This window comes from Pistacia vera, unplaced genomic scaffold (genome assembly GCF_008641045.1).
Source record: "Pistacia vera cultivar Batoury unplaced genomic scaffold, PisVer_v2 Contig524, whole genome shotgun sequence".
In the NCBI taxonomy this organism is placed as follows: domain Eukaryota; kingdom Viridiplantae; phylum Streptophyta; class Magnoliopsida; order Sapindales; family Anacardiaceae; genus Pistacia; species Pistacia vera.
Window position 1 is genome coordinate 1502902 of NW_022196362.1, and position 72089 is coordinate 1574990.

At 37.4% G+C, this 72089-nt stretch overlaps 1 protein-coding gene, 1 non-coding gene and 1 pseudogene across 2 annotated transcripts; 2 read left to right on the plus strand and 1 right to left on the minus strand.

The window, feature by feature from the left end:
• The first annotated feature begins 26873 nt into the window (after positions 1-26873).
• On the plus strand, positions 26874-50011 carry LOC116106870 (annotated as a pseudogene).
• LOC116106931 lies at positions 36930-37036 on the minus strand. Its single transcript, XR_004124369.1, has one exon. It is a non-coding gene; the product is annotated as a small nucleolar RNA R71 (small nucleolar RNA).
• LOC116106899 lies at positions 43193-46492 on the plus strand. Its single transcript, XM_031393206.1, has 2 exons — positions 43193-43696; positions 45948-46492. Exons 1-2 carry the CDS (start codon positions 43216-43218, stop codon positions 45953-45955), a joined length of 489 nt encoding a protein of 162 aa, XP_031249066.1. The 5' UTR covers positions 43193-43215; the 3' UTR covers positions 45956-46492.
• Positions 50012-72089: the final 22078 nt, after the last annotated feature.

Consider the following 72089-nt stretch of genomic DNA (forward strand, 5'->3'; position numbering starts at 1 on the left):
TCTTGGATAACTATACTAAATCGTCCAAACCAAGCACGAGGAGACTGTTTTAGGCCATATAGAGAATGACGAAGTTTACATACCAAACCAGACTCCCCATGAGCAACAAAACCAGGAGGTTGCTCCATATAAATATCTTCTTGAAGTTCACCATGAAGAAAAGCATTCTTAACTGTACTAATCATACTCACATCGAATCATACCAAACTCTTGGATAACTGTACTAAATCGTCCAAACCAAGCACGAGGAGACTGTTTTAGGCCATATAGAGAACGACGAATTTTACATACCAAACCAGACTCCCCCTGAGCAACAAAACCAGGAGGTTGCTCCATATAAATATCTTCCTGAAGTTCACCATGAAGAAAAGCATTCTTAATATCCAATTGATGCATAGGCCAGTGTCGAATGGTAACCATAACAAAGAACAACCGGACAGAAGATATCTTAGCAACAGGAGAAAAAGTGTCAAAATAATCAGTCCCATAGATCTGAGTGTAGCCCTTGGCCACCAAACGGGCTTTTAGACGATCAACCTTACCATCTGGACCAACCTTTACAGTGTAAATCCATCGACAACCAACAGTCGAATGGCCTGGGGGTAAGGAAACTAACTCCCAAGTATGATTATGATGCAAAGCAAACATTTCTTCAACCATTGCCTAACGCCACCCAGGATGAGAAAATGTCTCATGAACAGTGCAAGGAACAGAAACAAAAGAAATGGTGGATACAAAGGCATAATATGAAGGATATAAACGATGATAACTCAAAAAATTGTAGATGGGATAAGGGTTGCATGTAGACCGCATACCTTTACGAATAGTAATGGGAAACTAATCAGCTTGAGACAAGACCGTGGCATTAGAGGAATCAAGCACAGGACCTGCAGTGACAGGGGTCTCAGGAACAGCAGCAAGAACATCAGGATCACCTGTAAAAGGAACAAGACTATTATTGACAGGAAGAGTGGTATTAGTAGTAGATTGAGGTACTGAAACAGACGAAGGTGAAAAAGCAATGCATGGAATTGGTAGGACATCGACTATCGAATCAGACTCTAATATAGGATGAGGAAAAAATGGAGAAGACTCAAAGAACGTAACATCAGCAGAGATGAAATAGTGATGTGTGGCAGGAGAATAACACTTGTAGCCCTTTTGAAGACGTGAATACCCTAAGAAAATACACTTCGTAGACTTGGCTGACAGTTTACCCTGACCAGGAGAGAAAATGTGAACAAAACAGGTGCTTCCAAAGACACGTGGGGGAAGAGAAAATAATGAATGATCAGGGAATAATATGGAGTGTGGGACCTGGTCTTGTAAGACAGAAGAAGGCATGTGATTGATTAAGTAACAAGCGGTTAGAACAACGTCAACCCAAAAATGGAAAGGGACGTGGCTATGTAAAAGAAAAGTGCGAGCAGTTTCAATGAGGTGTCTATTTTTACGCTCAGCAATGCCATTCTGTTGGGGACTATAAGCACAAAAAGACTGATGAAGAATTCCTTGAGATGACATGAATTTAGTAAAGGAATCAGAGAAATATTCATGAGCATTATCACTCCGTAATATACAAATGGTAGTATTATGTTGAGTCTTAATTTCAGCACAAAATGATGAAAATTGGAAAATAATTCAGAACGAGATCGCATAAGAAATAACCAAGTGCAACGGGAATAGTCATCAGTAAAGGTAACAAAATTTTTAAATCCCAAATTAGAGGTAACACGACAAGGACCCTACACATCTGAATGCACTAACTCAAAGGGGGACGCAGCCTGTTTATTGACACGCTTTGGAAAAGAACTACGAGTATGCTTTCTAAGTTGACACGACTCACAACTCAATGACGATAATTTAGATAGACCTGGGATCATTTTCTGAAGTTTGGAAAGACTATGATGGCCCAAACGATTATGAAGGAGATCCGGAGACTCAGAGACAATGCATGTTGTAGATGGGATATGGAAATGATAGAGACCCTATGACTCACGTCCTGTGCCAATCATCCGTCCCGTGTTGTGGTCCTATATAACAACAGAGTCAGTATCAAAATGAATAGAGCAATTTAAAGAGTGTGTAAGTTTACTGACAGACACGAGTTTAAAGGGACAGTGGAGAATATAAAGCACAGAGTTTAATTCTAAGGAAGGGAAGGGTTTTGCACAACCAATAGCTTGAACATCGACTTTAGACCTATTAGCTAAAGTAACAGAGGGTAAAGACGCAGTATTTGTAATCTGAGTAAGTAAATGAGGGTTACCAGTAATATGATCCGAGGCACCTGAATCCAGGACCCAAGGTCCTAAAGCGGAAGATAGAGTAAGGCAGACAACTGAATTACCTGTGTGAGCGACGGAGTCAATGGACGAAGAAGACTACTTACTGGCCTGATACTATAAATATTCTTCATAATCAGTACCTGTGAGAGTTAAGGAGGGCTGAACCTGTACTGTAGAGGACTTAGAATGTAAGAGTGATCAGCCTAAGCAATATTAGCAGCCCGGGTAGGTCGACCATGTAACTTAAAACATTTCTCTCTGGTATGCCCCCACCAATGACAGTAACTACACTTGGGTTGATTTCCTCTACCACCTTGATCGCCCTGTTCTCTTTTAGTAAAAGTGTGGGACTGAGAAACAAGAACCAAAGAGTCACCAGGGGAATGCACTGTAGTAGGGGAGGAAACATGAAGTAATTTTGCAAACACTTCATCAAGGGAACGCACAGTAGATCCAGAAAGGATTTGATCTCTAACAGGTGTAAGATCTAGACCCAGAGCTGCAAGTGTCATGACCATAAAGAACTTGTCCCGTTGAGCCAAATCTTCTGCCGTAGATTTACCAGCTGGTAACAACAGATTGAATTCTGTCTTAAGGGAGGCCATCTTACTAAAGAAGTCCGACATATTCATATCCTGTTGTTTGAGATGAACTAAGTTAGACACAACAGAATATAAACGTTGAATGTCATTTGTATAGAGAAGTTTAGCCTGACTCCAAATATCAACACAAGAGCGGTAAGATTTGTAAATAGGGTGAAGGGGGGGATCAACAGTTTGCCATAACATACTACACAACAGAGCATCAATTTGGTCCAGGAAGACTTATCTGATGTAATATCGGTAGCCTTAGTGGTCAAGTGATCCTCCAGACCTTGACCCATACACCATAATTCGACAGAGGCAGCCCAGGATGAATAATTAGCAGTCCCAATTAATTTCTCAATGGTGATGAGAGGGAGAGATAAAAAAGAAGAACCACTTGAATGTGACTGAGAGGCTGATTTAGGGGGATCCATGAAGAAGATCAGAGTATCTTGAAGATCAGACTACAAAGTAGCGGCGGCCGACGACGAAACCACTTGGGTTATGACAACGATGAGGAGACAATCAGTCTGGTATGATTAGACTAGATCCTGATCTTTGTTGGAGAGCAATCGCCGGAAAACAGTCGCCAGAAAAAAAAAAAAACTGAGAAAGAGAAAAAAATTTGGAACTTCAGAGACCTGGCTTTGATACCATGTGAAGAAATACTTTGTTTTTATTACATATTTCACAATGAAATGTACAATGAATTTATAGCAAAAAACAAAAGCTAATCTAGGAAGTAAATTGTTACATTCCTATTATAACTGATCTAATTCTTAATAGCTTTGATCCTAACCTAATATAGAAGATAGTCTTTAATGAGAATAATCCTATTTCCTATTTTACACTTCAACATTAAATTAATAAGATGATCCACTTTTCAATATTATACATTTCTCATGTTCCAAGATGAATTATAAGATACAGAAAAAGCTCATATATAATAAAGATAATCCATCTCTTCTCATCTAAATGGAAAAAAAAAATGGGTATCATTCTCTCACATATTAGTGTGACGTGCAATTTAAGAATGAAGAACATTTATATACTTACAGATACAAATGTGACTCCATAGAAGTTTGAGAGAGAACACAACTTTCTACAAGATGATATAACTTGTGATTCTCCTATCTGTTTTTGGATGGTAAGAAATAATCACAGTGGGGTCAATCTCTTTAATGCTGCAATTCCCTGCTTCACTTGTTAGTTGAATTTGATCTGAACTGGACCTGCCACTGTTTGTTGCAGTCTCCGGTAAAAAACTCTTTATTGGCTCCAACAAAGTTATATCAAAATTAACTTCCACAATCTAGGTTTCAATTTACGAGAATGAGATTTCAACTTCAAATTCAGCTTCTAATCGTCTTCAATTTCATAAAGTGGGCAAATCTAATGGCAGTTCTTCTAAGACAGTCAACAGAACAGCCTTGAGCTGTTCATGTGCCTGCAAATACCAAATAAATGAACGATGGTACTCAGATAATACAAACATAATAGAAGGCACAAAATCAAAATTGTAAATGTTTACAATAGAAAACCCTAAATCTAAAAGATTTCAAATTTTGAAAATACCTACACCGGAGATTCGAACGTGAATTGGCAACTTTCTTGCGAACGTGAGTGAATGCCATGAAGGCGATTCGAATTGGCATCGGAGATACGTCGATTTGAACTGAGAGCGAGAGGTAGAGTGAACGGACGACCGATTTCTTCTTTTTTCCCCAATTCCCAGTCCTGCTCAATATTTCTTATTTATATGTAAAATTAAAAAAAAAAAAAAAAAAAAAAAAAACCTATTGTTTAATGATATTTTATTCAGTCCCAGTTCTCAAACTGGTTCCTCCTAGATACTCACATCTCAGTTCCAGTTCCAGTTCCGGTTTCCGGTTCCTGTAAGGGTGGAACCAAAAGCAGAACCAAACCTATGGTAGCCGATTCCGAGTAGAAATCAAAATCGACATCTCAAGTACACATCGGTTCCTATTCTACCCTATTTTTTTGTCCACCCCTATATCTAGGGTCACCATGCTTTTTGTCGAAATAAAGATAGGTTGACAAACATTTCTCACAACTTTTTCTCATAAACGCGAAGTGATAACTCCCATTTGGTCAGGCAGAACCTATTACGCCTATTACGAGTTGACCAATTACGAATTGACACATCATCTTTATAAGAGAAAGTTAACAAGAAGGGTTTGTGAGTTGTCAAGCTGGTCACGAACTCACTAGCAATGTAACACCTCATTTACCTAGCCATTATAAACATTAGACTGTTGTTTAATTCTATTGATGCGTGATTTCGACACCAACTAAACGCACGTGTGAAATGCTGAGCTGACCTAGAAGACACACGTGAATGGGGGATTGAGGATGTAAATGGTGGCAAGATAATGTTTAAAGTGGTTCGGATGCTTAAACAAGCGAATCCTACATCCACTGATATTGTATTTATATTTGAAGAATCAGGTCACGGCTTAGCGAGCTAACTTTGGAGTGTTAAGAATTCAAAAAAGAGAGAGAGAGATACTATAGAGCAAAATTAGCTAATCAAGAGTAAAACTGAGCGGATCCCCCAAATGAGAGAGAAACTCTCTATTTATAGTGGGATACATTAGGGTAATGATTACTGAATCCGTAAAAAGAGGTCAGGTACCGTGTAAATCCTCCTTTGTGTCTCGTTGTCCACCTACGTGATTTCCTTGTTTCATGTAGGGATTGGACATGTGGATGGCCTCCAGCCTCTCAAAAGTCTGGCGCGCACCCATTGCACTGGCAAGAGCATGCTGCTCACGTCAGCACGCAATGTGGCCACGCCTGAATGGCTGCAGGATCTGCCAAGACTCTAACCCCTTTGTGCTGACTAGGCTGCGTCAACCCTACTTTTTCAAGCAACAGAAGTCCTCTAATTTTTAGGGTTTGAGAATCGAACCTTGGAAATTATAAATGCCTTGATTTGATGTTCTTGAAGAGATTCTGGTCGGAGCGACCAGATTGTGAAGGAGGTCGAGAGGACATCTCCTCGCATGCGACTTGGGGTGATCTTTGCCCTTGCAGTCAACGACCTGGATTAGGGTACCCAGTGCTATAATGATGATTCTGACCTAGATGGAACCCTCGACTTGTTTACACTTGGCAGTTTTCAAGAGGATAAATGGTCGTTGCTTCGCAGCTGATGTCCGTCGAGGTCAAAGAATCATGTCGCTTTGCAACCGACATGAGACGAAGTTGAAGAGTTACGTCGCCTTGCGTCTTACAAAACGAAGAGTGTTTTTCATAACGACTTCTTCAGATGTTATCCATTGCACTTTTGTAGCAGATACATTAAATGAAGCACCTTTTGCTTTGACAGATGTGTCTTGAGCGCAATAAGTGCCAGCCATGCTGAAACGACATTCCCTATCAGAGCATTAAATGCGGACATTGGCGTATTAAATGTGGAAGAGGGAAAACGTGTTGTCGCTTGAGCATTTCAACGAAAGGGGATGACGATCTAATTTCTCGAGGCGTGACGGTCACTCTTCTTCGCTGATTCGTGACACGTGGTCACGAACAGTCAAATGTGTTTTTTGCCCAAACGTCGTTTGACTTTGGAAAACCAAAGCGCCACTTCCTCAGCTATATAAACCCCAAGCTCTCTTCAGGCAAAGTCACAGTACTTTCATTCTCAGAGAGAGTAAGAAACTTTTTGCGAATCTTGGTTCTTTGCCTTCCAAAGTAGTGTTTGTCTGATATTCGGAGCAGAAGAGCTAATCTTTCTCATTTCAAGAGGTACAAATGATTCCCTTCTCCTATTTTTTATTTGATTTTGCTTTCGACAGTCGCTATGCGACGACTGTCGGTTGGTAGCTCATCAGAGATGAAATATCCTCTATTGGGTCAGGTCCATTGATGGTGGCCCTTTAAGTATTATGTTAGGGTTTTTCTAGGGTTTAAGGGAGGAAATATTTATTTTCTCCTCAACGTCATCGTACAAGATAGTGTACGAGGACTGAATGGTTCCCTGTTTGTCGCTTTTGCAGACCGTAGGAGAATTGACCCCCCAATGACCAGAGCCAAGAAAGGGACCAGTTCGCCCATACAGGATGCTCCTGCGAGTCCCATTCGAGAGATCTTCTCGGTACTTACCAAGGAAGAGCTTGAAAGGGTGATAGACCAGTACACTATCAACATGGAGGTCTTCCACAATAGGACACACACAGCTCGGTATCCGCCACGAGGGTTGGCTACGATCTCCGAAGATATTTTCAAAGGTGGGGGGTTGATCCCTTTTCACCCTTTTGTCAGGTCGATCCTGGATCATTTCGGGATCGCGCCAATGCAACTCACGTCGAACGCGTACATAATTGCAGTTGCCATGTACATCACGTGTCGTGAGAACGGGTTGGGCGAGCTAACCGTAGTAGAGCTCGATTACTTATATATTCTAAAAAAGAGCAAAGACAATGATTCCTACTACTTGTCCAAGCGAACTACCATAGAAGCGGGGATACACAGTTATCCGAGTAATGTAGGACCATATGAGACGAAGTTCTTTTTCTTTCATCACGACGGTCTTTGTCATTTCTAGGAGCCGAGTAGGTTCTTTTTCTTTGTGAATTTATTGACTTGATTTTTGCTCTTCGCAAACGAGCTGTTTATTTTTCTGGCAGTTAACAAAACGACTAATTTAGATCTAGTCGCGGACCCGGACAGAATCACAACCTTTGGTTTTCTGCCTCGAAGCAAGTCGCGACATGAGGCTGCTCGTGACAATTGCAAATCTGCGGAAATACGGTTTCTTCAATTCAGAAGCGACCCTAGAGACCATACCGTGTAAACTTCGATTTTTATCTTTTTTGACTTCGCATGCAATGAACTGTTTTACTAACGATGTCTACGTGCAACGACCATGCCTCCCAGAGTGCCCAAGTCACTGCGACCAAGGCAATTTTCCTTCCCTTGAAAGGGTATCACTGGACTAGCTAGAGCAGCTCCCAATAGTCCCTCCGACGGGGGTACATCAGTAGTCGATCTGACCCGACCTAAGGGTGCTACTCGCCCTAAGCAGAAAACCACGGCCTAGAGACCTAAAAAGAGGAGGCAGATTCAAACCGAAGAGTCGGAGTCCGAACCAGAGGTTTTGGGCGTCCAGCTTGAGAGGTCAAAGCCTTACCAGGCATTTCGCTCAGGTAGGCCAACTAAGGGTGCAATCGGCATCTCCATCGCTCTCGGGAGTCAACAGGTAGGACAACAGGCGACCTCAGTCCCCGAGAGGAGATTAGGAAAAGAGCCAGCAGGGGGGACTCTACCCTCCGTGGGCATTGGCACCAACACCGGCACCCCCGACCTGGAGTCAATGGGACATCTACCAGACCATCTACAGTCGGTAGTCTTCGCATTGCTCGAATGCGAGCTTGCAGAGATTTTCGAGCAGTTCGTGGCTTTCGGTACCATGGACCTGATGACCATGTCCTTCCACCACCTAAGCCAGGTAAACGAGCTGCCCTTGGCGAGGACGTTTGCTTATGTGATATAAATAACTTTATTCTCTTTGCTATGCAGGCCCTGCTCTCCATGCACCTGTCCCTGCAGAAGGTCTAGCTCGGGACTGCTTAGGGATTAGTGGAGATGAGGGAAGAGAATGCGCGGCTTAAGCAAGACTTGGTAGCCATGGAAGCAGAGAAAGATTTGTCCATCACCTCAGCAAACTAGTACCTGAACGAAAGGAACGCTGCTCTTCGTACGGCGGACTTTCATAAGGCTGAGTTGGAGAGGCACGGGGAGGAGATGAATGAGCTCCAGAGGACGGTGTGACTCACAAAGGAGGTCGATGAGAAAGACTAGAAGCTGAAGACGGCCTCTGAGCGGGCCATGCAAGCAGAGAGGGAAAAGGGCGAGTTGTAGGAGAGTACTGAGAAGCAGCAATCAACGCTTGAGGCCGAGCTCCACTTTACTTGGGGCTGTGTCACTTAGCTGACCGTAGAGATGCAGCAACAAGAGGCAGAGATCGAGAATAGGGCTGCAAAATGGACGATTCAATCCATCTTTGCCCTTCTTTCGAGGAATCCTAAGATGGATCTGTCCGACCTCCCTAACGATTACCGAAACGAGCTTGCTTCCATGGCGCAGGCTGAAGCTGAGGAAGCGGCTCAGGGACCTAACCCGGGGAAGGAATAGGCTAAGTTCGTTCCAAAAGAGCCTGTGTCCGATCAGGCGACCGGCGACCAGCCTAGGGAGGAGGATTAGTGATCCACTTCTCTTGTTTTCTCCCTGTATGCTTATGTACTTTCCCTTTTCATTAATAAAGATATTGCTTTTCACATTCTTTCATGAGTATTTACAATTTCCGCATTCTTAACATATGAGATCGTATTATAACTGTTTATAATAATATTTGTACAAGTTTATACGAACATAATTGTATATATGGGAAAATGATTACAAATGATCAGAATTGTACATTTGCTATTACAAAGATTGCAAAAATTAAAACCGACCTTTACAAGGAAATAATTGAGTTCGGAATTACTGATAATAAGGTAGGAGATGCTCAGCATTCCAAGCTCGGGGTACCTCGGAACCATTAAGTCTTTTGAGATGATAAGTCCCCAGTCTTATTACTTTGGCGATGCGGTATGGGCCTTCCCAGTTTAGTCCCAAAACTCCCGCACTTGGTTCTCTAGTACCGAGAAGAACTTCCTTCAAAACAAGGTCGCTGACTTGGAAGTCTCTTCTCCTGACCTTAGAGTCAAAGAACCTTTTCGTGCATTGTTGATAGGCTACTATCCTTAGCTGAGCCTTGCTGTAATGTTCTTCAACTAGGTCTAAACTTGCGCGCATAAGCGCCTCATTGTCGGCTTCGTTGTATAGGTCCCTCTAAAGTGAACTAGTTCCTACCTTCACAGGGATCATCGCTTCACAGCCATATGCTAGTGAAAAAGGGGTTTCTGAGATAGAGGTTCTTGGAGTTGTCCTGTATGCCCATAGGAGTTTGGGGAGGTCGTCGGCCCAATTCCCTTTGGCTGCGCCAAGTTTGGCCTTAAGAGTGTGCTTGATGGTTTTGTTAACAGCTTCAACTTGGCCATTCGCTTGCGATCTTGTGATTGAGGCAAATTTTTTATGAATACCCAGCTTGTCACAAAACTGCTTGAACTCCTCATTGTCGAATTTTTTACCATTGTCTAAGATGAGAGTATGAGGAATCCCATAGCAGCACACAATGTTCTTGAAGATGAAATCCTTGAGCTTTTTGGTCATGATTGCGACTAACGGTTCTGCTTTGACCCACTTGATGAAGTAATCCACAGCGACCACGGCATAATTGACTCCCCCTTTACCAACTGGCATGGGACCGATGAGATCGATTCCCCAAATGGAGAATGGCTAGGGGTTGGTCATGGTTATCAGCTGGTGGGAAGGAGCTTGCAGTATGTTCGCGAACCGTTGGCACTTGTCACACCTTTTGACAAAGTTGTAGGTGTCTTCTTGGATTCGGGGCCAGTAGTACCCTTGACGAACAACTTTGTTGGCGAGAGATCATGCGGCAGTGTGATTACCACAGATCCCTTCATGTATCTCCCTCATGATGTAATCTGCTTCTTCACTGGTTACACATCGGAGGAGGGGGGCGCTAAACCCTCGCCTGCACAGCTAGTCTCCAATGAGGGTGTAACGAGCAGATCTTGTTCGTAGGGTCCTTGCCCCGACTTGGTCATTAGGCAAGATCCAATCTCTGAGATACTAAATGATTGGGGTCATCCAAGAAATTGATTCTGCTATATTCACGGCCTGTTCGATCGGGCTAATACTGGGGGTCTTGATGAACTGAACAGGAATGCTTTCCGATGCATTTGAATCCAATGACGAGGCTATCCTTGCCAAGGCATCTGATATAGAGTTTCTATCTCTAGGAATCTGTGTGATCATGAAGTGCTTGAATGGCTCGAGTGCGGCCTTAGCTTTCTTTAGATAGCTGATCATGTTTTCTTCCTTGGCTTGGTACTCCCCCAAAACCTGGATAACGACCAGCATGGAGTCGCTGTGGATGCTGATCGTGGTCGAGCCCATTTCTCTAGCCAACCGTAGTCTAGCGTGCATAGCTTCATACTTAGCCTTATTATTGGTCGCCTTAAAACTGAATCGGAGAATGCCATGAATGCGAGTCCCTTCAAGACTTAAAAGGAGAAGACCTACCCCAACCCTCTTACTGTTCGATGATCCATCGACGTAGAGGCTCTAGGTTGATAGATTTTGGGCAGTTTCCTGAATGACTTCGCTGGGCTGTTGCTCCGACTCATTCATCGGATGATATGAGAATTCTGATATGAAGTCGGCAATGGCCTGCCCTTTGATGGTTGCTTTCGGCTTGTACTTCATATCAAACTGACTTAATTTCGTAGCCCATTTAAGCAATTTACCCGATGCCTCTAGTTTCTGAAGGACCTACCTGAGTGGGTAATTGGTCATTACATGGATCGTATGGGCGTGGAAGTAAGGTCACAACTTTCTAGAAGCGATCAACAGGACATAAGCTAATCATTCCATTTCCAGATACCGCATCTCGGCATCCAATAGACACTTGCTCGCGTAATACACTGGCCATTGGACCCTATTCTCTTCCCGAACCAAGGCTGCACTGACTGCGAACTGAGAGACAGACAGATACAGGAGGAGAATCTCTTGCGAAAGAGGTTTGGATAGAAGAGGTAGCTTCCCGAGGTGCTCTTTAATACTCTGGAATGTCTGTTCGCACTCGAGGGTCCACTCAAACTTCTTGTTGGCCCTTAGAACATTAAAGAACGACAAGCAACGATCTGTTGCCCTCGATATGAAACGACTGAGTACCGCTATTTACCCATTAAGGCTCATAACCTGCTTCTTGTTGGTTGGGTTTTTCATATCGAGGAGAGCTTGGATTTTCTCGGGGCTGATCTCTATTCCCCTTTGGTTAACCATGTATCCTAGGAATTTTTCCGAGGACACTTCGAATGAGTACTTGAGAGGGTTTAGCTTCATTCTGTATTTCCAGAGGATGTTGAACATCTTAGCGAGATGTGCTTTGTGATCAAAAGTGACATGCGACTTGACTAGCATGTCATCTACATAGACCTCCATCGATTTCTCGATTTACTCAGAGAACATTCGGTTAACCAGCCACTGGTAAGTTGCGCCAACGTTCTTGAGGCCGAAGGGCATAACTTTGTAACAATACAGCCCCCGATCTGCAACAAAGGATGTATGCTCTTCGTCTAGTGCGTACATCAAAATTTGATTGTATCCCGAGTACGCGTCCATAAAACTCAACAGCTCATGCTAGAAGGTGGCGTCCACGAGTTGGTCAATCCTAGGCAGGGGAAAACTATCTTTTGGGTATGCTTTATTGAGGTCGGTAAAGTCGATGCAGGTTCGCCATTTGCCATTGGGCTTCTTTACTAGAACCAGGTTGGCAACCTAGCTTAGATAGAGCGCTTCTCGGATGGATCCATTCCGAAGGAGATTATCTACCTCGGCATCATATCACTTCGGATCCATCGCTCTTCTCTTTTGGTGAACCGGCTTGGCTTCACTGTCAATGTTCAATGCATGGCAAACAATATTCGGGCTGATCCCGACCATATCTGCATGTGACCATGCGAACACATTGATATTCTCTCTGAGGAAGCTGGTCAGTTCGATGGCGAGCTGGGGTTTGAGATTGCTCCCAATCTTCAACACTCTGGTCGACTGATACTTCAGACAAATACTCAACTGGCCCACTGGAAGGGCATTCCTGAATACGAGGATCCATATTATCCTCAGTTGGGCCAGGCCGTGGCTCGATCCGGTTGATCGCCATTGCTTGTCGGGGAATACCGTGTGAGATGCCCTTCCCCTTGCACGCCATCTGCACTGCCCTTACATAACAGTTGCGAGATGCGAGCTGAGATCTGCTAACTTCCCCTATCCCCGTCGGGGTGGGGAACTTCATCTTGAGATGGTATATCGAAGTGACTGCCTTGAAGTTTCTCAGCAAAGATCGCCCCAGGATACCATTAAAAGCGAATGGGCAATCTACTACCAAGAATTCAGTTACCTTGGTCACCTCGTCAGAGTCACCCAGCGTGACTGGAAGCGAGATCGTTCCTTTGGGAATCAAGTGGTCCCTTGTAAAACCGTATAAGGGGATCGAGGTGGACTTCAGGTCAGCCTCGTCCAAATTCATTCTCTCAAAGCTGTTTGGAACAGGATGTTCACAGCACTCTCGTTGTCCACCAACATTCTGTGGACGTTGAAGTGCCCTATTAGGGGCGTGATCATGAGAGTGTCATCATGGGGATGATGCAATCAAATTACGTCCTTTTCGGAGAAGGTAATTTCCTCCTCCTTGCAAACTTTAGGTGGTCGCTGCGTTGTATTCATCACACTGATAGGATCGTGATGAGCTATGCAAGCATATCTTTTCTAGGCACCTCGCAAGTTCCCCGCGAGGTGCGGTCCCCAAAAGATCATTCTGACGCTATAGATACCCTTGCGATCACGACGCTTCTTTCCTGGTTCCCCTTGATTTTTCTCCTACACGGGAGTGGAGTCATCAATATACTCTTTGAAATGTCCCTGCTTGATGAGGTCTTCGATTGCCTGTTTGAGAGCTTGGTACTCATCGGTGTGATGCCCATTATCCCGATGAAAGTGACAGTATTTTTTAGTATTTCTGGCTGATGGGAGATTTTTCATAGGCTCAGGCTCTCCGAGTAGGCCGGCCTCTTCTGACTTGTCAAGAATAGCCGGTATAGATGCATTCAAAGGCGTATACTAATTTCTGTCGCGATTCGCGATGAGGAACTGGAGCATAGACTTTTTGGGCTCGTACCGCGGTTTTTTTCCTTTTCGTTGATCATCATTAGCCCATCTGCGATCAACTCTCCTACTTTCCCCCCGACCATGCGTACTACCTAAAGCACCGAGGTTGCAACGGTGGAGCATCACCACGGAGTTTTCAATATGGAGGTACTTCTCCGCAAGGTTGTAGAAGCGGGTAAGGGAAACATCATCCTCAGCCTGTAGCTCTTTCCACAATTCAGTTTGTGGGCGAACTCCCGCTATGATGAGAGTCTGAATAGACTCTTCGAGAGTGTGAGCTAGCTTATTAAGTTCTCTATGAAATCAATCGATGTAAGACTGGAGGGATTCATCCCTCTCTTGCCTTATGTTGTTGAGGTAGCTTAAAGGCATGGATAACTTTTGGTTTGCTTGGAAGTGCCTCAGGAATATCATGGGAGGCCACGAGCTGATCGATCCTACTGGGAGCGACCTGAACCATCGTTTGGCATGAGAGGTTAGAGTTACTGCCAAATAACGGCACTTCGCTAAGTATGAAACTTGGTGAAGCTCCATCAGGTCGTTGAATTCATACAAGTGATCCTGCGGATCAGAATTTCCATTGAACGCCTGCATATCGGGTAAGAATTGCCCCGCCTAGCACTTTTATGGGAGTGCTCATGCAACGTGGCATGGGACGGCTCGGGTTGCGACCTTTCACTGAGTCTAAATGCCATGGGTATTCTACTAGGGACATGGTCGGTGTTTGTCGGCCCTTTGGAGCCCTTAGGTCTGCTATTTGCCACTTGCTTACCTTTCCTTCGACGAGCTGCACTGCGCGCAGCCTGGGCTATCACCCTTTTCCACGCTTTCGTGCGACCTTCAGTGTTTTTGGTGGTTACACCGTCCCATTTGATTCGTGTAGCATGCCCTTGTCCAAACGGTTTAACCTTTGGTTGACCGTTTGGAGAGTATTGTTGAACCTCTCCAGGTAGCTCATGATGGCAGGGTCAAGTTGTCAACTTGACAGGATATCCCCTGTAGCATTTTGTGGAACTGAGGGCACCTCGGGAGAAGTGTCCTCCTGCACTTAAGGGATCTCCTCAGCACCATGATTGGTTCGCTCAGGTTCGAATCGGGGAGCCATTTGCTGTTGTAGGACCAGTTAGTCAGAGATTCTCTTGATGAAGGACGAATACTAAATCAGACCCTCTTTCTAATGCCAAACTGTTGATGCGTGATTTTGACACCAACTAAATGGACGTGTGAAATGCTGAGCTGGCCTAGAAGATACATGTGAATGGGGGATTAAGGATGTAAATGGTGGCAAGACAATGTTTAAAGTGGTTCGGATGCTTAAAAAAGCGAATCCTATATCCACTGATATTGTATTTATATTTGAAGAATCAGGTCGCGGCTTAGCGAGCTGACTTTGGAGTGTTAAGAATTCAAATGAGAGAGAGAGAGCTATTATAGAGCGAAATTAGCTAATCAAGAGTAAAACTGAGTGGATCCCCCAAACGGGAGAGAAGCTCTCTATTTATAATGGGATATATTGGGGTAATGATTACTGAATCCGTAAAAAGGGGTCAGGTACCGTGCAAATCCTCCTTTGCGTCCCGTTGTCCACCTACTCGTGTGATTTCCTCGTTTCATGTAGGGATTGGACATGTGGACGGCCTCCAGCCTCTCAACAGTCTGGCGCGCACCCACTGCACTAGTAGGAGCATGCTACTCACATCAGCACGCGACGTGGCAGCGCCTGAATGGCTGCAGGATCTGTCAAGACTCTGACCACTTGTGCTGATTGGGCTCTGCGTTAGCCCTACTTTTTTAGGCATAACAAATTCCTTTACAATCATGTTGAAAACAAAGGCATGACATGATAATGTTTAAGAGTCAATGGGATAACGAGTAAATAGTATTTTTTTTAAGAATAAATGAGAGAATTTATTAAAATATGGTGTAAGGAGTAAAGGATTTTCAAAGGGCTTACTCATAAGGGATGTCATGGGTAATCATGGAGTTTGGTGAATTAAACGAGGAAATAAAATGTTGGTCTAATTGAAATGACGTGATGGAATCATGGGAGGGTTCTCTTTGAAAATTTTGAAATTAAGTAGCTCGTTTGAAGAAAGAATGCAAATATGAGGTTAAATTTTAAAGAAATCTGAAAGAATGAGGACTAAAGGAAATTGGTTTAAATAAAATTTTGGGCTCAAACCACATTCGCGTGTGGGGAGTAGATGAAAGATAAAGATGTGAGATGGTGACATACTGCTTACTGCATAAGACAAATTTATGACATGCATTAATCCATGTCATTATATCTTTTCAAAATTAAGTTTCACTGGCTTTCATAAGACTGTAAAACTTGCTTCCTAATTTTTTAGTATGGGGAGAATACATTTAGGGCCGTTGGTTTAGGGAATGTTGGATTACTGAAATTTTATATTATCTTGAAGATTATTGAGAATCTTTAGGAAAATGTGTTTGGTTAGTTGGTGGGTATGTTATATTAATATGTTTAGTTAGGGGGAATAAATTGGTGGGTATATTATTTAAATTACTAAATTGCCTCTTTTTAAATACTAATATAATATTATTTTTATTATTAATTTTTGAATAATTTCTTTTAACCCCAATATTTTAGATTTAGCTAAAACACTCCCGCTTATATAAAACTTTAATTTATGACAAAATCACCCCCACCCCCACCCCTTGCCGCCACTACAGACCACCATCGGAAGTCTCCGAAAGTCGCCGTGAGTAGCTCATCGTGACCACGAGGCTCCGATATGGCTGTTTCTACCGATATTAATAGTAAAAAAATGACCATATCATGCCAGATTTATGGCTCTGGCTGTTAACGGCCAGATCCTTAACCATTATCGGCTAGATCTAGGTAAGATCTGGCCGTTAACGGCCATATCTATTTTGGCCAGGTCCATGGCCATTAACGGCTAGATCTCGCCTAGATCTGGCCGATAAAGGCTAAGGGTCTGACCGGAAATGACAAGATTTGCTCCCGATATGGCCTTTTTGGCCATATTAGGGCCTCCTGATCACAGTGGGCTGCTCACGACAACTCCAGATTACTTCCAGTGACTTCCTGCGGTGATTGGAGATGGTTTGGCTGGCGACAGGCTGCAGCAGGTGGGTGAGGGTGGTGGCTTGAGTAAGCTTAAATTTGTTTTGATTTCTGAATCACAACACCAGTTTTATTCAAAGGTCCAAGTTTCAAAGAAGCATATATAGAATATGGCATGATATTAATAGAAGCTCCTAAATCTATCATGGCCTTCTTAAACATAGTGTTACCTATCGTACAAGGGATAGTAAACATACCTGGATCTTTGCAATTCGCTGGAAGTTTTCTCTGAATCACTGCAGAAACATTCTCTCCTACTCTCACCTTTTCACACCCCTTGAGTTTCTGTTTCCTCTTAATTGTACACAATTCTTTCAAGAATTTAGCATAACGAGGTTCTTGTTTAATAGCATCCAAGACTGGAATATTTACCTCGCATCTAAGAAAAGTCTCATATATATTTCTGTTCTGCTAATCTTTTCTAGATTTTGCTAAAGCTTGAGGAAAAGGTGGTACCGGTTTATAATCCGACAGAGGCAGAAACTTACGCCTAGGAACGCCATCGTCGTTAGGAATGTTCCTGTCTACAATGACGTTTTTCTCTTTTTCTTCCTTTGATGATGCAGGGGCTGCCTTTACTAGAATCTCAACCTCTTTACCACTCCTCAAGACGATTGCACTTACATTTTCTCTTGGATTCACCACCGTTTAAAAGGGTAATTTCCCTGAACTTTGCGCCTCCAGCTTACTTATTGCGGTTGCCATCTGTCCCATCTGATTCTCCAAACTTTGAACACTAGCCCTCGTCTCCTGTTGAAATTGCAAAGTATTAGTGGCTAGAGACTTAACAATATCTTCTAAAGACATAATAGAATTAGAAGTTTGGCTCAATTGTTGTCTAGGGGGGTATGGCTGCTTATACTACTGGTAACTTGGGCGGTTTTGAGTCACAGGCTGATTCACTTGTGGATTCCCATAGCCAAGATTGGGGTGATCCCTCCATCCTGAGTTATATGTGCTCGAATAGGGATCATACTTCCTTTGCAGTTGTCCAGGAAAACCACCTGCTACATTCACTTGCTCAATGGGCTCCTCTTGAAGAGTTGGGCACATGTCAGTTGGAAGCCCTACTACCGAATAAATTCCACAAGCCTTCACCGTTTGCATATTACCTATAGCCATTTGATGAACAAGAGAAGTTAGACTCGAGATTTGTTGATCAAGGGAAGAAATATTTACCTCATTATCACGCCTAGAAGGAAGGTCAAGCCTAGTGCCAAATTGTTGAGAATTGGCCGCCATATTTGCAATCAAGTTTCTCGCGGCCTCGGGAGTTTTATCCACCAAAGCTCCTCCACTTGCTGCATCAATCATGCTCTTTTCAGTGTATTTAAGGCCCTCATAGAAATTCTGGATAAGTAGTTTCTCACTAATTTGATGATGTGGGTAGCTTGCACATAATTTCTTAAAATGTTCCCAGTATTCGTGTAGAGACTCTCCATTGTGCTGCCTTACACCACAAATTTCTTTTCGAATGTTGGCCGCCCTTGAAGCTGGGAAATATTTCTCCAAAAACAACCTCTTCATCTCGTTCCATGTGGTTATAGTCTTGGAAGGTAGATAATAGAGTCAATCCTTAGCCGAATCCTTCAAAGAAAACGGAAAGGCTCTTAATTTAATTTGCTCCTCGGTCACTCCCGTAGGTTTCATACTTGTGCAAACCACATGAAGCTCCTTTAGATGCTTGTGAGGATCTTCACCTGCAAGGCCATGAAAAGTGGGCAAGAGATGTATTAGTCCAGATTTTAATTCAAAAGTAGTAGTAGCATCTAAAACAGGAAACGTTATGCATAAAGGTGCTTGATTCAAATCAGGGGCAGCAAGCTCTTTCAAAGTTCGATTTCTAGCCATGACGTCCTCCTCTTCTAAATCAGAATTGCTAGCAAATTGGGAATCAAGGGCCAAATTGCTTTCCTCAGAATTTCTCCGAGCTTCCTTCCTTAACCTGCGCAAAGTGTTTTCTAATTCTAGGTCGAATGTTAAATCACCAAGATGAGAGGACCTAGTCATAAAACAAAAAATCCCATAAAAGAAATACAAAAAATAAATGAAAAATAATGAAAACCAACTAGAAAATATTTTTATTTTTTTTATTTTTTTATAACAAGAAACACAAAAAGGGCCAAAAACACACTATCAAAACGTTGTTTTCTAGCCTCAAGAGGGTGGGGTTAGAAATAATTTCTAATCTTGCTCAGAATTTTGTTTTCTTCGAAACGGGTACTAGCAGCACTCCTAATTCAACCAAAATTTTTCTTATAAATAGTACTACTGTTCATCCGGAACAGTACTACTGTTCATAATTTTTTTTTCTGCTTTTCTGGAAAATAAAAAAAATGGCAAGAATGAAATAAGAATCACAAAACAAAAATAAATCAACTAGAATCACTCCCCGGCAATGGCGCCAAAATCTGGCGTGCTGTTGTAGGCACCCAAAATTAAAACCCTAAAAAATACATGTAGTAGTGTGAGTAGGGATCATTCCCATGAAAAGTGTCTAGCCGAGTTTAATGTTACGTTACGTGAACAAGGCTGGGGGTTTTGAGTAAAACAGAAATAATTTGAGGAAAAACAATTCAAATTAAACTATCGAAATCAATCAAATAACGAAACTTGATCTAGGTCAACATTCACCATTGAAATCTTACAACTGATCATCGATACAAAAATAAATCAATTCATACCCTGAATATTCACCGTTGGAACTATTTTCCTATCTCTCCTTCGTTGTAATTAATTAAAAAAACAAGCGATCTAATTAACCTTACTACTAAACAACCCTAGACAAGCGCTAAAGATTTAATCTAGTGGCAGCCTTAAGACGTAGAGAGATCGATGAAGCTAAACAGCACAAACTCAAGCGGTTGCATTTAATTCAGTCAAATGTTCTTCTTAAGACTTAATAATTCCTGACGCAGCAAATTCTTAAACCTTAATTACTTCACAAGTTAGAGGGATCAAACAATTACGGATTTGATATCTAACTTAGCAGTAGATTGCAACAATTAATAAACTAGTAGGCCTCCTAGTAATTAAACGCAACAATCATGAAAATATGCATGGAAGAACATTCAATACTCAAACATAAATTGAACACTTAAAGAAAAAAAACCAGATTGATCTCACAGTTTATTGATTCCGAGGTCTTGTTTCCTTCAACCAAGTTCTAAAAATTAGCCACTTATGGCCATCACGAAAATTCCAAGGAAAAACGAAAATCCACCAGAGAGAAAGAGAGGCGTGTGTGTTATGTTCTGTAATCCCTAATCTGATCTCCCTTTAAAAATATCTAATTCGAATTCTAATTCTACTCAATCTAAATCTCCTAAAAATATTCTAAAATCCCAAAATAACCTTAATCCTAATCTGAGTAATTGAAAATAAAATAAAGTCTTAATACAAAATAAAAAAGTGGTGTTTCCAGCTGTAATTTGCGTGCAACAGGTCTTCAAAACTTCTTGTAATAATCTGCCTATTTGAATTGCATGACAAGGCTGAATGTTCCAGAACATCGGCAATGCAAGTATGTCAACTTCAAGCTCGATTACAACCTTGATGAAGCTAGTATCTCTCCAAACTCAAAACTTGAAAGTTGTAGATCTCTTTCTTAGCGTTCCACAGCAATTTGAATAATCTCAATCGGAGCTTGGATGAGAGAGTTATGCCCAGATTACGAAACAATGTTGAAACTATCTGAATTCACTTAATTAGTTCCGTTTTACATTTAACGCCTCCATTTGCATCCTAAATCAAAATAGAATAATAATGAGTACATTTAGGCAACAATAAGTATAAAAGACTAGACATTAAGGGGGGTAAATATGACATTTTGCATTCTCATCAATTTAAAGGGTAATTTTGTCCAAAAAGTTAATTAAATGGGGTGAAATGGCAAAAGCAAGATTCATGTAAATAAATATAAAATAAGGGCATTAATGTCCTAAAATTTTATTAATAAGGGATAGAATTGTAAAAAAAATAATTTTTTTTGCTTATATTCATAAACTCAGACAAACACCTCCTAACTGAGATTTTAATTTAAAAGAAATACTTATATTTAAATGTTTGAAAAATTGTTTTATAAACTTACCCACTCACTAAGCCTTTCAGCTCACCTTTTTACGAAATTTTTCCCCTCTCTAGGTCATCACAAGGAGGCCCACGTGACATAGTTTCATTTTACATGTTATATCACATATGTTGATATAAATCACCTATAGACTTATTATATGCATGTTTTCATATGTTTTGTTTGTAGGGCCTGAAACTCAATATTGTGATTTTAAGATTAAAAGTTTATGATATGCATCATTTTGTTTTCAGAAATATTATCTACATATAAATGTGATCAATTTTAGTAGTGTTTAAACTGATTGCTTCTTGCTTGACTTATATGTACAACATCTTGTGAGGAAATAAAGTCTTCTAGGGAAGCCACATTTTTTTTTCCTTTCCAAGCTAGAATTTAGTCTTACAACTTACTGCGGAAGAGTATAAATCTGATCTCACTTTACATAAATAAAATTATCTGAATAGAAAACCTAACCCTCATTTATGAACACAAAAAGAAAAATATCTCTCAGATATTTTTTTTTTTTTAAAACAAAAAAGAAAACAAATCAACAAAGTCTATGACCATCGACCAGGCCAAGTCCCATTTGGCCATGAGTGGCAATCAAGCCGGGTCCCATCTGGCCATGGCTAGGATAGCGTGGCTTCATCGCATCGTGGCTTTTTCTCCATCCATGGCCAGTATCTAAGATAACAACAAACCTCACCCTCCTTACAACTGCTTGCCCCGCCAACCACTCTCACAATTGCAACCAATTCCACTCCTCACCTTCACAATCACAACAAATTTCACACCCTCACAAGTCACAACCACAACAAACCCCATCCCCACCTTTGGCATCAACTGGATTGATTTGAGTTTGTTTTTTAAATTTTGTAAGAGTATGTATTTATTGTTATGGGTTTGTTCTTGAAATCTTGTAAGCACTTTTTATTATGAGTTATGTTTTTGAATTTGGTGTATTGCATATGGAAGGATGTTGGGGTTGATTTCGGTTTTCATGGAGATAAGGTTGAAATCAGTTGTGATCACGAGAGCGTCATTATGGGGATGATGCAATCGAACTGCGTCATTTTCGGATAAGGTAATCTCCTCCTCCTTGCGAACCTTTGATGGTCGCCATGTCGTGTTCATCACACTGATAAGATCGTGATGGGCTGCGCAAGCATATCTTTCCTAGGCACCTCGCGAGTTCCCTGCGAGGTGCGGTCCCCCAAAGATCATTCCGACGCTGTAGATACCCTTGCAATCACGACGCTTCTTTCCTGGTTCCCCTTGATTTTTCTCCTGCATGGGAGTGGAGTCATCAATAAATTTTTGAAATGTCCCTGCTTGATGAGGTCTTCAATTGCTTGTTTGAGAGCTCGACACTCATCGGTGTGATGCCCATTATCCCAATGAAAGCGACAGTATTTTTTACTATGTATGGCTGATGGGGGATTTTTCATGGGCTCAGGCTCTCCAAGCAGGCCGGCCTCTTCTGACTTGTCAAGAATAGCCGATACAGCGCATTCAAAGGCGTATACTGATTTCTATCGCGATCGCGATGAGGAACTAGAGCATAAGACTTTTTGGGCTAATACCACGGTTTCTTTCCTTTTCGTTGATCGTCATTAGCCCATATATGATCAACTCTCCTACTTTCCCCCCGACCATGCGCATTACCTGAAGCGCCGAGGTTGCGGCGGTGGAGTATCACCATGGAGTTTTCAATACGAAGGTACTTCTCCGCAAGGTTGTAGAAGCGGGTGAGGGACGATTTGGTTTCTCGAAGGGTGATGGTTACTCTTCCCCACTAATCAAAGACATGTGGTCACGATCAACGGTGAGAAACGATTTCTGCTCAAATGTCATTTGACTTTGGGAAAACCAAGCATCACTTCCTTCACTATAAAACCCCTGGCTCACCTCAGGTAATGTCACAATACTCACTTCTTCAGAGAGAGCAAGAAACTTTCGTGAGCCTTGATTTTTCATCTTTTAAACCGGTGCGCGCTTGACACTCAGAGCAGAAGGATCAATCTTATACTCAAGAGGTAAGGATGGTTCCTCTATCACTTTATCTTTTATGTTTTTGATAGTTGCCATGTGGTGACAGTAAGTGTTTGCTGGTAGTTGAGAATAAACTTTCTCCTAGCGTTTGAGCCATTGGGGGTGGCTCATAAGGATTCTTTTAGGGTTTTTCTTGGGTTTAAGGGAGGAAAATTTTACTCTTTCCTCCACATCATTGTACAAAACAGTGTACGATGACTGAGTAATTCCCGCATGTCACTTTTTTCAGACTGCAGAAGAATGAACCCTTCGGCAACCAAGACAGATGAGGGAACTAGCCCGTTGGAGCAAAATGCTCCAGCTGGTCCCTCTCAGGAGATTCTATCGATAGCCACTGCTGAGGAGATTTAGAAGGCGGTAGACCAATACGCACTTAGCGTAGACGTCTACCAACATAGGATGTACACAACTTGTAATCTGCCAAAGGGGATGGCTGAGATCTTCGAGAACATCTTTAAAGTGGAGCGTTGATTCCCTTCCACCCTTTTATCAGATCGATCCTCGATCACTTTGAGGTCGCACCGTTATAGCTGAAGCCAAATACGTATATGATAGCCGTGGTTATGTATATCGCATGTGGCGAAACAGTTTAGATAAGCCGACCGCGCTAGAGCTCAGTCGCTCGTATTATCTGAACAAGAGTAAGGACAAGGATTCCTTCTACCTCTCGAAGCGATCTACGATCGAGGAGGGAATACATAGTTACCTCAGCAATGTCGGGGCGTAAGAGACAAAGTTTTTCTTTTTTCACTATGATGGCATTTGCCAATTTAGGGAGTCAAGTAGGTTTTTCTTTTTGCGGCTTGGCAAAATTTCCTTCATTGAATCTTTGCTAATGAACTCTTTGTTTCTTCGCAATTAACAAGACGACCAGATTATCAGCTCTCAAGGATCTTAACGAAATCACTGCATTCGGCCTTTTTCCACAAGTCAGTTTGTGGGTGAACTCCCGCTATGATGAGAGTCTAAATAGACTCTTCGGGAGTGTGAGCTATCTTATTAAGTTCTCTATGGAATCGATCGATGTAAGACTGGAGGGATTCATCCCTATCTTGCCTTATGTTGTTGAGGTAGCTTAAAGGCATGGAGAACTTTCGGTTTGCTTGGAAGTGCCTCAGGAACGTCGTGGTCATCTGAGACCACGAGCTAATCGATCCCGCTGGGAGCGACCTGAACCATCGTTTGGCATGAGAGGTTAGAGTTACTGCCAAATAACGGCACTTCGCCAAGTATGAAACTTGGTGAAGCTCCATCAGGTCGTTGAATTCATACAAGTGATCTGCGGATTAGAATTTCCATCGAATGCCCGCATATCGGGCATTCTAAATCTTGATAGGAAAGGGGCGGCTAATACTGCTAGAGAAAAGGGGGACGCTGTTGCGACCTGCCCTTGCTTGTTTTGCTAAGCTTTTAGCTGATCTAGAGCTCATTGCAGCTCCTCAATCTGAGGCAGCGGAGCTATCTAGGGATTGCTTTCCCTCATGCGAGTTCGACCTTCGCGATTGCGGTTGAGGAAAGTTCAGAGGTCGGATTCCTCTTCGCCTCGGCCGGAACTCTTGACACACGCTGGCTAGACCTAGCACTTTTATGGGAGTGCTCATGCGACGTGGCATGGGACAGCTCAGGATGTGACCTTTCACTGAGTCTCAATGCCATGGGTCTTTTACTCGGGACGTGGTCGGTGTTTGCCAGCCCTTTGGAGCCCTTAGGTCTGCTATTCGCAACTTGCTTACCTTTCCTTTGACGCGCTGCACTGCACGCGGCCTGGGCTATCGCCCTTTTCTGTGCTTTCGTGCGACCTGCAGGCGTTTTTGGCGGTTGCACCGCCCCATTTGATTCAGTTGGCATGCCCTTGTCTAAACGGTCTAACCTTTGGTTGACCGTTTGGAGAGTATTGTTGAACCTCTCCAGGTAGCTCATGATAGCAGGGTCAAGTTATGAACTTGACGGGATATCCCCCGCGGCATTTTGTGGAACTAAGGGCACCTCGGGAGAAGTGTCCTCCTGTACTTGGGGGATCTCCTCAGCACCATGATTGGTTCGCTCAGGTTCGAATCGGCGAGCCATTTGCTATTGTAGGATCAGTTAGTCAGAGATTCTCCTGATGAAGGACGAATACTAAATCAGACCCTCTTTCTAACGCCAAACTGTTGATGAATGATTTTGACACCAACTAAACGCACGTGTGAAATGCTGAGCTGGCCTTGAAGACACACGTGAATGGGGGACTGAGGATGTAAATGGTGGCAAGACAATGTTTAAAGTGGTTTGGATGCTTAAACAAGCGAATCCTACATCCACTGATATTGTATTTATATTTGAAGAATCAGGTTGCAGCTTAGCAAGCTGACTTTGGAGTGTTAAGAATTCAAATGAGAGAGAGAGAGAGCTATTACAGAGCGAAATTAACTAATCAAGAGTAAAACTGAGCAGATCCCCCAAACGGGAGAGAATCTCTCTATTTATAGTGGGATACATTGGGGTAATGATTACTGAATCCGTAAAAAGGGGTCAGGTACTGTGCAAATCCTCCTTGCGTCTCGTTGTCCACCTACTTGCGTGATTTCCTCGTTTCATGCAGGGATTGGACACGTGGACGGCATCCAGCCTCTCAACAGTCTAGCGCGCACTCACCGCACTAGCAGGAGCATGCTGCTCACGTTAACACGCGATGTGGCCATGCCTGAATGGCTGCAGGATCTGCCAAGACTCTGACCACTTGTGCTGATTGGGCTCTGCGTCAGCCCTACTTTTTCAGGCATAACAAATTCCTTTACAATCATGTTGAAAACAAAGGCAAGACATGATAATGTTTAAGAGTCAATGGGATAACGAGTAAATAGTATTTTTTTTTTTAAGAATAAATGAGAGAATTTATTAAAATATGGTGTAAGGAGTAAAGGATTTTCAAAGGGCTTACTCATAAGGGATGTCATGGGTAATCATGGAGTTTGGTGAATTAAACGAGGAAATAAAATGTTGGTCTAATTGAAATGACGTGATGGAATCATGGGAGGGTTCTCTTTGAAAATTTTGAAATTAAGTAGCTCGTTTGAAGAAAGAACAAAAATATGAGGTTAAATTTTAAAGATATCCGAAAGAATGAGGACTAAAGGAAATTGGTTTAAATAAAATTTTGGGCTCAAACCTCATTCGCGTGTGGAGATGGAAGATAAAGATGTGAGATGGTGACATACTGCTTACTGCATAAGACAAATTTATGACATGCATTAATCCATGTCATTATATCTTTTCAAAATTAAGTTTCACTGGCTTTCATAGGACTGGAAAACTTGCTTCCCAATTTTTTAGTATGGGGAGAATACATTTAGGGCCGATGGCTTAGGGAATATTTGATTATTAAAATTTTATATTATCTTGAAGATTATTAAGAATTTTTAGGAAAATATGTTTGGTTAGTTGGTGGGTATGTTATATTAATATGTTTAGTTAGGGGGAATAAATTGGTGGATATATTATTTAAATTACTAAATTGCCTTCTTTTTAAATATTAATATAATATTATTTTTATTATTAATTTTTGAATAATTTTTTTTAACCCCAATATTTCAGATTTAGCTAAAACACCTCCGTTTATATAAAACTTTAATTTATGACAAAATCACCCCCACCCCTTGCCGCCACTACAAACCATCGTCGGAAGGCTCCAAAAGTCGCCGTGAGTAGCTCATCGTGACCACGAGGCTCTGATATGGCTGTTTCTAACAATATTAATAGTGAAAAAATGACCATATCAAGCCAGATTGATGGGTCTGGCCATTAACGGCCAGATCCTTAACCATTATCGGCTAGATCCGGGCGAGATCTGGCTGTTAACGGCTAGATCTATTTTGGCCAGGTCCATGGCCATTAACGGCTAGATCTTGCCTAGATCTGGCCGATAAAGGCCAAGGGTCTGGCTAGAAATGACCAGATCTGCTCCCGATATGGCCTTTTTGGCCATATCAGGGCCTCCCGATCACAGTGGGTTGCTCACGACGACTCCAGATTACTTCCAGCAACTTCCCGCGGTGGTCGGAGATGGTTTAGTTGGCGACAGGCTGCAGCAGGTGGGTGGGGGTGGTGGCTTGGGTAAGCTGAAATTTGATTTAATTGCAAGGGTAATTTTGTCCAAAAAGTTAATTAAATGGGGTAAAATGGTAAAAGCAAGATTCATGTAAATAAATATAAAATAAGGGCATTATTATCCTAAAATTTTATTAATAAGGGATAAAATTATAAAAAAATAATTTTTTTTTGCTTATATTCATAAACTCAGACAGGCTCCTCCTAACTGAGATTTTAATTTAAAAGAAATACTTATTTAAATGTTTGAAAAATTGTTTTATAAACTTACCCACTCACTAAGCCTTTCAGCGCACCTTTGCTTTTATTTAGCTAAGGCCTGGTTTTTTTTGGGCTTTTCTGTAGAGGATTGTATATCCTTTTGGATCTTGACCTATTTTTTTGTTGAGCTCTTGGGCCTGTCCAAGTTGCTTGTTTTGTTTGAAAGGGGAGTTCCCTGTAGGGTGCTTACCGCCTTAACGGTTTATCTAAAAAAGAAAAAAAGAGTTTTAAGGATTTTAGGTTAAGATGGTTGTGTTGAAGGGATGAGATTTTTTGGTAGTATGTTTGAATGAATATGATTTTGTTGTACAAGAAAGGGTTTTGAGTGTGTTTTTTTGTTTTTGTTTTTAAATGTATAATGCTTTGGTAAATGTTTTTGATTTTGTATTTTAGTTGATTATATTTTTGTTTTGATTTTTTGAACATTTGTATTTTGCTTAATTAAAATGCGTGGTGTGTGCTTTTTTTTTTTTTTTTTTTTTTTTTTTTTTTTTTTTTTTTTTTTTTTTTGCATTTAAGAGTATAAGTAATTATTAAATTTATTTTATATTTTTTGTAGGGTTATAATTGGTATTTTCTAGTCAAAGTTGGTCAAACTTATAAATCAGCTTAACGGAGGTAAACTTTGGGTGGGATATTGATAGTTGCCGAGACTTAGGTTGAGAGTCTGTTGTTTCGAAATAGGATAGGTAAATGTAAACCGGTATTTTAGAAACTCCGGTGTTTCATTTAATTTTACATGAAAAATAAACTGTTTTCTTTTTACATGCAACTGGTAATAAAGGAATTGCGATCACAATGGCGTTCAAGGACGTAACATAAAAGAGCTCATGTAACAAACTTGAGAAAATGGTTTTCATTTTACATGCTTCTCAATGTTAGTTATTTCAATCACAATCAGGAGTTTTATTAAAGAAAAGAAAAAAAGAAAAATAAAGGAGACATTAGATTTGGATATTACTAAATCTGCAATATACTTAACGATCTCTGTCGTGGAGAAATTTGAGTACAGTTATAACCGGTATAAAGACAGGAGATATTACACCATCTTATTACAAATACAAAAACACAGGAAATATTATATCATCTCATTAGACAGGAATAGAAACTTACAGAAACTTGAATGACAAACATGATATAAGTAACAAGTAATTAAAAGTAATATTTGGAAATCAAAATAATTAACAAGGAGATTACATACAGAGCCCAGGTGACACATTTGAGACGCAATGGTAAAGACAACGGTCGTGGCAACAAGAGTCACTGAAACTAAACCCGCACTTGAAATATGGTAGAGAAATTATGGCCAATGATGTCTGCAACAATCAGAAAAGGGAAGATAAGAAAGATAGCAAAAGAGAGAATATGAAATGAAACAGGGAGCTAGGATTGAATTTGTGCAAACAGGAGAGCTATTTCAAGAGCCGAAGTAAAGCAAAATGTCATAACAACATTTTGCCACTGCTGATGAAACTGGTTGCCATTCTGTTGAGGCGCAATGACCGCCTGCGATTCGAAGTCAATAGAAAAGGAAGATGGTGTCTGTGATGGTGGAGGCGGCGGGTCTGATCTTTGAGGGACTTGGGAAATGATGAAGCTGATGATTGAAGAAAACAGAGCTTCCATACTCTCTGCAATACACATTTTGATTGGTGTGTTTAACATTTGAGTTTCATTTACAATATCAAGAACCTAAGAGAAAAGAATGCATAACACAATACTTTCCTACTTGAATAAATTCGTAAAAAGAAAATTTTTGAGTAAATGTGTAGAGTAAACCTTGAGCAAAACTTTCTTCTAATTTTTTTATTTTTGGCTTCCAAAGATTATAATACAAATTTTTATGACTTTGATGAGACCTAACCTAAGCTAAAGTCAACCAAAACTTAAATCAAGTCAATGTTGCGTTGACTTTTAATATAAATTGATAAAATAAAATAGAATTTTCTTGGTATAAACATAGATAGTAACTTAACTTTTTTTAATTATTTTGAGTAGCTGAACGATGACGTTTGAAATATAAGAAAATATAGTTAAAGTTTTAAATTGGGAAAACATGTTCATTTTTAGACATAAAATACAAAATAAAGTCAAAAGATCCATGTCTTTTTCTATCAAATTAGAATAAAAAACCTCCAAAAAAACAAGCATAATTCAACCCTAAAATAAACTAAATTGAAATGAATAATACACATACCTAAAATTGATAAAACATAAAACGAAACTAATTGTGGCACATTAAGTAGTAAAAATTTCAACAATTTCAGTCTTCAAAAGTTTTAAGATCAAATAGCATGAGAAAGAGAAAGAGAGAATGTGAGAGTAAAAAAATTTGGTGAATCATAAAAAGTAGGTGGAATTGTAGAGAAGAAGAGTGGATAGTGTTTTAAACTTGTAATATAATGTGAGCTTGGAATATATATATTAATAGTAAATTTTTTGTGGCTTAGATATATTTATAATAGTTCTCATTCTTTTAATATTTGCGTGTGTGTATATATATATATATGCACACAAATATTAAAAATTATATATTATATCTTACGAACCAAATTAAGTAAACAAATTATAAATTAAAATTAAAAAAAAGTATATACATTACAAATTGAAATAAATAAACACATTACAGATAGAAAATCAAAATTAAATAAAGGGTAGGCTATTGTAGCACAAATTTTTGACACAAATTTGCAACACCAATTCATGACCATTGATTCATAATAATCTAATAGCTTAAAAATTGTTTTGTTGACATTGAAAAATGACCAACTCTAACTTTTCATCCAAATATGTTTGATTATATTGAATTAAATTTAAAGCTATGAATTCATATTACAAATTAAAAAATTTGTGTTATAATAGCCTAACCCATTAAATAATTATGTTGAATTTATAGTGTTTAATGTGTTTATTTAATTTGAATTTATAGCGTGTGATATGTTTTTTTTTTTTTTTAATTTAGTGTTTTTATTTTATCCAAAAGGTGTATTTTTATCATCTGTATCTATATAATCCTGAAGCACTTGTTATTTGTGTGCCATGTAAGATCTCAAAAGCTCTATAATTGTTACAAGTATTTGCATGTGATTGGTTAATGGATATGTGGTAGGATGTGATTGGTTGGTGGTTGGCGGATGAACTTGATCTGTTCACATTCTATGAACCGTGGAACCCTTCACGTTCAAATTAATCTCTATACGTTTCCATTTCATCTCATCCTATCTTCTTCCCTCTTTGTCTTCTTCATTACATGACCCATCTCTCTAATTTCATTCAACATCACTCATACCACCACCATTCACCAATGAACAGCCGCCTCTCCTCTCTGCATTCGCTTCCCGTCTCCAAAACTTCATTTCTTCTTTGTTTGCAAGCATTGGAGGAGCCTACATGGGTTAACGGCGACGAGGATCCGTAAGTTTTCTCATTTCTCTTTGCTTTTTTCTTATTTTTCTTGGTTTTTATTTGTATTGAAAATTTTTGAAGCCTTTCTTCTTCTTATTCTAAGCATAGATAAATTCATTAGATCTTGCTGGCGGTGGGTATTATTATATTAACTTTTAATCCAAGAAGATATTGTATCAAAAAATTGTGAAGCCTTTCTTCTTATTCTAAGCATAGACAAATTCATCAGATCTTGGTGGTGGTGGGTATTATTGTATTAAGCTTTTAATCCAAGATAGATATTTTGTTTTTCTACCCCTCTTGAGTTTAAGTTTTCTTTTTCCTTTAACTATGGCGTCCATAGCCGCGAAGAAGAAGAAAGTTGAGGCCCAATTGGTTCGACAGTTAAGTTTGAAAGCAAGCAACTACCAACGAAATTAGAAATGTCTACATTGAAATCGTTGACAACAGCTTAGTTGAATGTGGCATGGAGAATATATATATCAATCAAGGGTTTCAATCTCAAACCCCAAAGTGAGAACCGATCCTGATGATCTGGTCCAATCTATTCTCTCCAAGGTTCGATCTCTATCAGAAAAATTCATTTTATTTGCTTTTCTTACTATTATGATGAACTTCATTTGATTGGTTCTTGATATTTCTCTTCACCGTAACTTTGAATCAGGTGACACAAACAGATAGAGGAATTTCATTGACTAAAGAAGGACACAAGGAGGTTGCTGAAGTTGCTCAGGAATTGAAGAAATATTGTGTTAACAAACTAGTAAAATGCCCTCTTATCTTTGGAGCTAAATTCTAGCTTCATAATATGTATTTATTTATTTCTGAATTTAGAACTCAATGCATGCTGATTGTGGAGTTAGATATTGTACTTAGATTGCCTTATTTTACAGAAGATTTTTTTCCAGGCTAGCACATTTTTCAGCAAGGTTTCTCTTTCTCTAATTGATTTATAGACTTATCAATAATACCCAAATGGGTTATCCTGTAATTGTTTTTTGCTTTTCTTGACAAAGTTTTAACCTTGGTTGTAGATGTCAAATTGTGACATATTTGAGAAGAACCGTGATGAGATAGACTTTGAGTTCTTAGGTAACATAAGAGGCAAATAATGGAGAATTCAAACAAATATTTATGGTAATGGAAGCACCAGTGTAGGCAGAGAAAAAAGATACAATCTTTGGTTTGATCCTTACGATGATTTCCATCAATATAGTATTCTCTAGACCAATTCTTAGATCATGTAAGCGTCAATCTTTAACATCACCACCACTTTTTTTTTTTTTTTTTTTTTTTTGACGTGATGCTCTTGTATGTTGTTTTGAAGCTAGAGTTTCTCTTTTTAGGAAACTTTGTAGTTTCTATAGCATGTGCTTTGCTTCTTTCCAATTATTACATCCCCTGTTTTATCAGGCCACTGTTGGAAACTATGTATATATGTAGTCAAGAGTATATATATGTAATTGTAGTGTGTGTATATATATGTTAGGCAGTACTGTTGAGAAGATAGAAATTGAAAAAATGAAAATATTCAAAACATGGTATCAGAGCTGGACTAAACCCTGCGTTTCTATTTTTCAGCGGCCGATGATTCCGGCAAACCTTTTTCCCATGGTTTCTCTCTTTCTAACGACGTCTAAACGTTTCTAACAAACCCTTGACCTCCTCTATTATCTCCGATGACTGCTCTCAGTTTCTCTCTTTCTAACGACTTCTACTCTCGGCGTCTCCCTTTCCGGCGAAAACTGGTTTTGTTCCAGTTAACTTGTCCCCTTTTCTGCTCATTCCGGCATTCTCTCCTCTAGTTCCTCTTTGTTCATCTCGATTTTTCGACAACGCAATCCCTCTGCTTCCTCCGACAATGTGTTTTCTTTGCTCTTTCCAATGGCTAGCAATCTCTCCTCTGGTTTCTCTCTTCTCTGCTATTCCCGATGATTCTTTTTTACAGGAAAGTGCTTGGTATCTTTCTAGTTGTTTGAGATTGGGGTGCATTTGTGTTTGCTTGGGTTGTTAGGTGTTGAGGTTGTTATGAATCTGGGAGTTGGGAGTTATTTGACCTTGTCGATTGCTAGACAATATGGCAAAGGACGGTAAGAAGATGGTGACTAAAATTGTCACTTCCTCCACCAAAATCATTGATTGAAAGTTATTGGGAAAAAAAGAATTATATTCAATGGAAATAGATTATTCGACGATTTGTGTCCAACATTGACATGGGAGACCATTTAATCGAGGATCCACCTAAGGAAACAGAAAGTGATAATAAAACTTGAAAAAAATGGCTCATAGAAGATTATAAGCTCTTCAATTAGATTCAAAACACTCTCGATTCATTCGTGGATGATGTGACTAGTCACTGTGATACTGTCAAAGAGTTATGGGAATATCTAGAGTTCTTGTATGCTAGTAAACAAGACTTGTCTCATGCCCATGAATTGTTATTGAAGTTCTACCAAGCAAATATGCAATAGAAGACGTTGCTCGAATATTATACAGAGATAAAACAAGCCTTTGAAGAAAAAAAGGCTATGTTTCCTGCTGATGTGAAGATGATGCAAGCACAAGAAGAACAAGTGGTAGTGCAATGTTTGCTATCTGGGTTGAGGTTAGAATATGAGATAGCTTGTACACAACTTCTTACTAGCGAGACACTTCCCTTTCTCACGGATGTCTTTGCTCGACTTCTCAAAGTTAGTAAGGGGGAAGATCGAGGTGTTTCTAAGGACAAAGAAACCCTTAAGGATCCTAGTGTAGATCATACGACCCTAGCTAGCATGAAACCTAGTGATGGCAAAGGCATCCGTGATGATCAATTTCAGTCTTCAAAAGTTTATTTTTTTCCCACTCATTGTATATTTCAGGATCTTGGGATGAGGCAGATTATTGGTAGGGGTTGTGTATCAGGTGGCCTATATATGCTCGATGATGTCTCCACTCTAGTTCCTCGACTTGTTGCGTGTACCAGTGATTCATCTCTATCCATATTACATGGTCGACTTAGTCATCCCCCTCTTCCCATTTTGAAAAAGTTGTGTCCTAGTGTAGGGTCAACGTAACCTTGAGTGTGAGGCGTGTCAGTTTGGAAAACACCATCGAGTGTCTAATAGCCCTATGATAAACAAAAGAGTCACAACCCCTTTTGATGTTATACACTATGATGTTTGGGGTCCTTGCCCTATATTGTCTAAGTCTGGTTATCGATATTTTTTTACTCTTGTGGATGATTTTTCACATGTGACTTGGTTATACTTTATGAAAAATGTTCTAAATTATTCTCCATATTTTGTACCTTTTATGTTGAAACACAAAATCAATTTACTTCATCTATTAAAATTTTAGAAGTGATAATACTCAAGAATACTTTTTTGCATCTTTCTCCTCTTTTTTGTCTACTAGAGGTATTATTCATCAATCATCATGTGTATATACACCTCAGCAAAAGGGGATTGTTAAATGAAAAAATCGTCATTTATTAGAAGTCGTTTATACTCTCCTCTTTCACATGAAAGTCTCTACAGAGTTTTGGGTAGATGCTGTCTCTTGATCAATGCCTTCCTCTATTTTGGGTGGTCAAATCCCGTACTCCATTTTTTTCCATCTCAGCCTTTATTCTCCCTTCCTTCTAAGGTGTTTAGAAGCACCTGTGTTGTTCAAGATGTTAGACTCCATATCTCCAAATTAGAACCTAGATCCATCAAGTGCATATTCTTGGGTTATACCCAATATCAAAAAGGTTATCATTGCTTTTCTCCTATCCTAGGTAAGTACCTTGTCTCAACTAATGTTTCCTTTTTCGAAACCACTCCATATGTTAAGCCCTCCATTCCATCTATTTCTCTTGAAGCCCTCCTGATGATTTTCTGGTTTACAACATTACCCAACATAATCTTCTACCATCTCGTCTTCCTATCACCTAGGTATACTCTCATAGGGTTCACCAGCATCATGAGGCACCTGTATCAACATCTGATCCACTACCTCTATTGGTTGCCTCGCCCTCAAATCTGGTTCCTCCTACTTCTGACCTAGATCTTCCCATTACTCTTCGTAAAGGTAAGTGCTCTTGTATTGATAAAAGCTTGAAAATACATATTTTTTTAGTGATTCAATTGGATTGTTTGTGGAAAAATGTGTTTAATTTGTGAAATTTAACTTAATTATTTCATAAATGTCCTTTATGGGATCAGGATATGTTTTGAGTGTTTTTAGGTTCTTAAAGATGATATTCAAATAAAGGTTATATCGACGATGAAATGTTCGATGACAAGAATCAAATGGTTCGTGATTCGGAGCTGAAACGAAGAAGTTATGGCAATTTGAAGTTAAAGTGAAAATCCTGGAAAACGCTCTAGTTTTGAACATGCGACAGTAATCGACAATAACTTGAGCTATAGACCTTGGATTGAGATGATTCTTGAACTGTTGGAAAGCTGATTCAATGGGATACAATTCATATTTTTACCACTTGGCAAGATTCGAACGTTATCATGCTAAAAAACCACCATCTTTTCAAGATTGCAAGTTTTGGGGTAGAATCAACTATGCCTAGGCATAGTGTCGCGGCACAACTGTGATTCTGGACTTTGTTACATTAAATTTGTGATGTGTTTTTTGTGTTTTAAGAGTTCTAAAGTGATTAGGATAGTGGGAATCATAACCTAAAATCCTAGGAGTATAAATAGATGTCTTTAGTTGATTTTTGGGGAAGTAGAAGGGAGAGAAGTTCAGTTGCTCTTTGGAGATTGCAAATTCCTGCAATTTTGAGTCACCAATTAGAGAAGTTTTTTAACTTTTTCTTATAACTCATGTTTATGAATAAAATGGCTTTTATTGCTGAAAGTATGAACTAATTTTATTTTCTGGGGCTAAGATGTAGCCCAATTTTATGAATATGCATTTAATTATTTGTTGCTAATTTTTATTAAGTTTTGTTTTAAGTTTTATTATTGCACTTAAAGCTTTCAATTCTTAAGGGCCCTAGAGTTGAATGAGTTTATGGTTAGGTTGAGATCGAGAGATGAAACCTAATTAGTCTTAGGTAATAAAACCATAGATTGAGCGAACGCTAGAGATAGATTATCACAATCTGTGAGGCTCTGGTAAATTCCATAGAACTTAATGATCTCCCATTGCTTAAATCTGATTAGAGATAATTCGGGTTCGTAATTAGGAGTTAATTTGTTAATTGTTCCAGAGAAAGTTAGCAAAATATTAGGGAGTTTGGCCTTTAGAATAAGCTTAATTGGGTTAATGATAATTGTCAATGCATAGGATTAAAATGGTGTGAAATCTATACCCTAGGTTTAGTCATATTGATTTCTTACTAAAGTATTAATAAAAGTCTATTTTTGTTTTGTTTCTAAGTTGTTTTATTTTTCATTGAATCATTCTGAAAATCTAATTAATCAAATAGCAATAAGATAGGTTAGTGTGGTACTTGGTATTAGTAATTCTCTTGGGATTCGACACTCGTTACTCGAGCTTTATTACTTGCACGATTTCGTATACTTGTGGATATCAACAACAAGTTTTTGACACCATTACCGGGGAATTATTTTTTTTCAATATCATTATGAACTATTTAGTTGCTAGTTTGATTTGTTTTATCTTTGTTTTTAAAGTTAATTTTTTTTCTCTTATTTTGTCGTGTTTTTTTTGTTTTTTGGTTTTAGATCCTTGAGAGCTTATGTTCAAAAGGTAGTGGTGATCTTAATCCTTTCAATTTTGAGATAGAGAAAATAGCTAAATAGTTGAGGAAGGAAAAGAAACAAGCTAACTTAGAAAAAGCAGTAGCTGACAAGGGAAATATAAATCAAAGTATGAGTAATCCAGAAAATGAGGAAATCCCAGGGAGCAATGGAGTTGCAGGAGTGGTAGTGGTTTAACGAGAATTGAAGTACTACTCTAGTCCTACTATTGAAGGGTGCTATTCGAGCATTAGGAGGCCACTAGTTCAAGCAAATACTTTTGAGATCAAGCAAGCAATTATTCAAATGATTTAGCAGTCAATCCAATTTGCAGGGTTGCCTAATGCTGATCCCAACTTGCATATCACCAATTTTCTAGAGTTATGGGACACATTCAGGCATAATGGAGTATCTGATGATGCAATTAGGCTAAAGCTTTTCCCATTCTCTCTTCGGGATAAAGCTAAGGCTTGGTTGATTTCTCTGTAGTCTGGGAGCATCACGACGTGGAATGAGTTAGCTCAAGTATTCCTTACTAAATATTTTCCACCTACCAAGTCTGCCAAGCTGAGAAGTGACATCACAAATTTTTTCTAGCAAGATATAGAGTCACTTTATGAAGCGTGGGAGAGATATAAGGATCTCTTATGGAGGTGCCCTCACCATGGGTTACCAGTATGGTCACAAGTGCAAACGTTTTACACTGGGTTGATGCCAAATATACAAGCCATGGTAGATGCCGAAAGTGAGGGAGCCTTGAATAACAAAACACTGAAGGAAGCCTATGATCTGATTGAAGTAATGGCAAGCAATAACTACATGAGGCCTTTGGAGAGAAATTCAACAAGGAAAGCGGCGGGAGTGCACGAAGTTGATGGCTACACCGTATTGGTTGCTCAACTTTCAGCCATCCATAAGTAATTGGGAGTTACCCTAAAGGTAAATGCTATTGAATCATCTTCTCTAATTTGTGAACTTTGTGTAGGAAATCATTTGTCCAAGGATTGTCAAGAAGGGAATCCATTTGCTCAATCGGAACAAGCTAACTATGTCAACAATTTTCAAAGAGGGTAAGGGAATCCGTATTCCAACACATACACTCCAACATGGCGAAATCATCCAAACTTTTTGCGGAGTAACAACAATGAGCACAAACCACCATCGAGCTTCCAACCTCAAGAGAAGAAATCTAATATGGAAAGTGTGCTCACTAAATTCATAGAGGAGTTGAGCAAAAGGTTTGACAAGAATGAAGGTCAACTTCAAAAGTATGAAGTTTTGTTGCAAAATCAATCCGCTTCCATAAGAAATCTTGAAATTCATATGGGGCAAATTCATAATATCTTAGTGGAAAAAGTTCAAGGAACGTTGCCAAGTGATACCGAGAAAAATTCAAAGGAGCAACTCAATGTCATTATTTTGAGAAGTGCCTAGGAGCTAAAAGAATCAAGAAAAACTGAAGAAACAGAGGAAAAAGCTAAAGACACGAAATTGGACAGAACCAACAATGCCTCAACACAATGCCTAGGCACAAAATCCAGAATGAAGAATGCCTCAACACAATGCCTAGGCACAAAACCAGAGCTTGAGAACAAAGCCCAAGATATGAAGAAAGATGAAGCCTCTCTTCTGTATCCTCATAGACTACATAAACAAAGATTGGACAAGCAATTTGGTAAGTTCATAGATATGTTTAGAAGCTTACACATAAATGTTCCTTTTGTAGATATGTTGGAGCAAATGCCGAAGTATGCCAAGTTCTTAAAGGAGATCCTTACACACAAAAGGCGGTTTGAAGAACATGAGACAGTGATGCTTATGGAAGAGTGTAGTGCATTGCTATTAAAGAAACTACCACAAAAGATCAAAGATCCAGGGAGTTTCACAATTCCTTGCACAATAGGTAGTGTCCATTTTGATAAGGTTTTATGTGATCTAGATGCTAGTGTAAATCTGATGTTATTTTCAGTTTATAAGAAACTAGGCCTAGGAGAAGTAAAACTGACCACTGGTCATCTTCAATTAGCAGATAGATCTATAAAATATCCTAGGGGGTAGTAAAGGATGTCTTAATAAAAGTAGAGAAATTGATTTTCCCAGTAGACTTCATTGTGCTTGACATGGCGGAAGATCGGGATGTACCTTTAATTTTAGGAAGACCTTTTCTAGCTACGGGTAGGACTTTGATAGATGTCCACCAAGGAAGTTAATCTTAAAAGTAGAGGATGAACAAGTAGAATTTAATCTGTTTGATGCCATGAAGTACCCAAATGAAGGAGATACTTGTTTTGAAATTAGTGTCCTTGATGATATCATTGCCAAAACCATAGAAGAAAATTACCCAAGCTCCCCCTTAGAGAATTGTCTAGTTAACGCTAAGACAAACAAGGATAAATTGGATCGAGAAGAGTTGGGAGCATGTCTAAGCTTCTTAAATGCTCTACCATCAATTGAAGTTCCATACACTAAGAAATTCCATGAAATCAATGCGGCAGAGAGCCATTCCAACTCATCAACAAAGGAGCGCCCAAAACTCGAACTCAAACAACTTGCATCTCGCTTAAGGTATGCATTTTTAGAAAATTCAAAGTTTTATCCTTTTATTATTAATGCTTCTTTGAGTGATGTAGAGGAAGAAAAGCTATTGAGGGTGTTGCAGACCTACAAGTCCTCAATCAAATGGACAATTACAGACATCAAAGGCATAAACCCCTCAATTTGCATGCACAAGATTTTAATGGAAGAAATTTACAAGCTGACAGTGCAACCACAAAGAAGACTCAATCCAACAATGCAAGAAGTAGTTAAGAAAGAAGTTTTAAAGTTGTTGGATGCGAGGATCATTTACCCAATTTCGGGTAGTGTGTGGGGTGAGTCTGATCCAAGTTGTACCAAAGAAAGGAGGAATGACTGTAGTACAAAATGACAATAATGAACTTATTTCGACGAGAATAGTTACGGGGTGGTGAGTATGCATTGATTATCAGAAGCTTAACTCTGTAATGCGCAAAGATCACTTCCTACTACCATTCATAGATCAAATGTTGGAGAGGTTAGCGGGCCATGAATTTTATTGCTTCTTTGACGGATATTCAGGGTACAATCAAATAGCAATTGCGCCAGAAGATCAAGAGAAAACTACATTCACGTGTCCATATGGAACATTTGCCTACTGACGAATGCTGTTCGGATTATGCAATGCTCTAGCTACTTTTCAACATTGCATGATGTCCATCTTCTCGGATATGGTGGAGAAGTCCATTGAAATTTTCATGGACGATTTTTTTGTTTTTGGTAGTTCTTTTGATACTTGTTTATCTAATTTGGTTTTGGTTTTGCAGCGATGTGTGGAAACCAATTTAGTTTTGAATTGTGAGAAGTTTCACTTCATGGTACAACAAGGAATCGTGCTAGGGCATAAAATATCCAGCAACGGAATTGAGGTAGATCAAGCAAAAGTATAAGTCATTGAAAAACTACCACCTCCTAATTCCATAAAAGCCGTTCGAAGTTTCCTTGGAGATTTATCCAAGATTTTTCTAAAATCTCTAAACCTCTTTGTGATTTATTAGCTAAGGATGCATCTTTTAATTTCACTAAAGAGTGTTTAGAAGCATTTGAATGTCTAAAAGCTAAATTGATACATGCTCCTATAATTGTTATGCCCGATTGGGAATTACCTTTTGAATTAATGTGTGATGCTAGTGACTATGCAATAGGTGCTGTATTAGGGCAACGAAAAGGTAGAATATTGCATGTCATTTACTATGCTAGTAGGACATTGACGGGACCACAACTAAATTATGCCATAACGGAGAAAGAGTTTTTAGCAGTTGTTTTTGCAATTGACAAGTTTTGTTCTTATTTGCTAGGTACAAAGGTCATTGTACACACCGACCATTCTGCTTTGAAGCACCTCCTAGCAAAGAAGGACTCCAAGCAAGACTGCTTAGATGGGTATTACTTCTTCAAGAGTTTGACTTGGAAATTCAGGACAAGAAGGGAACCGAGAATCAAGTGGTGGACCATCTATCTTGTTTGGAAAGAAGGGAAGAAGTTCAAAAGAATGAAAGCCAATTAATGAACATTACCCGAATGAACAACTATTTGTAGTGCAAGATTGACCGTGGTTTGCCGACATCACCAATTACTTAGCAAAGAAGGTGTTACCTCCCTAAATGAATACCAAAGGAGGAAGATATTTTTTTTCTAACTTGAAATATTATTTTTGGGAGGATCCATTCTTGTACAAGCAATGTGCTGATCAAATGATAAGGAGATGTGTATCGAAGGAAGAGATAGAAAACATACTTAGACATTGGCATTCTTTGGGGGCCGGAGGGCATTTTGGAGCAACACAGACGGCCGCCAAAGTTCTTCAATCAGGATTTTTCTGGCCCACTCTCTTTAAAGATGCATATAATTATGTTTTAACTTGTGATGCATGTCAAATGGCTGGGAATATTTCTAGGAAAAATGAAATGCCTCTTAGTAACATTTTAGTAGTAGAAATATTCGATGTGTAGGGCATAGATTTCATGGGACCTTTCCCATCTTGTTTTTCTAACCGTTTCATTCTTGTGGTTGTAGATTACGTCTCGAAGAAGGTGGAAGCCATAGCACTACCTACCAACAATGCTCGTGTGGTGGTGAAATTCATAAAGAAGAACATTCTCTCAAGGTTCGGCACACCTAGAGCTATCATAAGTGATGGGGGATCTCACTTTTGTAACTGACAATTTCAGACTTTGTTGAGTAAGTATGGAGTCACACATCGAGTTGCGACACCATATCATCCACAAACAAGTGGGCAAGTGGAGGTGTCTAATAGTGAGTTAAAGAGAATCCTAGAGAAAACAGTAAACTCCTCTCGGAAAGATTGGTCCATGAAGCTTGACGACGCACTATGGGCATATAGAACGACATTCAAAACACCATTAGGAATGTCACCATATAGATTGGTATATGGGAAAGCATGCCACCTCCCAGTTGAGTTAGAGCATAGATCATATTGGGCTATGAAGTTTCTAAACTTTGATCCAAAATTAGCGGGAGCAAAAAGGTTGTTACAACTTAATAAAGTGGAAGAGTTTCGCAACAATGCATATGAGAGTGCTCAGATTTATAAAGAGAAGACTAAGAAATGGCATGATAAGCACATCGTCGAAAAGGAGTTTAGAGTAGGTGAGAAAGTATTATTATTCAACTCTAGACTATGACTTTTTCCGGGAAAGTTACGCTCAAGGTGGTCCAGACCGTTCATTGTGAGCAAAGTGTTCCCACATGGGGCTATTGAAGTTCATCATCCTGAAAAAGGAACGTTCAAGGTAAATGGGCAAAGATTGAAACCCTATATTGAAAATAGAGTGGAAGATGAAAGGGTCTTGATTTCTCTCCATGAACCTAAGGGAAGATGAGGAAACGTCAAGCTACGGACGATAACTAAGCGCTTCTTGGGAGGCAACCCAAGTTCATTTTACTCAATTTCATTAATTATTTTATTTTATTTTATTTTGTTGTATTCTTATGTTTGATCGTTATTCTGTTATGTTGTCATGGTATTCTAACTAAGATGTGTTTGGATTGTTTTGTAGGGAACAAATAAAGAAGGTGAATTGAAAAAAAAAAAAATTATGCCGCGGTATTGGGCATTCTGCCTTTTTAACTAATTGTTGGGCAAACTGAGCTGCAGCACTATACTGCGGCACACCCATGAAAAAAAAAATTTGTTGGATTTTCAGAAAAAAACAAAAAAAAAAAAAAAATACCTAGTAACTCGCGCTTTTCCGTACCTCCTTCTTCCTTCTTTGCACTTTCCTTTACAATTTTTCTTCTCCATTTTCTTCTTATAGTAAATCATCAAGCACTCATCCTTTATTTTCACTTTGACATCTTTCAAACATTATTTTACAGGATTAGAGAAGCAAATTCAGTGCATTATCCCTTGGTGAAAATAGGGTCGCAAAATTGGGGATTTCAATTTCAAGGCAAATTCGTTGGATTCTTGTGTGAGAAAGATTCAGCCCAACACAAGTAAGTTTCTTGTTGTGATGAATTGAGCTTGATAGTGTTTGAATTAATTAAATTGTTTTGTGGGTCTTGGTGAAAATTCGCAAGTTTGAGAAGTGGTTGTGTGGATTTTGTGAAATTTAGATTGTGTGAAGTATTGGGTGCTAAATTAGTGTTCAAATGAGATAATTTCAGTACCATTTGAAGAATTGGGTGATTGTTTGCTTTTGGGATTGTGTAATTTCATATTTTTGAAGAAAAGAAAAGAAAAGAAGAAAAAAGATAAATATATGACTCCAAAATTCGCTCTTAAACGAAAAGGAAGAGATGAGGGAAGCAAGAAAGGGAAGCATGTTCAAGGTACTAATCCTAAATTTGTGAGTGAAAAGGCTAGGGAACGCTTTAAAGAGGCAGCACAAAGGGAAAGAGGTTTTATAAAGGAAAGAGGTATGGATTTTGGAGAAGTTTTGGTTTCTAGTGTTACCAATGTAATTAAGAAATTAGGATGGAGTACTTTTGTTCAAACACCTCAACCAACAGTTGCTTTAGTGGTGATGGAGTTTTATGCAAATGTTCCAGAAAGCGCTCTTGGTAAAACAATGGTTCGAGGTAAAGAAGTCAAATTCAATGTAGCGACAATTAACACCTTTTATGAGTTGCCAATCGTGGAGAAAGATGAGTATGTGACTTATTTGCAAACTGTCAACCATGACAAGGTGATTAAAACATTGACAGAAGGACAAGGGCAATGGATCATAGTGAATGGGCGACATAAGAAATTTGCTGGGGGTAAACTTTTTGCTTTGCTCGCATTTGGCAATATTTTGTGAATACAAGATTGATGCCCACCATACATAATAGCACAGTGGACAAAACAAGGGCAATTTTGATTTATGCAATCCTACATGGCATGAAGATGGATGTCAGGAACATCATCTTCTCTCAAATCCAATTCTCGGCCAGTAATGCTCAAAATAGCTACTCATTCCCTCAACTCATCACTGTATTGTGTCGTCAAGCGAGAGTACCATATACTTTGGATGAAGCGTTAATTCAGCCAGGGATTTGTTTGACTATTAAGTACTTGGATAAACTCTCCATGGGGAAATCAGCAAGAGCATCAAAGAAGAAGAGTGCCTTAACATCGTCTTCAACAACACCACTCAAGGATAAGGACAAGATATTGCATGCTAAGATGGATGCCATTCAAGAGTATCAACATCAACAAACTGCATGGATGACTAAGCAGTTTCAAGTCCTCTTTGATATGCAACGTAAGCACTTTGAGCGAGACCGGCCAGATGTTTCCAAGTTCAAACTGAGTGAGTTTCACTTCTGCCCTTTGATGGAAGTTGAGGAGGATGAAATTGCTAAATCTGATGAGAGCATGGAAGAATAGAAACATTGGAGAATAATTTGATTTCAATTTTGTGTTTGGAGTTTCCTTTTTTTGTGCTAGTTTGTTTTTGATGTTATTTCCATTAAGTGTCTATGTTGGGTGATCTTATTTTCTTTGGATTGTTATGTTGTTTATGTTTATATACTTGGTGGATAATCTAAGATATATTGTGACATGTGTTTTGTAGTCTTTATTTATTTAGTTAATTTTTTTTTTTCTTTTCATTTGCCTATAATTTTTTGTTTCTTTGTGCATAATGAATGTGGCCAAGAGAGGCCCAAAGTTTGTTTTTGCTAAATAGAAATAACATGCACGTTTGGCACGAAGCACAATATTCGTGGGTACATTTCCTAGCTCATTATTGCAAATGAAGGGTAAGTTCCTCTTCTCTTTCATTTTAAACATTGAGGACAATGTTCATGTTAAATGTTGGGGTAGGAAGTTTATCTTTTGAATACAATATGGGTGAACAACATTTTTACAGTTTTTGTATATGTATGAATTTTTTTTAAGTGATTTTAAGATGTGATGTTTTTATTTTTGGAACCAATACACATGTCGATAATAGGACTATGATAGTGAGATACATGTAACTTTGAGAAGACATTAATTGTTGTGTAGCATAAGGATGTTAGTAGGTTTCAATTGCATCTAGTTTACGACTCTCTTGAGGATGGGTTTGATTGGTTGGATAATCCGAATACTTAGAGAAATTTTATGTGTGATTCTTTATGGGCATTTAATTTTGAGATCTGAACAAACTCTAGAACTCATTTGATAACCACTTGAGATGAAACCCTAGAATCTGCATTATTTAGGATATGATTTAGGCAATTTTCTTTGGAGCGATTGAGCCTTTCAAGCCAACCTATATTATTTTTATCCCTAGTCAACTCTTTGAGCCTATTATATACACTTGGTAAGCCTAAATTTTTTGTTTTTTTTTTTCACCTACAATATCGTACCTTGATAATGAAGCCTAAAACACTTTTTGACCCATCTTATTGTGAGAGACTTAATTTGGTGCATGTGACCTTAGAAGAAAAACTAATAAAAAGAAGAAAATAAATGCATCTTTTAGACCATAACTTGAGTATGGGCAATGAGATAGGTTGGGGGTTGTAAAAAAAAAAAAATTAATTAAATTAAATAAAAAAACCAAAAAAAATTGGAAAAAAAAAGGAAGAAGTAGCTAGTGAGAAGAATATGGAATGAGGTTTACATTATATGAGGGTTTGTGCTAGTGTTGGAAAGAATTGTTCAATCAACGTGAAAGAATAGAGGGTGAATGAGAAGGGAAGTAAAGAAGAGATTGTTCATAGTCATTTTTTGTAAAATATTAAGTCTCTTACATTTTGTTACAATTCCTTTCCGTTCTTTTATAAACCATTACCCCAACCTAATGTTACAACCATTATAAAGACCTAATGATCCGAGGTAGTGATTGGATTCTACATTAGTGGATAGTGGTTTGAAAACTAAGCTTATGGAGTTTGATTGCACAATTTTATTGTTTTTTTTTTTTTGAAAAAAACTCTTGTGAGATCAAATTTCTTTGCCTATGAATGTTATGCATAAAATCATCCGAGTTTTTGGATAAATGGTTTGTGGTTGATTTTATGAAAGGGTCTATAACAAAAGTATAATTGATATTTGCTTATTCTTTATATTCACATGACGTTAATTATTCGATTTGTGCATGCAGACACAATTTTTGAGACAATTATATGTACTGATCCTAAAATTTTTGTTTGTGTTTTTTTTTTTTTTTTAGTTTTGAGGCTAAGGTAGGTTCGATTTGGATGTTTGTGGGTATCATCACTAGAAACCCTCACGAGACTACAACTCGTCCAACTAGGGTCATCTAAAGGTTTAAAGGCTTGTTGCATACACTAAATGCAATCGTATCAATCTATGAAAGTGACCTAGGATAGTTTAGATATAGGTTTTCATTGTTTGTTTTATTTTGAAGCTTAAAGATATGTTTTATCGCTTAATTTGCTAGGGACTAGCAAGAAGTTGGTTGGGGATTGTGATAAAAGCTTGAAAATACTTATTTTGTTAGTGATTCAATTGGATTATTTGTGGAAAAATGTGTTTAATTTGTGAAATTTAACTTAATTATTTCATAAATGTCTTTTATGAGATCATGGATATGTTTTGAGTGTTTTTAGGTTCTTAAAGATGATATTCAAATAAAGGTTATATCGACGATGAAATATGGGACGACAAGAATCAAATGGTTCATGATTCGGAGCTGAAACAAAGAAGTTATGACGATTTGAAATTAAAGTGAAAGTCTTGGAAAACGTTCTAGTTTTGAACATGCAACAGTAATTTGATAATAACTTGAGCTATAGATTTTGGATTGAGATGATTCTTGAACTGTTAGAAAGCTGATTCAAAGGGATACAATTCATATTTTTACCACTTGGCAAGATTCGAACGTTATCAAGCTCAAAAACCACTGTCTTGTCAAGATTGCAAGTTCTGGGGCAGAATCAACTATGCGTAGGCACAGTGTCGTGGCACAACAGCTATTTTGGACTTTGTTACATTAAATTTATGACGTGTATTTCCTGTTTTAAGAGTTCTAAAGTGATTGGGATAGTGGGAATCATAACCCTAAAACCCTAGGAGGATAAATAGATGTCTTTAGTTGATTTTTTGGGGAGGAGAATGGAGAGAAGTTCAGCTGCTCTTTGTAGATTGCAAATTCCTGCAATTTTGAGTCACCAATTAGAGAAGTTTTTCTACTCTTTCTTATAACTCATGTTTATGAATACAATGGCTTTTATTACTGAAAGTATGAACTAATTTTATTTTCTAGGGCTAAGATGTAGCCCAATTTTATGAATATGCATTGAATTATTTGTTGCTTATTTTTGTTAAGTTTTGTTTTAAGTTTTATTATTGCGCTTAAAGCTTTCAATTCTTAAGGGCCCCAGAGTTGAATGATTTTATGAGTTAGGTTGAGATCGAGAGATGAAACCTAATTAGTCTAAGGTAATAAAACCATAGATTGAGTGAACGCTAGAGATAGGTTACCACGATCTGTGAGGCTGTGGTAAATTCCATAGAACTTAATGATCTCCCATTGCTTAAATCTGATTAGAGATAATTCGGGTTAGTAATTAGGAGTTAATTTGTTAATTGTTCCAGAGAAAGTTAGCAAAATATTAGGGAATTTGGCCTTTAGAATAAACTTAATTAGGTTAACGATAATTGTCAATGCATAGGATTAAATTGGTGTGAAATTTATGCCCTAGGTTTAGTCATATTGATTTCCTACTAAAGTATTAATAAAAGTCTGTTTTTATTTTGTTTCTAAGTTGTTTTATTTTTCATTGAATTATTATGAAAATCTAATTAATCAAATAGCAATAAGATAGGTTAGTGTGGTACTTGGTATTAGTAATTCTCTTGGGATTCGACATTTGTTACTCGAGCTTTATTACTTGCACGATTTTGTACACTTGCGGATTTCAACAACATCATGAGGCGCCTGCATCAACATTTGATCCACTACCTCTATCGGCAGCCTCGCCCTCAGATTTGATTCCTCTTACTTCTAGCCTAGATCTTCCCATTACTCTCGTAAAGGTAAGCGCTCTTGTATCTATTTTATCTCCTCATTTGTTTTCTATTACTCTTTATCTTCGTCTTCCAAGTCTTTTGTTGCCTCTTTAGGTTCTATGTCTGTTCCTAGCTCTATGTCTGAAGCAATTACTCAAGATGGGTGGCAAAGGGCTATGGAAGAAGAGATGTTGGCTCTTGAACATAATGATACGTGGGTTTTAATGGATTTACCCAAAAATAAAAAGGCTATTGGGTGCACATGGGTTTTCATAGTGAAGGTTAATCTCGATGGGTCTGTGGCTCGATTGAAAGCTCGGTTGGTTGCTAAGGGTTATGCCCAGACGTATGGTATTGATTACTCTGAGACATTCTCCCCAGTGGCTAAAATGACCTCTGTCTGGCTATTCATCTCTCTTGCAGCTTCATATAGTTGGCCTCTTCACCAACTTGACGTAAAAAATGCTTTTTTTACATGGTGTTCTTCTTGAAGAGGTTTACATGGAAAAACCTCCGGGGTTTGTTGCTTAGGGTGAGTCAGAAAAGGTACACAAACTAAGGAAATCTTTATATGGCTTAAAACAATCTCCACGGGCTTGGTTTGGGGGGTTTAGCGTGGTGACTCAATTTGGTTTACATAGGAGTGCTTCTGATCATTCTGTCTTTTATAAGTAATCTAGTTCTAACATCATTGTTTTGGTTGTTTATGTTGATGACATTGTAATTACTGGCAATGATGATGTTGGCATTCACAGTTTGAAAAACTTTTTGGCTTCCAAATTTCACACAAAAGATTTGGGCACTCTAAAGATTCTGGGAGTCGAGGTTTCTCGAAGTAAGAAAGGGATTTTCCTCTCTCAATGCAAGTATGTGTTAGATTTGTTGATCGAAATAGGCCTAATTGAGGCTAAGCCTTGTGACGCTCTTATGGTTCCTAATGTGAGATTGAATGCTAAGGATGGAGAGATGTTTGGTGATCCAGAGAAATACAGACGGATAGTTGGAAAGTTGAACTATTTTATTGTAACCCTTCTAGATATTGCTTTTCCAGTAAGTGTGGTGAGTCAATTTATGTCATCTCCTAGGACATCTCATTGGGATGCAGTCCTCCATATTTTGAAGTATCTAAAAGGAGCCCCTGGACGTGGGATTCTTTACAATGATCATGGTCATAATACGATAGAAGGTTTTCAGATGCAGATTGGGCAAAATCTTCTGTGGATAGACGGTTTGTGACTGGGTTTTGTCTTTTTGTTGGAGGAAATCTTATTTCTTGGAAAAGTAAGAAACAACTAGTTGTAGCTAGATCAAGTGTATAGTCTGAGTATAGAGCTATGGCACAAGTAACTTGTGAGCTTATATGGACAAGACATCTTTTTAAAGAAATTGGGTTTGGTGATCTAGGGACTATGGACTGGTGGTATGACAACCAAGCAGCCATACATACAATAAACAATCCAATCTTTCATGAGCGGACTAAGCATATAGAAGTGGATTGTCACTTTGTGCGAGAGAAACTTGAACAAAAGCTAATTACTACTAATCATATTAGAACAGGGGAACAACTAGCTGGCATCTTTACGAAGTCTCTAGTTGGTAAAAGGATAACCTATATTTGTAACAAGCTAGGCATGATAGATTATTATACTCCAACTTGAGCGGGAGTGTTGAAAACCATGTATATATATAGTTAAAGGTATATATGTAATTGTAGCGTGTGTATATATATGTTAGGTTGTACTGTTGAGAAGATAGAATATAAAAATTGAAAAAAATGCATATATTCAAAGTAACCACTTTTTCCTTCATATTCTTGACTAATTTTAACAATCCTCTATTTGTTTTCTGAGCAATAGCTATGAATAGGATTAGATATTAGATTGAAATTCTAGAGTTTTCATGTTCAAGAGTCTATTTTAACAGTGGTCTTTCACTTTCATTTTGCTTCACTAAGATCTTCTTTTGCTTCACTATGGTACATGATTTTGTGAATTAACAAACATCAATTCAATGTTAGCTAGATAATAGTGGTCACTGCTGTTTTTTATGGCATGAATGTGAACGTCTGAACCTAAGAATGATATCTAAAGAATCAGCCAATGTTGGATGTTTTGGATTAACTCTTTTGTGCTTTGATGATATGTGTTATTCATTTCTTATGTGTATCATTTTTCTGTGGCAGATTTTTTTAGACAATATTCCCATTAGAGAAGTTAAGGGACATAATCAATGGGAGGGGATTTTCATTCTAAGCCAATGTCTTTGTATGAAATAATTTGGGATGGGTCTGATTGAGCTACCAATGGTGGCAAGTATAGAGTGAATAACAAATACGCCCCTTATGTTGCGAAGTTCTCCAACTTCATCCTTCATGGCTACGCAGTTGACCCAATTGAAGAAACATCATCAAGGTGTGATACCACCCAAGACTCAATCCCTGCTAATGTCTCCCCATCGCAAAGAATTAAAATGGCAACCTTAGAGGAAACATATTACATATTCCTATTGCTATGAACAAATTCGATACAAAGTTCCTCTTTCCAAGTGTGTGATTAATCCCCTTGAAGTCGAATGCCTCAAAGTTTATGATCCGGTTACATTTGGAGGTGGTTGTGTTGCCATGGCAAACACCACCACCGAGGTCGTGCTAGTCGGTCCTTAGCTGATGCCATTTGACAAAAGATGGTAGAAAATTTATATTATGATATGGTCATATTATGGTCTGCTTTGAGTTTGATTTAGTTGGGATAAAGTTATTTTTGTGTATAGATAGGGAGATAGAAGGCACAGAAGGGATTTTATTGAGGGTGATAAGAGAGTTCTCTATTATTTCTATGGTTGATGGATGGTGGTGGGTATGTTGTATAGTTCATACCTTTTGATTTTATCATTTGATGTTGTTGGTATTTTTTTTTTTTTAAATTTGAAAGTTATTGAATTCCGTGATCGTATTCTGTACTCTTATGAGCATCATGAGTTGAATAAATATATATAATTAGCATATGGGAGTTAATCTTTATAGATGTGTTAGGTATTGTAGCATTTATTTTGTTATTGTTTCAATATATCATTTAGGGTGCGTTTGGTTTAGGGAATATTATATTACTGAGGAATGTTGTATTACTGGAAAGATAGATTACTAGGGAATCTTTAGAGGAATGTGTTTGGTTGGTTAGAATAAATTGGTGGGTATGTTATAATAATATGTTTGGCTAGGAGGATAAATAAGTGGGTATGTTATATAAATTACTAAATTGCCCTCATTTTTAGATAATAATATAATATTATTTTATTCTATTATTTTTTTAAACGATTTTTTTAACCCCTTATATTTGAAATTTTGCTAAAACACCCCAATCATATAAAACTTTAATTTGTAGCAAAATCACCCCCACCCACCCCAAGCCAGTGTCAACAATCATCGTAATGGCGTACGACCGGTCGGATTTGGTTGGTGGTGCGCCGGTAAGGCTAATCCGGCCATGGATCTTTGTTGCATGGCCAAAAACGGCTACATCTAGCCATAAATATGGCCGTGAATGTGAAACGACCATAGATCTGGCCGTGAAATGGCCATTTCACGACCAAAGATTTGACATTTTCACGGCTAGATCTATGGTGTTTCACAGTCAGATCTATGGCATTTCACGGCCAGATATGGTCGTCTCTGGCCACGATCACAAATCCATGGCCAGAAACGTCCTTACTGGCATGATATGACGACTTTCGCCAGCAGCTAGTGGTGGTGGCTAGCAGTTGATAGTGGTCTTAGGTGGTTGGAGGTATTTTGTTAACTTTTAAACTTTTTTGTGGCTGCGATGTTTTAGCTAAACTCTTAAATGTAGGGGGTCTGGGCAAATGTTATTTGGTAGACATATGAGGGCAAATGTTATTTGGTAGACATATGAGGGCAAATGTGTCCAAAATGATAAAAGCTTAAGGGGAAAATAGGGTCAAAATTAAGATTACATTAGCAATCTTATATTAACACCTCTTAGGAAAATAATATGATTACCCCCATTATTATCAACAGTAAACACTATTTACAGTAAAAGATTACATCATATTTTATTACGTGATAAACAAACGAGAGAATCTTGAAAATTAAACAAATATTACATAGTTAATCTTATATTACCCCGAACCAAACGCAACTTTAATTGATTGATAAAAAAGTAAATTAGTTTGTCATGTTTAGAGGACATTTTGTCAACTAGTAGTTGGAATAGTGAATGAATGATTCCGTTGGATTTGACAATTTTTTGTTTTTGTCTTCACAAGTGAATAAATGGTTTTGACTTTTAAGTTAAATTTTATGATTACTACTTAATTAAAGTCTTATTGGGAGTGTTTTTTCAGTGTTTTTTAGGTCAAAATTTCATATTTACTACTTCATTTTAAAATTTAACATTTTAGTCTCTCTTATAGAAAATAATACATAGTATTAATATAATCATTCTCTAATGTAAATACTATAAATCTTAAAACATGCCTACTTAATGATATTTAGATATATTATATATTAGTTGTCAAATCTAAAAATATTTGAAATATAACAAAATAAAACATATTTGCCAACGTAGGCTTTAATCTTATTTACATAAATAGTATCACATTAAATTCAATAAAAATTCATAAAAAACAATAAATTATTGGCAAACTTATTTACTAATTATATTTTACCACATGAAAAACAACAATAATTAAAATAAAATTCTATAAACATATGCTTTATGAGAACAAGAAATTTGGACCAATGGAACATTCTGTACAATTAATTAGTAAATCTCAAACGATTGAAACATCCAATTATTCAAACAAACATAGTGCCAAAACAACTTTCTTAAGCGCGAGACTTTAAACTAGTTTCAATATACAGTAGAACCTCTTTATAATGATACTCTATATAGGAATAACTTCCATGTAATCATAAAAACTTCCGATCCCAACTTAGGCCAGTTATAAATAAGAATAAATTTCATATTGTAATAAGTTATAATTTTTCTACGTCTCGTCATAAGGAACTTGCCTCTGCATAGTAATAATTATATGCATATTATAAAAAATATATGCTATATTACATTAACGGTTTAAGATGAAATAAAATATTTATCTAAAGTTGTTTGAGACAATGATTTATGCTTTGGAGTTGTTACTACATCTTTTATCTTGCAGGTACATAATAAGTCACCAACATGAACACCTTCTTGTTGAAGCCAAAATATTTATAGCTCTCAAGCATGTTTAGAGCTTCTTAGCATGAAATTTTTGGTATTTCCGTACTATCATTCTCAAGATTGTCTCCTACCTCTTCTTGACTAATTTTAGTAATGATTTCTTTTTCAGTTAAAACATACACAACTTCTTGCTCATTTGGATTATTGAGGAAGATATTAATATCTATTTAATTAGTGTAGTGAAGTTATCGAATCTGATCACTCAATTTTACAGTGACTCTTTAATATCAATTTCCGTACTATCCTATGCTACTAAAACAATAAATTGAAATCCTAATACAACTAAAACATGAATTATAAAATAAGAAAATGTAACTATAGCCCTATTAAATTATAACCTTATTATAATAATAAAAATAATTTGTCCAAACATTATGACTATAGAGAGATTTTATTGTAAATTTAATGGTTAATTAACCTTCTATTAAGTCAGAGGACTAAAACAGTAATATTTTTAAATGAGAAGGACCAAAAATATATATGAAATGATCTATGTATAGTATTTCTATAGTTTGATTTAGGGTTTCTTTTCAAGTATTTGCTAATGTTATGCCGAAAATTGTGAGATTGTGTGTATTCAAGTATCTTATATGATTTTGTTTCTTCAAATCATACGTAGGCATATGGACATTTGGAATCGGATTAGGTTTTCGGACAAATAATATTCCGTTATGATGCAAGCCCTAGCTGGCAGATTAAACTAATGTTGGAAAAGCAACCCCCCAACTCGACCTGACCAGGCCTGCGGCGGGTTGAGAGTTTTGGCAGGTTGGGCCTGGCCCGGCCTGCCATTGTTGGCGGGCTGGGTTAGGCCCGCCACTTGTTAGAATTGGCTAGCCCAGCCTTGCCTACCAACCCTAACCTGGTGGGTTATGCTGCAGGCCGGGCCGGGTTAGCCCTTTTTTTATAATTTTATTTTATTTTTCTTTTCTTTTCTTTTGTGTAATTGTTTTTAGTTAACTTTTCAAATATCAATAATTCAATTAAATTAAATTTTTATTTTTTGTTAACATTTCAAATATTAATTCAATTTTAATACAATAAAATTGTAATATAAGAAAAATTAGATTTATTCATTTATCAAATTACAATTTACAAAACAACTAATTTGGGGCTTGACTAGGACCTCCCTCATCCGTATCATCGATATTACAAAATTGAAATGATTCTATTAGAGTATCGTCGATAACCTCGTATTAATCTTGATGGCGCGACCGTTCCCAATTTCAAAAAAATGTGAGGACTTCAATCATTTTTTGTGAAAGTTTAGTCCTCCTTTCATTTAAAATTCTTCCACTTGCACTAAATGTTTGTTCAGATGAGACAGTTCAGACAGGAATAGTGAAAACATCCAAGGCAAGTCTTGATAATACCGGAAAAATACATTTTCTGGTTTTCCAATATTCTAAGACATCAAAGTTGGCTCTTTGTTGTGGATCTGCTAGTAACATTTCGGGGGTTCCCAAATATTGTTGAAGCTCATTACTCTGTGACTGCATGGAGGACAATATATTTATTGACATTGTTGGTGCTTCTGAAGATGAGGTTGTGCTTTGGGTTTGAGTCCTTTTTGGCCTATTAAATGCACTCTAGGAGTAGAAGTCTTCATTTGTTTCTTCTTATGCAACTTCCCTGGGTATTTCGCATCTTTGCGGGTTCTCATACCTATTTTCATATTGAAAATATACCCTGCAAGACAATCTCTTACCTCTCCTAGTTGATTGACATATGCTGCGTTTTGTAAATTTTCAATTAATGTCTCTAAACCACTTTCTAAACCTGCTACTTTAATTCTAAGATCAAATATAGCACCTGAATAATAAAGAAAAAGAATGGGTTTCCAATATTTTTTTTTTTTTAAAATTCCATTGCCTTTATTGGTTCCTTTAAAATTTCATTGTTTTTGTTTTTTTTTTTTTTAAATAACTCTGAAATTTTTATAATTGTATGTATTACCAATGGACTAGTAAGATAATACACACCAAAAAGTTGTAGAGTGGATTGGTAAAAATTTTAAGAAAAGAATGAAATATTTTAGCTATATGCCAATCATTTTCTATCAAATAATGAGAACCTCAATTATTTGCTACAAAATAACTAATTAAATTTGCATAAGGTAAACATGAATCAAGCATTAAATAAGTACTATTTCATCTGACAGGCATGTTTAATGCAAAAGTTCTAGGAGACATATTTGATTTTATGCAAGCATCTTGAAATTCAGCATTTCTTTTATTACTACTAGTAATCCAAGCTAAAGAATCCCTAATTCTATCAACATTTTCTTTAATTGTTTTCATACCACTTTTCACAATTAAATTAATAATGTGACATGTACAACGTTGGTGAAAAAACTTCAAATTGTTATAAAAAGGATAATTAAGTTAAAAAAAACTATAACTGTGCTAGTGGCGCTTGCATTATCTAAAGTTAAACTTATCACTTTATCAATAACATCATAATCTTCTAAAACTTCAATAATTTTATTATAAATTTATTGACCGCTATGATCCACATCCATTAATCTAAATCCTAATAAAGATTTATTTAATTTACATTCGTTATCAAAATAATGACTAGTCACACAAATATAATCTTGTTTAGCTATACCACTCCAAATATCTACAGTTAGAGCCACACTAACATGACATCTATGTATTTTATTTTTTAATTCTAATTTGATTTTCTCAAACAATTTTATTAAATCATTTCTAGTTACAGTTTTAGAATAACTTTTAAATCCTAGAAAAAATAAATTTTTAATAAATCTTTCAAAATATTTATCTTCAGTTATATTAATAGGTTGATCAGTTGCAGCAATATATAAAGCTAATTGTTCCCTATATACATCAGAATTATAACGCTAAGTAGTACCCATATTAGTTATTTGAGTTTGATTGATTTCTCCATTTCCATGTTGAGCAATATATTTATTAGGATGTCTTTTTAAAGTACTAATATCATTACCTGAATTAGCTTTATAAATATTTCTATAGCTAGATGGCACGCCCGCGCGTTGCGTGGGTTTATTTATTATATTATTTTTATTTTATTATTGAATTTTTATATTTTAAGAAATTGTAAACGACTATTGTTTCACAAAAAAATATGTAAATATTGATTATAATATAACATTTTGTTATTGTTCTTTTTTTTTTTTAATTAGGTTTTTATGTTTAAAGATTGCTGAGAATCGTTATATGACTGCCATTTAGAATGTCGTTAATTGGTCCCCGTATTTGCTGCTTATTGGTGTTGATAAAATAAGGATGATTCACATGCATTCAATTAATGTATGCAGTATAGATCTTTCACATTCCTCTTTTAATTTGATAAAATGTAAGTGATGGAAGATTGAAATGGACAATTTGTAATTCAGCAGGAATTGAATTAATTGAATTCAATACATAGAAGTTGAAAGTCCCCCAACTTATGAAAGTGGTTTTGACACAAATAAATTAATTAATTGAATAACGAAATAATACTGGAACATTTTAGTGATTGGAATATATTCCCTTTTCAAAGCAAAAGAAGAGTTGCAACACTTTTCTTACAACAATTTGGTACATAATAATATAATTGATATGACAATTTTGCCCTTCTTAAAATTAGTAGTTCCTACATGGAATATAACCATTGCTTTAAGGTCCAACAGTTAATCTTTCACCATTTTAAAGGCTACCCAGCACCATGAAATGAGCAAAAATAAAATAAAATAAAACTTGTCATCCTTCGTCATCCAACACAAACTCTATTCGCCAGAAAACACAAACTATTACTGGCTATAGAGTCCACAACAAAAACATGTATAGCCTATCTAAGAATGTAAGTTTGCCACTTTTTGATAATAAAATATGCTTCATTGATAAACATTTTGTAATATAACATTGTTTATAAGACACAGAAAAACAAAATAAATGGACAATATATATATATATATATATTTTTTTTTTTTTTTAAATGGTTCATACTGTGTCTACGCCAAAAATGAAGTGTTCATTAAATTATTCCAAATGTCACCCCCATCAATGCTCACTGTGACCATCACTGCCAAAGGTTGGTTGCATAATAAAGGAATCAAAACTGAATCAATTTACGTTCAGAAATAAATCAGTAATAATATGAAATTTCATAAACAAACAATGGTTTTAAAGTAAGCACCTGTGAGTGGGGCAATGGCTGGCTACACTTGGAATGACCACTTCCGGTTGCTCAACAGGTGGTGTATAGGTTGTTGTTATAGGTGGAACAACTCTTAGTCAAGCACAGAGAGAAAGATGGGAACTGTAGTTCCAATCTCCATGAATATATCAAAAGCTGATAATGAAACAGACATCATTGATTCTCCAAAGAGCTTGATGCTGGAGCTTAGTCCATCCTCAAGTCAAGAGGTTAGTCAAATTAGCCAAATATGAATATGAATATCCAAGAATTTGTCAAACATCCGCATATGTTTTAATCCAAACTTAAGTTCTACGCAAAAGTTCACTAAAAACTTAAAAATTTCTATTTGAAAAACTCTTTCTGCAAGAAGTTTGAATTTATACTCAAAGAAACTAATGGGTTACTAAATTTAGTGTGGTTGTATAAAAGCACCAAGAAAAAAAAAATTCAACTACATTTAGACATTAAGAAAACTTACAGAGTAAGTGCTTTTAAGATTACACTAAGTTGGCACATAAATCATCAAATTTTTACTCTATAAAAGAAAAGATTACCTTTCGAATATGGTCTCTGCTTTCCATCATGTTAGCTGTTGGGTTTGAGAACTAATCAAGTTCATTTATGATAAAAAAAAAAAAAAAAAAAACAATTAAAAGGATGTTACTCATTTATCCCATCACACACACATGCACATGCACACACATAAACACATACTGTATATGCATTAAATGTGACAAAGTAAGAGAAAGTTGTATAATTCTTGGAAGCTAATACATTGTGCAGTAGCTAAAACATATCATATCCAATTTGATGGAGATCTATGGACAAAACCATACCATTATGTTGTGTACCATAATCAATCTATAACTTCACACGGAAAATATATGTAATGTATGAAAGAAATAATACCAGACATTGACGGAGTTAGAATGCCATCACCAATAACCATGCTGGTTCTCAAAAGCACTACTAGTAGCAATAGAAGTTACTCACTCCTCAATTGATCTTACATTTCATCTAATTTTCTAGCACAACTCTTGTATTATACAAAGGGCTGCAATCTCACAATACAAACATCATAAGTTCACGCCTTAGTCTAACATATCATAAGAAAATAATGAGAAGGAAAAAAAAAAATGACACATGTTAGAATCATTCACAATGGCTTCAAAAACAACCTCATCAACCTATAGGAAATCCCAATTCAGTTAAATCACAAAAACAATCAAACATCGCCATCAAATTTCCAATAAACATTTGAATTCTTCACACAAACATACCCGTCTAGCAAGGCCAAGGCTAACACGATCAAGAATCTTGAAATCAGACATCTTGAACCTCATAACATGCCCTGAATCTTCTTCCTCCACAGAAACAACCTCAGATTCAACTCGAGAAACAACCTTTCTCGAAGATGAACACTGAATTCCAAAACTTCTCATCTGAAACATCACACGTGACTTTGACTTCCCACAAACTGCCTACTAATCAGCCTTGTTGACAAATTCCCACTTAAACTCCATCTCTCAACACCCTCCAAACCCGGACTGGAACCAATCCCGCATATCGCCATATAGCCAATCTGCAAAAAGACAATTTTGGATCATTATGAGAACAAAAACAACTGTAGGCGTTTAGTTCTCATGTCATTTTAGGAACATATAAAAAAAAATATTTAAATCTAAGTCATTGAATTATACAAAGAAATGAATCATTCAACACATATAGAATAAGTTTAAGTTCAATTGTTGAGAAACTTATTCACTACTTAATTAAAAAACTTTTAAAATTTAAATCCAACCCATTAAGTTATACTACAATGAAATGGAATCTTTAAGAAATGGATTAAAAGGTGTAAAATAGTATTGTAGAATTATGCGTTAACTGTAGAATAAACAGTATTTATATCAGCTTCTGGTATCATCATTCAGTGGGAACAATAAACTGTGAATCTTTCATTGATTTTATTGATAATAGAACTGTTTATATATATAGTTCTATTTTGTTCCTTGAGGAATACCAAGTTCCTTTTCTTTGGCAATAATTAGGGATTCATGTTTCCGTAAATCGAATATTACATGTATGGTTGAGCCTGTTATTTCTAACAAAGCATTTATTATATCTCTGTTCATCACTCTGGTAGTGTTGAGTTTGTCCAGCGTGACTTTAAGTTTTTGTAAAATACCTTCCAGTTCAAGCGAACCATCTGACGTTGCTGCTTGATCTGCTTAAATTAAAAAAATGGACATGTAAAAGTAGATATGTAGAACGAATATAAGAGTAATCAGTTGATGTTATTTACCGCACGCTTCTGTTTGTTTGGATTGACAATAGTTGGTCTTTTGTCTTCCATTTGTTAATGGTATTTGTGAAATGAAAGAAATATTTGAAGGGGTATAGATTGTTGAATTCTCTACTCTTATATAGCTTTAGATGTCATTAAGTAATATTATATGATAATTAATGATTACAACAACTGTTCGTGTTATGTTCAATGTAATTGGATTATTGCTAATTAATATGACTTTTGATATTTTTTAGTAAGTGTTTGCTTGTTATTGGTTATGATTATTTTGATTTAAATGTTTTATTATTATTGGATGAGTTTAAAATTTTCAGATTTATATTAAATGTTAAATGATAATACGTTTTATAAAAAAGAACATTTAATTGAATGTGAAGGGGTAAAGATATATTAATATTAATAATAATTAATTGAATGTGAAGGGGCACAAAAATATTAATATTAATTAATAATAATAATTAATATGCATGAATGAACGTTGAATATTAATGGATTAATAAAGTATATTATTGAATTTCATGAATGTGAAAAGATATGTTGTATCTTTATCAAATTAAAAGAGGAATGTGAAAGATCTCATATTAAAGGAGGAATGTGAAAGATTTGTATTGAATACATTAATTGAATGCACGTGAATAATTTCTATTATAGCAATCTCTTAATATTCATGGAAATCAATAACACACAAACGAATCATTAATAATTTATCAAATTAAAAGAGGAATGTGAAAGATCTCAAATTTAAAGAGGAATGTGAAAAATTTGTATTGAATACATTAATTGAATGCATGTGAATAATCCATATTATAGCAAGCCCAATAAACAGCAAACATGTGGAGCAATTAACGACAGCAGTATGCTTCAGCATTATATAAATATATAGATACTTGCATCTTGCTTTCTTCACTTGAACTCAATTTTTTGTCTCGTAAAACTTGTCGAAATGCACCCAAACGTATGATGTGCATCTGTCGTCGGTTTTGACAGCAGTTGATGAACCTGCTTTAGCTTGAGATGAAGTTGGACGAGGACGACTTCTAGAACCACCGGGAGCTGTAGTAGCATGGGGAGGAATCGGGGTCGAGGGAATATTATGAGGTGTATCAGATTCTGAGACTGGGAGAGCGGGACTATTTGAATCTACTGCATTTATGTTAGTAAATTCAAGGAGAGTAGGATTTCCTTCATCGTCAAAATTGACGGGATGGAAATATCTATCCATTGTAGTTAAAAAAAAATTGATATAGAAGAAACAAAAAATTAAAGAAGGAGAATTGAAATATGGAAATATGAATTGAAAATTGCAAAAACTAATAAAAATTAAAATGAGAATAAATTGACAACAAAGAGAATAATGGAGAGATTTCAATAGAGATTAAAGATTAGAGAAAATGAGAGAATGAGAGAATTTGAGATGTGAGAAAATGTTAGAGTTTAGGGCCAATTTATAGAAAAAAAGGGAAAAGAAAATGACAAAAAAAATCTCTCAAACTGCTATAAAACGACTGGGCCTGGCAGGTTCTTTCCAATAAAACAAAACGGCAACCCGTCGAGTCGCCAGGTTGCCATATATCAACCCAGCCCGCCCAGGTGTTGCATGCGGGTTGGTTTCAACTCAGCTCGCCTTATAGGCGGTCCAAGTTAAACTCTCATTAATGTGGGTTGGGTTAGGGTTGACTTGCCTAACCCGGCCTATTTCTTCCACCTCTAGATTAAACATTTGAAATCTAATCACCACTGCTCCTTTAAACTTTTTGGTTCAGATTAAACTTTTTAGCCGACAGTTTAAAGAAAAACAAGGAAAGTGCCAAGAAACAACCACTCATTGACCCTAATTCCTACATATACACTGAAAGATTGCTCAAATTTTATCGCTCAAAAACTTACATATTGATTTAATTAGGCTCATTTTTAAGGAAAGAGATGGAAGCAATATCCATTGGATCTGATCCTAATCTTTATTTTCAAGTAAGTATTTGTTTTCTCATTCATGTTAAATCGGTTTCAATTTCCACTTCTCCACAAAATTTTCTCTCTCTGATGTCTGTGTAATTTATGTAGGTGGTCAAGGAAAAAATTAGTGAGGGAATGAAGGGTTTGCAAGATTTAGTAGTATGCTACAAGGACAACTTGATCCCAGAAAGTGCTGGAGTGGTTAATGAAATCATGGCCTATCTTCAATCTCTTCAACGACAAGCACAGGTATCATTTATCTCAAATTAAAAGAGGAATGTGAAAGATTTGTATTGAATACATTAATTGAATGCATGTGAATAATCCCTATTATAGCAAGTCCAATAAACAGCAAACACGTGGACCAATTAACGACATCCTACAAGGCGATTATATATTAATCCTATGTGGCGTCAGAAGATGCAGTCTGCTTCAGCATTATATAAATATATACATATTAGTTAACCTTGTATGGTCTAATTAATCTAGTCGATTCATTACTAACACATACCTTTCTCTCTTCGTGCTCTCCCCCGTTTTCTTTTTTTTTTTTTTAATTTCATTCTTTTTCTCTCAGATCTCCTCTTTTTCTTTTTCCATTTTCTATGGTTTTTGTTGAAGGAACTACTTCATTGTACATGACATCTATGTCTTGCTCTTTGAATCATATACAATGTAGATGCTTGATTTTGACACCAACGACTTGCACATGTAAAGTGCTAAGCTACTCTTAGAAGTTACACATGAATGATTGTAGATAATCTAATGCAAAGATTGAATAATAAATGAAAGACGATTTTTAAAGTGGTTCGGATGCTTAATGCAAGTCCTAGGTCCACTGTTCTTTTATATATGAAAGATTACAAGAGGTCACGTATAGCGAACAACGAGTAGTGGTACAAGAACTGATTATTCAGATAGAATATCAAGTCAGTCTCTCTCTCATAGGTTATCTTTGCTCTAAGGATATAGATTACAATCAGAATGTGAGTTTTTTGTATCAGAATGTGAGTTTTTTGTATCAGAATCCCAAAAATGAGAGGGGGAGTCCTCTATTTATAGTAGAGGAATTCAAGGTAATGATTACAAATCTGCAAGTGGGTAGGTGCCGTGCAAGTCCTTCCTTACCTCCCATTGGCTGATAACTTAGGATATATCCTTAAATTACCTGGGGCTTAGGCAAGTGTGTGGCTCCCATTCATTCATAGACAAAACCTAAATCTGCTAAGTTGATAACAACTGTATTCTTTTTGTCTTGGGGTGACATGGCAGCTTCTGGAAGGCAGAAGGCCTTCCTGAACTCTGATTGGAGCTAGCTGATGTCAGCTTACATCAACCTTGATTTTTTAGGCATAACAAAAGCTCCCCAATTCTTAAAGTTCAAGAATTGAATCTTGAGAACTTCATGATTATGCCGCGATCTGACTTGTCTCGAGGAATACTTGCTCGAACTAACAGTTGAGAATAGCCAAAACGACATGAGGTTAATGGCTTAACTCATCTAGCGAATTGATTAGAGGCCGCGACATGGATTTTTGAGTGTTACATAAGCGACCTGAGGTGATCATTCCAAAAGGTTCAGCAACTATTTCGAATCCTACTCAGTGCTATACTGATGTGTTTCAAACTTTATCTGTCATTCGCGACCTAAAAATACTTAGGATATTTTGCTGTCAAAAATTGAGAATCATTTTGCTTCGAGCTTGACACATGAAGTAGAGTGTTTTATTCGAACGACCTCTTTAGATGTCCGTTGCGCTTGATAGCTGTCTTAGTCAATAAAATAAGCTTTATAGATAGATGTGTCTTTGCACAATAAGTGTCATCCATGAGCATTAAATGGAAGCCATGCTGAAACGACATTCTCTTTTAAGGCATTAAATGCGGATGAGGGCGCATTTAATGTGGAGAAGATAACCACACTGATGTTTGGTGATTTCAATGAGGGGAAACATCGGTTGATCTCCATGAAGCGCTAGGTTACCCTTCGCACAGATTAATGACACGTGGTCGCAATCAATGGCTAGAAATGCATCCCGCCCAAACGTCGCCTTCTTCCCTATAAAACCCCTAAGCCCATTCCAAGTTTTTCATAGAACTTACACTTTTAGAGAGAAAAACAACGTTTTTACACTCAAGAAATCAGTCATCTTCTTCTCGGTTGATCCACACTCGTCGTTACGACAGAATGTCCATTCCCAACAATCTAGAGGTAAATAAATTTTTTTCTCTTTTTCTCTTTTTCATTTCTATTAAAAAAACTCAGTTTTTATAGTAATGGTGGGTATAGACATATGATAGGCTTGGACGATGAACATTCTTGGCTAGTGTTTGAAAAGAAACACCTTTAAGAGTAGAAACTTAGGGCACAAATCCTAAAAAAAACCATCCTTAAGAATTTTTAGGGTTTAAGGAGGAGAGATAAGGGTTTCTTTTCCTATTTTAAGTTTTTGTACGAGGCAATGTGTACGAACACTGAAAGAAACACCTTTAAGAGTAGAAACTTAGGGCACAGATCCTAAAAAAAACCATCCTTAAGCATTTTTAGGGTTTTTAGGGTTTTTCTTTTCCTATTTTAAGTTTTTGTACGAGGCAATGTGTACGAACACTGAGTTAAGAGCAACAGACACTCTTGAGGTAAGGATAGTAGGAGAAGGAAGCTCACAACCACCGAGCACCTCGGCAGGTCCTGGGCTGGTGGTACGAACAACAATTACAGGGGAGGAGATACAAAAAGCGACAGATCAATTTGTGATCAACGTAAATGTCTACCAACACAGGTCGCACACTACTTAGGATCCTCCCGAGGGAATGACTACTATCTCGGAGGTGATTTTCAAATGTGGAGTGAGGATACCCCTCTACCCCTACATCAGGTCGATTCTCGACCACTACCAGATTGCACCGTTCCAATTGACGCCCAATGCATATATGATAGTACGTAGTCTCTATGTATATTGCATTTGGTGAAAACAACCTCGGTGTACCGACAACAGTGGAACTCGGCTGCGCTTATTATCTGAAGAGGAGTAAAGACAAGGATTCATACTACCTCTCTAAGTGATCAATGATCGAAAGAGGGATATTTGTTTACCCCAGCAATGTCGAGGCTTATGAAACCAAGTATTTCTTCTTCGAGTATGATAGAGTCCATAAATTTAGGGAACCGAGTAGGTTTTCCTTTTAATTCTCAGACTACTTATCCTCTATCTTTAACTCTTCTTTGATAACTAAGGCTAATGAATTTTTTGCTTTCTTGCAGAAATCAAAACAACCAAATTGTCCAAGCTAGATGATTTTAGTCGCATTGAGGCATTTGGTCAATTGCCCGACCAGAAGCGCGATGCGAGGCTGCTTGTGATGACTACTAACCTTCAATAGTACAGGTTTTTCAACCTCGAAGCATCCTTGGAAGCTCCATCCCGTAAGTAACTTCTTACACAAGAGAATTTTAGGTCTTTTACTAACAAGAGAAGACTTTCTTACTGATACATTTTCATGCCATGAAACGACCATGCCACCAAGGGTCCCAAAGACGTCGAAGAAACCTAGGGGTTCATATTCCCCAGAATTAACCTGATCGAGCCAACTGAAGCGACCTCCAGCAGTATCCTTATTTGGGGGATACGAATTAGTGTCGAAAGGTAATAACCCGTAGAGTGAAACAAAGAAGCTCCCTAGCTCGCGGCTGCTCGTGTTCTAAAGAAGAAGAACATGGGCTAGAAGTCCAAGAAAAGAAAGCAGTTACCCACCGAAGAAGACACTGAATCTAAACCAGAGGGCTTCGGGGTATTGCTAGGTAGGCTTTCGCCTTATCAGGTCTTCTCTGCAGGGGCACCCTCAAGAGAGGTTCTCGGGACTTTGGTTACTCCCAGGAGCTCACGAAAGGGAGAATGAGCAACCATGGCTGCCTAGGGGGAAGCAGACAAGCAACAGGTCGAAGGGGCGCCTGCTCCACGAGGCAAGACTTGTCCGTTGGATTCATTAGGGCAACTACCGAAACATTTACAACTGGTGGTTTACACCCTCTTAGAATGCCAACTTGCCATGGCCTTTGACGGGTTCATGGCTTCTCGACCCACCGACCTAGTGGCCACCGCACTCCAAATGCAAAGTTTGGTAAAGCGACCCGTTCTCTTTGAGAATTGTTCTTTACCAGCAAAGCCTATGTTTTTTTAACCTTTTCCATGCAGTCTTTGCACGCCTTGAATGTGGCTTAACAGAAGATGGATGTGGACTGTATCGGCAAACTTCATGAACTGAAGGAAGAAAATGCCAAACTAAAGCAAGACCTCGCAGCTTTAGATGTAGAGGCAAAAGCTACTAAAATTTAGGCGAATCTATATTTGACTGAAAGGAACTTTGCTTTGCGAGCATCATACTTCAACAAGGTCGAGCTCGAGAAGAAGAATGATGAAAATAAAGAGTTTCAACGAACAATAACAAGGCTCACTAAGGAGTTGAGCGAGAGAGAAAATGAGTTACAAACAAGCTTAAAGTGCGAAAAAGCAACAAAAAAGGCTCGAGTTGAGTTGCAGGAAAACTCAGAAAAGTAGAAGAGAGCATTGTAGACAGATCTCGAGCTAGCTCAGGGGTGGGTCTCTTTGTTAAACGAACAAATGAGGTGCCATACCTCAAGCTCGAGAGGAAGGATGCTCACTAGGCAATACAAGCTATATACAACTTACGGCCAAGAAATCCAGAAATGGGTATCTCCAAACTTTTTGATGATTACCAAGTAGTTCTTGTTTCTATGCTTGAGGCCGAAGAGGCCGAACAACAAAAGGAACAAGAACCTCCCTCGGAGGACGATCAGCTAGAAATGGATATTCTTGAAGATTACACAATCGATCCGAAGGTTGGCGATAAACCAAATGACCAAAAGGTTGCACTCAGGGGGCCCGAAAATGAAGACTAGTGATCCCTCTCTTCTCTACTGGAATGGAGTCTTTTTTGCTTATCTTTTGCTAATGGGGCTCCTGGTCGCTCTTTGTATACATTTATTGAATGAATAAAAAAGAATTTTTGATCACTTGTGATAGCACTTTTATAACTTAAGCACTTCATAAAACAAATATAGCATATCCGATCATTGAATATTATGAACAAGATTAGTAAAAACTTGAGATTACGACACAAGAATTTCTTTAAGGAGAATAGGAACAATCTTATTCATGATATCTACAACAATAAAACTTTACAAGTAAAAGAAAAATGATCAAGCTATAAGCAAGTTCAGAATTACTGATAATAAGGGAGAAGATGCTCAACATTCCAAGTTCGCGGCACTTCAGAACCATTAAGCCTTTTGAGGTGGTACATTCTAGGTCGTATTGCCTTAGCGACATGATACGGACTTTCCTAGTTAGGCACCAATACCCCCGTACTTGGTTCTCTTGTGCCGAGAAGGACTTCTTTCAAAACTAGGTCGCTAACTTGGAAGTCTCTTCTCCTGACTTTAGAGTCAAAGAATCTTTTTGCCCGCTGTTAGTAGGAAGCTATCCTTAAGCGAGCCTTGTCGCAGTGTTCTTCAACTAAGTCTAGACTTGCATGTAAGAGTGTTTCATTGTTTGTTTCACTGAAAAATTCTCTCTGAAGTGAACCAATCCCTACTTCCACTGGAACCATTACCTCGCAGCCATATGCTAGTGAGAAGGGTGTTTTGAAGTAGAGGTTCTCGGATTCGTTCTATATGCCTATAGAACTTTTGGGAGATCATCGACCCAATTGCCCTTGGTTGCGCCAAGCTTGGCCTTCAATGTGTGCTTAATAGTCTTGTTGACAGCTTCAACCTGACTATTGGCTTGCGGTTTTCCCACTGAGGCGAATTTCTTATGAATCCTTAGCTTTTCGCAAAACTGCTTGAATTCCTCATTGCTAAATTGCTTCCCATTATCAGAGATGAGTGTATGAGGAATCCCATAGTGGCACACTATATTCTTGAAGACGAAGTCTTTGAGCTTCTTTGTAGTGATTGCGGCCAAAGGTTCTGCTTTGACCCATTTAGTGAAATAATCCATTGCGACCACTACATACTTGACACCCCCTTTACTAGTTGGCATGGGTCCAATGAGATCAATTCCCCACATAAAGAATGGCCAAGGACTGGTCATTGTCATTAGTTAGTGGGAAGGAGCTCACGGGATGTTCGCGAATCTCTGGCACTTATCACATTTTTTCATAAAGTTGAAGGCATCTTCGTGAAGTAGGGGCCAATAATATCCCCAATGGATAATTTTTTTGGCAAGAGATCGTACGGCAGTGTGATTACCATAGATCCCTTTATGTATCTCTCTCAATATATAGTCTGCTTTATTGTCGGTTACACATCGGAGGAGGGGAGTGCTAAACCCTCGCTTGTATAGCTGACCCTGATAAGTATGTAATGAGCAGCTCTAGTTCGCAGGAGTCTTGCTATCGAGCAAAATCCCATCTGGGAGATACTGAATAATCGGAGTCATCTAGAAAATAGATTCGGTCGTAGCTACAACCTGATTAGGCGAGTTGATGCTGGGAACCTTGATGTATCAAATTGAACTACTGTCCGGAGCATCAGAATCCAGCGATGAGTCTATCTTTGCCAAAGAATCCATGATAGAGTTACTATCTCTCGGGATTTGCTTGATCGTATAACGTTTGAAGGGCTTGAGCACGACCTTAGGTTTCTTTAAATAACTAATCATATTCTCTTCTTTGGCTTGATATTTGTAATACCCACATTCAGAAATATGGTAGGGATTATTTTACAGTCATAGTGAATATATTTAACTAGTTTTATAGTAGAATTCCATAAAAGTTTCAATGGGGCAAAATGGTCATTTTACATAGAATCACGTGGTCAAGCGAAAAGTGAGTATGATAAATATAATGTATTAAGTGTGCTAGCCATGAGAATAGAGTGGTAGAAAGGTTATGGACAATACACGTGATGTGACACCGAGATAAATATGTGTTTATAAAGTAATGGGAAGAAATTAAAGAATAAGGGTAAAATGGTCTTTTCACTCACAACTAGATGAAAAAGTGGTGAGTGTAAGGAAGCAAAATAATGCGAAGAAGATGATACAAATGAGGGTAATTAGGTAAATGACTAAAGGACACAGATGAAATTTCTCAGAAAGTGCAAGGGCAAAATGGTAAAATATATATGTATATATTTTTTATTAGTTACAAGGCTTCAATTGAACAAACCCTAGCCATTCTCATCCCTTGAACATGCCACCTCTCATCCATTTTCTCTCAAGCTTCTTCATCAAATTTCAAAGAGAATTCATAGGGTTTAGCTTAAATATTTGTAGATTTTCAATCCTAAAGCATCCAAAGGTAAGATTCTAGCACAAAGGTGTGTGATTAAACTTTAAGGTTCTAAATTCTTATGGTTTTATATGATTTAGGTCCAAGAGGAAGAGAATTTTAGCAAATGGGGGTTATATCACTAGTGTTGTACAAATTCAAGGTAAGTAAATCCAATTTTAGTTTTGATTTGAGCAATAATTGTGTAGATTGATTCTTGTGTGTTTGTATGTGATGTATGGTGGGAATTATTTGCTGTTTTAATGTTTGAATGATGTGTAAAATTCCAGCCATGAAGAGTAGTTCATGTGTATGTGGTGATTTGGTGGAACTATGGATGAAATATGGAAGAATTGTTGATGGAATTTTGAAATGCTGAATCTGGCCAGATTTGAAGTAAGTTTGGGTGAGTTTTTGCTCCAATTTTGGTGGATTTGGAGAGATGTGGAAGTGTGGTCAACCAAGTATTTGCATGCGCATGTGAATTGTTTGATGAAAATTGAAAGAGAAATGGATGTATGAGTTTGTTAAATCTTATTGAAGAAATTGTTTGAGAAAGGAAAGAATTGGAGTTGAAAGGTTATGTTAGGCTTAACCAAGTGTAAGTTTAGTATTCAAGAGTGCATTTTGTTATGCCAAAATTTAGAATATCACTTGGTCATGTTAGTTCAATGAGATAAATGGCTTTTAGTGCATGGTTCAAGTTACTTGAACCTTTAGTATTTCTTTGAATAGCACATTGTATTTAGTTATTGAATTAGAAATAGTGAAACTTATGACTTTAGGAAAGTGTTAGAAGGATTTGTATGTTAAATTGTTACTTTGATATGGCATTGTTGATAGTAGAGAATGGTGGATTATGTCATGACCTATCAATATGCCATAATAAATTCTCAAGTTTGTGTACTTGAATTTAGAAAGATCATCCAAATAATGGCTTGGCCAAATGAGTATATTGTTGTTTCTTGTTTTGAGATTAGTTACAAACAATATGTAAAAAGTGGTTTGTATTGTACAAAGAATAGAAAAGCTTTCCCAAGTATAGATATCAAAAGAAACATCAAAGAAATAGAAGTTTGGTTTATGTATTAAATACATGACCATTTTAGAAATTGATTGGTATGAGTAGAGTTTTCATGCCTTATTATATATTACAAGCTATAGAATTGTGCTAGAAGATCTTGAGAATATTTTGTATTGGCCAAAAGTTTAGTTAAGAATGTTAGAAAGAAATTAGAATTTAGCCAAAGTATATATGTTGTGCCATATGTTAGATTGCATTTACATGATTAATATGGCAACATAGATTAATGTATAGAATGTAGTCAAAAGTAAAGAAGAAAGGAGGGCATGTATAACAATTGAAGTTGATGGTCATGTAAGAGAATGCAAATTTATGGCATTAAGATTTGTATTTAGAAAGTTGTACAAGGCATGTTTGTTGTATTAGAAAAAAATATTAGAGAGTTGTTTAATGACATGGTTATGTGATATATAAATTTGAGAAATCCATTTGCATAATTGAGCATGTTAGTAGACTTAATACCTAAGTTGTGGCATAGATTTTTATAGAAGAAATTAGATTGCCCAAAATGTATAATTCATTCCCTAGTTGAATTGTACCGTTTTAATATCTCACTAATAGAATTATAGAAGAATAGAATTTGTGAGAGATAATGTAATTGTGTACATGTACATTTTTCATAGCATGATAGGATTGAAGAATTACAGAATTATGTAGAAATTATAGAATCGCGTACATACACATGATGCATAGAATCTAGAAATAAAGACTTAAATAGAAAAGGTTTAAGTTAAGCGTGTTATTGGAATATAACTTTGGGCTTTCCAGAAAAGTATAGAAATAAAAGCCTTAGAATTAATAGAATACATGCCAAAGTCAAACACATATTTTGGGATCATGCATAGACAGCATATAAATACATGACATGGCATAACATGTATTTTAGAAATTTTAAAATTATTGGAAAATGTCTAGCTAGTTATTTTGCAGATTTACAGAGCATGTTTTCAGAGGGCTGTTGCGATGGGGAACCTGTGAACATTCACTGCATTAGCTAGTGGTGACAGAGATGCAGAAGTTTCCCACATGCACTCTACCATTAGTGAGCGGTCTCAGAATAGAAAACGGAATTGTATAGTCTGCTAGAAGTGCATGTGGATTAGGACTGTACCTAGAAAAAATTTTAGAATACGCTCACACGGCTAGGGTTCCAAATCCATGCCTCAGCCTAGTCCGATCTACAAACTAGAACAGAATACAGAAAGAGAAAAAGAAAGAAAAATAGAATAAGAAATAGAAAACAGAAAGAATTAGAAAACAATTTTCAGAAAGAATACAAACATGATCATTTGCACATGCATAAGATATTTTATGTGCATTGCATTTTATGCATTTATGCATAGGTTAAAGAGATTATTTTATCATTGCGTGTCTGACTAGCTAAGAAAATAAAATAGAAGCCCATGAGAATGGAGAAGAAAAGAAAATAAAAGCCTACGAGTGTTGGAGTAGGTGCCCTAGAGCCAATCTATGATTGTAAAAATTGACTCTGTAATAAATGTTTATTTATCAATAAAAGGCATATTCTTCTATATCGTGTAAATCATAGTTATATGTAATGATATATTTCCTTAGGATGGTAGAATTGTGACGAGGGTGTCAAGTGTTTGAAATCTTGATAGCGAGAACCCTATGATCACATATGGTGGCCATTCTAGAAACGTCCGTAGCCATAATATTATTCTGACCAAGGACATAGATAGTACGGTAAGGCTATCATAATGTTGAATGACCTTGTCGAAAGGCAATAACTAATCTCACTTGTTAAGGTTGTCTGCCGACAACCTGGTGCAACGCATGGGTGCTTGCTAGAGGCAAGTTCACTAGACAGACCTACAAGAGGATTCCAGATGGATGGTAACCCCAGTGTCTATGGAATAAATCCTCTAACGAATGGTGGTGCATGTGATCCTTAGACTTGAGATCACCGGAGCGCCTTGTGCACCAATTGGTGTAGTTTGACACTAGCCCAACGTAGTTCTATTTAGAGCTATCAATACGGTAGTGATTGGCTACATTGAGAAGTGTATCAAGACTATGGTGGATTGAAAAAAGATTCATCACTCCTGGGTACAGGAGAAGTTATCTCACTAGGTAATTCAGTAGATGGCAATGACACTAAATCTGTGGCCACAGTGCGATTGAGTTGATACTCAATCCAATTTATTATTCATGTCATTGGTCTATTAATTGAATACAAACATCTCGAGGATAACTGAGGTTGACACTATTTCTATACCTCAGTCTCGATGAGATAACGGATGATGAAAAGATTGGATTGCACGGTAACCATACCATTGACAGGCTGCGGTTTCGCTGAATCCGAATCTATCAGGTGGCCATGATGCCTTGCTAGTGGCCAATCTTGGTCTGTATGTAGTGAGATGATTAATTGGTGTTAATCGCGATACTACACACTGCTGATATGATGAGGAGCTTACGGGTCACACACTTAGAAAATAATTTAAGAATCAATTTGTGATAACGGTATTTTCATCTTTTAGGACGAAAGGGTATTTTGGTAATCTCACAGTGCAATTAAATTTGCTGAGGTTATTGCCTGTATTTAATTTTAATATTAAAATTAAATTAGTGAGATTATATTTTAATATATCTATGTATATATTTAAATGAATTATTATTATTAATTAATGTTAATATATTATTATATATTAATTGATTTTAATTATAATAATAATTAATT

Excerpts from the sequence above, each read along its gene's own strand:
- LOC116106899 (XM_031393206.1), top strand. The coding sequence starts at position 43,216 with ATGCCCACCATACATAATAGCACAGTGGACAAAACAAGGGCAATTTTG.